Here is a 72,089-nt window from a genome sequence, read left to right as displayed (position 1 = left end):
ATCAAAGAATATTAAAACATAGATTGAACCTAACTTAGTTAAACATTCTGAAAGAGTTGGGTCTTTAATTGTACTTTGAATTGCTCAAGCTGGGTAATATTTTGTAAAGCCATCGGTAGAGAATTCCATTGTGCTGAAATCTGTCAAAGATCATGTGGGGTTATTTATTTATGCCTCCGCCCATTTTGGGCTGTGCTGGAGGTGTTTTGTTTTCGGGTTGTCCGTCTATCCAAATTTTACTTTCGCGATAACCAAAAGAAAACCATTGGATGGATCAACCTGAAACTTGGCTCATGGATGTGTAGGAGCCTGGTGATCCAGAAGTGTACGCAGGGGGTGGTTACAAGGGTTCAACCCCCCTTGATTTTTTTTGATACCCGAAACCCCCCTCCTAAGAATTCAACCTCCCCCCTAAAATTTTATTATTTTTTTTGCTTGTCCAATTTTTTTGAGGTACGAAAGGACCTGAAATTGGTGGTGAAGACCCCCTTTTTTTTTGGGGGGGTGTCAACATTTCATTCAGCTTGAACCCCCCCCCCCCTTAAAAAATCCTGTGTATGCTACTGTGGTGATCTGATTAGATTTGGGGGTATAAAGGTAAAAAAAGATAGAAATGAAAAATATTTCTTGAATCTCACATCCTAAATCTTCATTAGAAGAAATCATCATATTGCCTATTCAGAGTGTAATGATTACTCTACCTGCTCTGGAAATGTAGCCAGTTTTCTCTTTCTCATTACATGTATATTCTATGTGATTGCTAGCATTCATTATGTGTATGAAAATAAACTGAATAGGTTAATGTACACATCTATGGACTAAACAAGTAGATGTGTATATAACTGGATAAATTCTAAATTTTGATTGATATCTTCTATTCTACAGGAAAAGAGATGCTGGTTCCACTAACATCATCTGTATCCTTTATCTTATCAATCTTTTTTTTGTGTGTGAGTAATTTTTTAGTCTAGGTATAGGACTATTTAGTGAAGAGTTAAATCATACTTTTGAATAATGCATGCTCAATTTGATTTGAGAATCAAAGTTATGTACAATGTGCTCTTTGGGGGCAGGGCTATCAGTCAGGAATATATTCACTATATTTTGCAAGGTATACAAATCTTTTGAATAAAGAGTAGAAGTCAAAACTCTTTTTCAAATTGAAAATAGTTATTTCTAAAAGTGAGAGGGTTGTGATTATTTATAGAGATGTGCTCCTATTCTGCCAACAACAAAAAAAAAAGAGTCCATGCAGATGAAAGACGTTTTTTTTTCTTCCAATAGCTCAACTGTTATTTTCATCATCATACAACCTTCCACCCACCCCTATATGATAATTTGGATATTGTATTATTGTTTTCTCTGTCATTTCACATTCTTTTGGTTTTGTGAAAATTATTCCTTGACTCTAAACTTACACAGCTCTATGTACCAGGCAAATTGCAAGATGTCAATAATGTATTAATAGATATAGGGACTGGCTACTATGTAGAAAAGGTAAGTTTTCGAGAAGCAGATATAGATTTATCACATGTATATTATTACTGAAGAGGTTTTTGTCTCACCTGCATCTATAGCAGAGTGAGACTATAGGCGCCGCTTTTCCGACGGCGGCGGCGGCGTCAACACCAAATCTTAACCTAAGGTTAAGTTTTTTAAATGTCATCATAACTTAGAAAATATATTAACCTAGTTCATGAAACTTGGACATAAGGTTAATCAAGTATTACTGAACATCCTGCCTTAGTTTCACATCACATGACCAAGGTCAAAGGTCATTTTATAGGGTCAATGAACTTGGGCCAAATTGGGGGTATCTGTTGAATTACCATCATAACTTTGAAAGTTTATGGATCTGATTCATGAAACTTGGACATAAGAGTAATCTAGTATCGCTGAACGTCCTGTGCAAGTTTCAGGTCACATGATTAAGGTCAAAGGTCATTTAAGGTCAATGAACTTTGGCCAAGTTGGGGGTATTTGTTGAATTACCATCATAACTTTGAAAGTTTATTGGTCTAGTGCATAAAACTTGGACATAAGAGTAATCAAGTATCACTGAACATCCTGTGCGCATTTCAGGTCACATGACCAAGGTCAAAGGTCAATGAACTTTGGCCATAATGGGGTATCTGTTGAATTACCATCATAACTTTGAAAGTTTATGGATCTGATTCATGAAACTTGGACATAAGAGTAATCAAGTATCACTGAACATCCTGTGCAAGTTTCGCGTCACATGATCAAGGTCAAAGGTCATGTAAGGTCATTGAACTTTGGCCATTTTAGAGGTAATTATTAGATTGCTGTCATTACTTTCAAATTTTATATAGTGTATAAAATGTGGATATAGGGGTAATCAACTTTCACTGACAAGTTTTAGGTCACATGATCAAGGTCAAATGTCAATGAATGTAGTATTGTTTCATTATATATGAATGGTGTATTTTGTGAATAATTATTTGATAGTAGTTTTCAAAGTCAGCACTGCTGCTACATTGAATCGCGTGATGCAGGTGAGACCGCCAGAGGCATTCAACTTGTTTTTAATGTACATCATTTTACTGAGTAAACATTTGACACAGTGGCCCATATTCCAAACTCTGGTTTGATTTAAACTCTGGTTTAACTATGGATAGCCAATTTTGACACAAACCTCTACCTCTAGATGATCAACAGCTCATTTGACACTCAAATTCATTTAGCAGGCATGATATATTAGAATCAGAATTCTGATTTTTTTATAATTTTTTTTATTCAGATTTTTTTTTTTTTAAACATGAAATCCTTTGCCTAGAACATTCTCATGATGTTTTTTACTGTTTTTTTAAAGTCAAATGATATAACTATCATGCAGACTCACCTTTACATGTAAAAATCACTTTCGATTTCTTTACTGTGCAAGAGCTTGTAACCCCGTCCGGGGCGCCTCGGACTTCGGCAGTGACTTAGCGACCATGAGCTATTTTTCAGATTTTTTTTCAGAGGGGAATATCATGCCTGCTTTAACTAAAACCTGTCAGTATTCTTATTGAATGAAAGCGACTGGAGTTGATTACTTCATATGGAAAACTTTCTTATCCTGACAATATTGCACAATTTGAAAATATAAAGATAATAATATGCCATGTATGAAAATATCGCTCGGTGCCCAAGTCTCACATCCCTCAAAAAATGAAAGCACGAATAAAAGTTAAAGAATTAGGCTTGATGTTTTATTCTTTGTGTTTATTTAATTTACAGTCACTTGAGGAAGCTAAGAAGTACTTCAAAAGAAAAGTAGATTTTGTCACTAAACAAATGGAAAAAGTGCAACCAGTACTAATAGAGAAATCAAAGATGAGACAAGGTAAGTTAAAGGTTTGGCCAAAGGTTTAATAAATGTCAATAATGTGAATTTTGCTCAAGTATCATCTAACTTGCCGATTGATTTTTGTTACCATTATTATTTGTTTAAATTTACATTATGATATGATATATTAATGATCTTTCGTTATTATTCGATATTTCTTTAAACTGATTTAAGAGTTTTATTAATTCATATTTGATTAGCTTGATGTAAAAACTATCTATCTATTGTAATCATGGTTTATGATTTAGCAATTATGGGCCACTTTTCATCATTTTTTATGGCAACATCAGGCCCAAAGAACAATAAAAAAAATGTGAACTTACCCTTTTGAGCTTTGATTTTACAAATTCAGTGATTGGATATCAAAAACCTACAGACAAATATTATATTCTGATTTTTTTTACCATTTCATGCTTGAGAAGTGGTTTATAAAACCCCTTCTAATTTAGAGTCCTTCAATGTGAGAGGAAGAAATGCTCTTAAATATTGTTTGTTTAAAAGTTAACAGTGCATATAAAAAAATACATATGAATATTAAATAGAATTCCTATCATAGGAACTGTCAAAACATGAAAAGAATATATATTAATTGAGTTATTACACTAATATCTGTACAAAGAGAACAATGAAGTGAATGATTGTATACTATAGTGGAATGCATAACCATACACAGCACTACTGTTTAAATTCTGCAAATCTCAAAAATTGTCAGCCTATTTGGAAATATAGAAGTTCTATTCTTGTACCAATTCAAATTTATTTTCAGAGATATAGCTCAGCTAGTTTATATGCAGATACATTAATATTTCAGGGTCAAAAGTATACACGAGGCAATTCTAGATAAATTGTCATTTTTCAAAAATTGATTAACTCTTCCATATCTTCGCAAATATTTTTCACATTAAAAAAATGGTATTAAAGAAAAAACCTAGGGCCCGTTTCGTAAAGGGCTTGCAACTGTTGTAACTTTGCAATTATGGCAACTACCAGCGAAACATTTATTGTGATTGGCTGCTGAGCCCTGTTACAATGGTAGTGGCCATTATGGCAAAGTTACAACAGTTGCAAATGTCCCTAAAGTTGAGATTTTTTTTTTAATATCCTGGGTTATTTAAACTTCTGGTCCCAAACAATTTAGCCATCAATTAAAGCTGCTAGAAGTTATTTTCTGAAAAAGCCCCATTCCATTCATGGAAATTTACTGTAAAAAAGGATAAATGATTTTTTATTGGTGAGGAAAACATGTGAAAGTTTACCAGTATTTTTAAGATTGAACTTTAAAGTTTTGCCCAAATGTTGCGTTAAAAAACCATTTAGAGAGATATGACTCAGATATAACAAAAAATATGCTAGCACTAAAATTTCTGAAAATGTCATAATTTATGAAATGATCACTTTGTGTAGTGTATATAAACTGGACTCCTGTATACTCTCGTGCTCTTAAAGAGGAAGTTAAGAATTGGTTTTAATAAAGCAGAAATATTCAATAGAAAAATATCAAGGTTTGATGAAAATTCATCAAAGGATAACAAATTTATGAATTACAGAATTTCTCATTTTGTGACGTCACAGACGAGCAGCTCCTCCATATGTGTGATAGAAATTTTTGAAAAGCAATTTTCTCAAAACTTTGAAAGTCATTTTTGTTGCAGGAGATATATCATTAGACACATCATTTTCATACCCCTTTCTATTAGAATTTTTATGTATTCATCATGTTTCTTTAAAAATTCTCTGATATAGCAGGAGCTGCTCGCATTGGATCACAAATTAAAAACTTTTTAAATATCATAGCTTTTTTTCCTTATTTATTCTTATTCTTGGATGGACTTTCATAAAACTTTCAATATTTTTCTCACATACTTCTGCTTTTATTGAAACCAAAATTTAAGGGTGAACTTCCCCTTTAATGTATAAAGGTATTGTGTTATTTCCCTGGCTGTAGACATTATATTGTTTAAAATGTTTAGATTTTATGTCTCCTTTTCTTTCTGAATTGATAACTCTTACTCTAAAGTTTTGTTATGTGCTTTTTTCTTTGTTGCAGTTGTGACAGAAGTGATGAACATGAAGATTCAAGCTCAAATGGCACAAATGCAGTCACAGCAAGCAAAATCATAGGAGATCAAAAGAGATGAGCTCTTTCTTAATATAGTGTATAAACTATTCATTTTTTAAGATATTACATGTCACTTTCTCTGTTTTGCATCTTAGTTTAATGCCCCAAGCCCACTGAATACAGTCTTGACCCTATTGGCCCGAATTCACAAAGGTGGTTTTTAAAACCATCGGTTGAACCAACGGTTTATGCAGATTTCCTGTATAAATTACGCTTATTTACCGCGTATATTAAAAAATGTCCAATACTTGTGCACGCTTTTATCACAATATGCCAAATTGACGCCTGTTGCCTTGGTTATCCATGCTATTTTATTCACGAGTCAACTGTTATTAATTAATGAGTCTGTTCTTCAAACAGTGGACTCATGAATGAAATAGCGTATTTAACCATGACAACAAGCGTCAATTTGGCGCACTGTGACAAAAGCGCGCATCAGCATTGGACATTTTTATTATATGCGGTGAATAAGCGTAATTTATACAGGAAATCTGCCTAAACCACGGGTTCAACCGATGGTTTTCAAAACCACCTTTGTGAATTTGGGCCATTGTGTTTCAATGCTAGCCTACAAGCAATGGCTCAAACTTTACACTTTTACCAATTATGCCATGTCTAGTGTAAAGAATAGACTCCACATTTTGTCTGTGTCAGCCACATTACATAAGGAGTCTAGTCTCACTACTTCAGACTCTGCAAATTGCAAGAACCAATGGTCTGTACCTGCAGACTAGTTTAATGCTGCATAAAAATACTGTATATTGTAGTAGCAGATACAGTGCACTTGAGGTTGTACCGTAGTCTGCAGGCACAGACCTTTGGTTTTCGGATAGTGCACACTACGAGTCTGAAATAGAGGGACTAGATTTTACTCATGTTCTGTTGCTGCCTTTACAAGACAGACATTTTGGAGCCTAATCTTCACTCTCGACATGGTATAACTTGTTAAAGTGTCAAATTTGAGTCTGTGCTTGTAGACTAGGTTTACCATCAGTTTTTTAAACAAGCATATCACATGGGTTTGTATGAGTTTGCAGTCTCAAGTGATGAGGGCCCCCATAACATGAAGCTTAAAAATTGATTGCGAGACTGATTTCTGCAATTGATTGTAATGACTATAATGTATGATCATTCTTAGAAGAATTTTGGAAATCAACTCCACAAAAAGTTTTATGTTATGGGGCCCATAAAGTTCGTGATTGGGTGACCAAGACTGGCTTCAGTATGACAGGGGTCCTATGACCTTTCGATTGCATCAATGTATGCTTACTGACCTACATTGTACATTGCAATTGATGTTTTGTTTAATTAAATTGATCTGCTTTTGTGAAGCAACCATTGTAAGGAACCCTGTCAAAGGTCCTTGCCTCATCTTTTCTCAGAAATCCTGCTGTACATGTATGGGTGTTGCATTTGCATGCTTTTTTTAAGAGAAGCTTTCCCATATTTTCCAATTTTTTGCTTGTAGATGCTGAAATATAAGGAATTGGAAAAGCTGCTTGTGGGTTACTCACAAAGAAGATGCAGCTCTATTAAACCTTGGGCAAGGTGCCTGTTTAAGGTTAAGGAATGTAAATGCAACAAACACTGATTTCATGGTGAAGTCTGCAAAATCAAGGTCAATTGTCATCATATCTTTGTAGATCTAAATGTAGATGGTTTAGCAAGTGTGCGCCTAACAGGCTGCTTGAAATGCTATGAATCCAGTGACCGGGTAATAATAATTGTGAAGCGCTTTGAACAGTTGTAGATTGATAAAGTGCTATATAAATTCCAATTATTATTATTATAGATCTACACTGTGAAATCATGAAATCTAAGCAGAAAAGTGACCACAATGGGGATCACCAACATAGATAACCATATGTGGGGCAGCGTATTATTATCGCTTGGAAAAAGGCTGACATCTGGCCGGAATACCACACTTGTTTTTTTCTATTTCTCCGCAATTACACATTTTCTCCCAGAATCATTTGGCACATTTTTTAAATTATATATAAACACTTTGGTGGTCATTTTATTGGATTTTGTTGGAACTCATTCAGACCCTTATCATAACTGGCATTTATGTGTAAATAATGCTGTCATATTTGGACATTTTTGTTCTCATGTCAAATAATTCCACCATGTTTTCCAAACAACTATGTATTTACTAAATAACACATGCTGTGTTTGCTTTAGTATATTGGTGGCTAATATATTTACATGTATGTACTGCTCATGAATTATGTCTTATTAATGTGGGCATCTCTACGTGTATTTGGAAAGTATGTCACTTTTAAAAATCAGTTTTGTGCTGATCTTCGGTTTGCTATTGATCCTTTCATGCAAATCAATATCAGAATTTAAAATATGTTCACAGTCATATTTGGGTATATGTTTACCAAACACCAACTGAATTTTGAGGTACAATAACCAGAGTTTTTTTTTTCAAATACATATGCCAAAATGCTTACTCTACTAAAAAAATTTGTCTTTGGTTAAAAAATTAAATGCTGTCAAGTAGTCTGGTTTGCAAGGAGCCTTCACTCCTACACTACAAATCAGATGCATCTGAGAATGAATCAACAATGGTACGCCAGGCCATGCGATCTGACATGAGAGTTGGTAAATCATGTAGGAGACTTCAAAGATATGGATTTGCTAGTTTACATTCAATTATTGAATACTGTATCAAAACTGTTTCTGATATGCTTCACTATTGGTATAAACATTTTTTATTTTTTCTTAGAAATGGGCTTGTTTTAAACATGTTTTCTATTATCGCTATTCTTCCATTTCACTCATATGACTGTACATATGTGTATGTGCAAGTGAGTCCTTTGAATTATGTTCCATTAAAGGAAGGATATACTGAGAAGATTCTTATTTGATCACATCTGTAAGTGAGAAATTGGCATGTAATATATTATGTAAATGTGTATCTTTTGCATTATTCTCTTTGAGGATAGATTGCTGTGCTTTTTATGTTTATGTTATATGAATGTTTTGTAATTATAAGAAAAACTAGATTAATTTAATTTCATTGTTTTCCTTTCTTAGGTGTGATTTGATTTGTGATACGGGAGAGGGGGAGCATGAGTGTGATGTATAACAGTGCTTGTATGGTGTGTGTGAGAATACATGTGTGTAGGGGACTTTATATGTGTGAGAGTACCAGAGTGTGGATGAAAGTGCTTGTATGGTGTGTGACTGCCTATCTGTGGGTGAGGGTGTGTGATTGTGAGGGTGTGCCTGTGTGTGAGGGTGCTTATGTGTGTAAAGGATGCATGGGTATGTGTGAGGCATGATTGTGTGTGTGGGTGTGTTTGTAGGAGAGAGAGAGGGGGATCTGTATACTAACATCATATACAGATCAGTTTGTGTGGGGGGGTGGGATACTGAAAATGAAGACTGTCACTGAATAGAGATCATGGAGCTTTAGAAAAGAGAGATGATCAGAGATCTCAAGTTAAAAGGTGTTTTAGCCTTCTTGGAGCTAGAGAGAGCAAGGTGGGGTATGTGTGTGGGGCGGGAAATAAGGTGTTAGATTGGCCCGTAGGGTAAGAAGATGGAGCAGCCACATGGTATATTACAGGGGTTTGCTTGGCTGAAAATAATTACATCTAAAAATAGAGTAAAATTCACTGCTGAAAACTTATTCAATATCTGATGACAAATCACCAAGTTATTGGATTTTAAAGTTATACAATATTTTTGTGAAAACAGTTACATGCATGCCTGTCATGAAGATTCATTTGGTAGGCTGATGATGCCATATCCCCAGTTTTCCTTCATGTTATTACATTAATTCACAATTATTTTATATTTCCATACATGTCTTCATGGTGTCTCCCTTGTGACGAAATGATTTGTAGCAATTAATATCTTGCGCATGAGATCAGTTGACAATCTTTTTAATTTTTTTCATTTTTGGTGGACCAAATTTGGATAAATATAATTTCATGTAAATAAAATCAAAAGAATAATGGGGGTATGACATCATCAGCTTGTTCACTGCATATACATGAAGACATGCTTAGAACTGTTTCATCAAAATAGTGCAAAGCTTTAATATGATAACTTTGTTATTTCTTGTCTGATTTTGAAGAAATTGTCAGTGCTTGGTTTCGTCTGATTTTACATCTGTTATGTTCAGCCTGGAGTACCCCGTAGGACAATAACAAAGCAAACACAACCTTTGTTCTGATTAGCATATTGCTTGATCCAAATAACTTTTTAATCCCATTGATGTGCAAAATTGAAATTTACATTTGATAAATAGCATTAAAAATCAAGCATCAGTGTATCTGAAATGCAAACCATATTTATTTTTCACTTTGATTATATTTTTTTAATCATTTTTCATTATTATAATGAAGTAAAAGTTATGAGATACCATGACAATCTTAACTGTTGTATGTTGTACCCATAGAGATGTATACTAATTATGGCTGTACCCCTCACACACACCCACACATATATGTATACATACATGTACATATTATATATTGTGATGCCAAGTTTATGTACCGAACGCTCTTGAGATGAGAGAATGCTACATAATGAGATGAGGGTCAAACTCAAAAGATGACGCAGGAAACTGCTTCTGACAAAGTCTTCATAAAGACGAAAGCTATTTAAAGCTAAGAATGGTTTCCTACTCATTAATAGAGTTGACCCTCATCTCATCACATATATATATGTGATGAGATAAAATTAAGAGATATATATATATATATTTCTTAATTTCTTCATCTTTTCTCTCCCTGTCCTCTCATCTTTCCCATCAACATAATTATAATATCTTATAAACGAGTTCGCTAATGGAAAGAGGCAATTTAAGGGCATCATCCTTTATGTAAACATTGCCTTAGAAAGTGACAGCTCATTGGGCAGTCTCTGCTCTGGAAAATGCATGTTGTTCCCAACAGCCCAAACTGAGAGCGAGTTGACAATGGAGATCTCGCATCGGGGCCAGTCTGTGCATGGGTCTCTATAGCGATCAATGTAAACAACTAGTCAACCATGAAAAATCGATAGGAAAATGGACGTGAGTTCCGCTACGCAATAAGCTCTTTTTCTGAAGTGGAAAACTCATATTTTGACCGTGTTACAAGCAAAGAATATTGAGGATACTTCATTTGTAAGACTTTAAGGACCTGTTCAACTAATTTGGGACCTTTAAAAGAGGTCGAGATGGCAGAAAGTGTCAAAGTAGCGGTGCGATGTCGACCATTCATATCCTTTTTCATAATTTGGTAGCGAGAAATGGTGGCTGTCCTACGCCTGAGCTGCCCGTGTGACTTTTGTCTGTGTCGCATGTCGATGGCTATGGCTATGCCTCTGTGACTGTCTGTGCTGTGAGCTTTGACAGCTTGGCCTTGGGCAAAAAAAGTAAAAAATAAAAGTAGACCCTTGGCCTCGGTCTTACATTTTTAATTGCAGGTCTAGATATGTTATGTGTGCCTTGATCTACTATATAAAGGCCTTTTCTACCTTTTTTTTTTGTCTGTCCAGCTGGTGCATGAGACAGCTTGTTTGCTCAGACTCAGAGTCAGACATTCGACTCCTGCAACATTGGCCAATGCATGCAAATGCAAGTCGTCTCAAGACTGAAAAGTCACATTGGCTAGGCCTCACTTTAGCAGTTCTTTAACTTTGAGTTTTCAAAACCAAGTGTTTACTGTGTGTGGAGACTAGGATATGAAATAGGCCTAAATAAAAACAAAAGACAATGAATGTCATGATACAAAAAATTTTACTTCATGAGAAGTCATGACAATGACTGAGTCATTAAATTAAAATTTAACATTAAATGCCTAGACTAGAGGTCTACATCCAAGTAGACCGATAAATAGGTCTATATCTGTTAGGGGTATGCTCTGCTGAGACTTTGTCTGGCTCTGTGGCATCCCCTCCCTCAATTGACCGATGACGGCCATTGGGCTCGTAGGGACAGTGATTTTCCGTTTCATAAAATTGCCTTTTGCTTTTCAGAAATCTTAAATTCCGTTTCAGCATGTCAGAAAAGGGAAATTCCGTTTCCCCATAGACTTTGTGTACAAAAAAACTTTGACAATTCCGTTTACCCATTGAATAGCAATATCACAACACTCGCGCTGGTCAAAATTTGTATCTGCCACTGTTCCAACAACGAAATAGAATCCATTCTAATCGGATCTATGCGGGTGCACAAACTATTTTGACAAACACATTTAACATGAATACATCCTCACCTTTCACATTATTAGCATTATTTTACGGTTAAATTAAATTTCATTTATAATTTTGGGTTTTTTTGGACATCGTTATCAGCAGTCAACGACTTTCGTCTATCCGCCATTTTGGATTTTAAGACCTCGATATCATGCTGTTACATCTTCGAAGGTAGAGGGCAGCAACACACGACCGTGTTGTTCAAACGATGTGTGCATGTGAAGCCCAACCCGGCGCCCGGCCGGGTACGGGTACGGGGTACGATCGAGTGTGATGATATCGAGTGCAGTCACGATGTGTGAATTGTTATGATTGTAGCGAAGTGAGATCGTGTTTTCTGGGGTTTTGTGGCCATTTGATATTCATATTTTGTTGAGATTTTGGAGTAATTTCTGTTGCTGTTCTGTAGATTTTGAGGAAAAATACGTTTTCCGTGATTTTCCGTTTGAAATACCACTTTCCGTTTCAAAAGGCCCTTTCCGTGAATTACGTCCGTTTTCCACGATCGCGGAAAATCACTGTCCCTAGGCTCGTAATAGTAGAGCAGACTACTTAACTACATGCAGCGTCTATGGCGCACCCTCCTTGTTTACTCCTAAAATTTTGCTTTTTGACGGGGTAAAAGGGAAGAAGTAATAGAGATAAATTTACATTAAATACATTCAGCTTACCACCTTTCCGAAAAATATGCCGTAAAATAGTGAATTTTGATGACAAACAGATCAGGATCAGCCAGGTTCTTTTTCGATCGCCGTCAGCTACAGCCAAAGATACACAGCTTAATACGAACGTGCAAGCCAATCTGCTGGCGCGTCCTTACGCTCAGCTGTAGCTGACACCGGCGATCGAAGAAGAACCTGGCTGATCCCGATCTGTTTGTCATCAAAATTCACGATTTTCCAGCATATTTTTCAGAAAGGTGATAAGCTAATTGTATTTGATATAAATTTATCTTTAATATTTCTTCCTTTTTCCCTTGTCAAAAAAGCAAAATTTAGGAGTGATCGAGGAGGGTGCAAAAATGCACCCTTTCTCCATGGACCCTGTAGTTACGCGGCAGTTGTTTGCTCCACCATTACGAGCCCAATGGCCATTATCCATCTGTGTAGGAGGAGGACAAAAAAAATCAGAAAATGTTGATAAACTCATCCGAAACATCGGATTTATCAGTCTAACATCCAAGGTATTATTCAAGGTTTCACTGTAGACTAATTATTTGTGCTATTTGATGGATGATACTAAGATTTAGAAATGAAGAGCAAAGGATGATATATTTGTTTGCTTAGAGACTGTCCGGACATGAGACCCCCACCCCCTGAATTTAATTATTTAATTTCATCATTCACAGAATTCAATAATTTCTGGTCTATAGTCTTGACCTAGCCTGTCTATAAGACGCACTGTAAGCAGACTTAGCAGGGTGTACCGGATAGTGAATGACCTTGCTGCAATACCCCAAGACAAATTATTTTCCTTAAGCTGGACTGTCTCCAGGAAAAATCACAACAAGTGCTTTCAGACATACATGTACCGTCCAAGAGGCAATATTGACAAATATGCCTTTGCCCAACATCTGTCCCTGAATGGAATAAACTCCTCATCAAATAGTAAACATGCAGTTTTGCTTGACAGCTTCCAAAATCTGCAAAATCTCTCCTCCTCATAACCTGCATCCAAGTATAATTTCATCTTCTTCATAGCCTACTGGCGAGGGATGGGATGAGGGTATATGAATATGATTGATGGTGCCAGGCAAAAATTGCAGACAAAAAATGGCATTGGTAAAATGGGAAGGGTAAAACTGGAAACAAGAAGCTGTATTTGACAAACTTGATACTTGTAAAAGAATAAAATAATCTGCCAGCCAGCATGCACCACCATTAAACATATATTAATCCATATGTTATCATTGGTGCAGTTTCTCCAGAAAGGCACCACGATATGTCCTTATAAATATAATATCCATACTGATAACGTTTTGACCTGACTTGCATGGTACCTGTAGTAACATTAAAGCTTCAAAGAACAAACAATTTCAAGGCCTTCTGATGATATTTCCAATTAACATTTTTTTTTATAGTATGAAAAATGTCAAGGCCTAATGATGATATTTCCAATTCAACTTTTTACTGAAAAGAAATAAAGTATATATGTATGCTCCAGTATTTCTGTAAAGTTGACCTTAATTCCGGTGCACAACTCCAGAGAGAAGGCTCGCAATGCCAAGCTCATCATCGACATGAGTGGGAATACGACCACCATCACCAATCCTGAAGACCCCAAGGAGGAGCCCCGCAAGTTCAACTTTGATTACAGCTATTGGTCACATGATGGGTACAAAGCACCGGCTACCGATGATGGCTATCTGGAACCATCCAACAGCAAATACTGTGATCAGGTAAATTATTTGCTGTGAATCGAGAGGGAGTAATTATACTTGCGATGTTGAAGGAGTTCCAGTATTCTTCCCAACTTTGGCAAAAGGAAGCAAGTGACACATCAGTCAAATTTGAGTTATTGTTGTTTCTGAAATACCCTTTGTATGTTACATGTTCAGGCAAAATTTGGGGAAGAAATGGTCGTTCTATGGAAAGATATTGAAGAAAATATGCTGTTAAATTGCATTGACGCCTGTGTAAAAGACGAACACTCATTGCTCATTTACAAGAAATGATACTTTGTAACTTGCCTCCTTTTGCCAAAGTACAGCAGTATTGATAGTTGTATCAGGTCTGAGTCAAGCCAGTCAGTTTGTAAAAAATAAATATAGAATTAAGGAAAAATAAAATTTTGCACCAAATCCATCAATTATGAATTTGGCATAGAAAATACATCCTTGAAATCAGCTTGGGTGCTTTTCTCTCTATCCCTTCTGTATTATTTTTTCAGACATTTTACCTATATAGGGTAACCCACCTGCCCCCTCTTATAAAAAAAATCTGCATCCAGTCCTGCAATAAGGGGAATAACAGGATGGTGTTGATAAAGAAAAATGCAAGTGCAAAATATAGGTAAACAAAACCAATAATAAGTATTGAATTCATTATATTTCAAGTAATTTGTATCAGGTCCACCCCCAGTTATTATTGGCTTTACTCATCTTCTGCAATTTAATAATTTCCCCTCTCCCTCTCCTTTTTACACACCTTGCAACATCTCTGTCATGCGAAAGAAGATATTTTTAATCAAGTTTTGAAGTAAATGTGGATTTTTTAAACTTATTTTAATCTTTCATTTCTATTGACTTCGTTTTGTAATACAATTTTTTTCTCTCTTTTGTGTTTGCAGAAACGAGTGTTTGAAGATCTTGGTAAAGGTGTTTTGGCCAATGCTTGGCAAGGTTACAACTCTTGTCTCTTTGCCTATGGGCAGACGGGATCAGGCAAATCCTACTCCATGGTAGGATATGGAGAAAATAAAGGTAAACAAAACACATTTATCCATTGTAATGTCGTATTTTAAAGCAAAGCAATGTAAGACTTCAATTTCTTTTCTGTGTAAGAATACATTTTTTGACATCTCAGAGAATTCAGATTTTAGGGATTTGTCGTATCCATACAGTAATAATAATGATGATAATAACAGAGGATACTTTATACTAACTGCATATTAACTTGACTGTTCACTATACTCTTTGCAATCATGACTAAATAAAATATAATATAAATGTCACATCAGTTTAATAGTTGTAGGCCCTGTAATAAGAAAGGTATCGCAAACAGACAGTTAAGTGACTCAGTTATAAAAATATAGGCCAGAATATAAAATCAATTAAATATATAGAAAGGGAGCAATCTGCATATATATATGGACATAACCTAATCTCAGTCTGGATGTGTGAAGCAGTAGAGAATATATATTGTGTAAATATATAAGTAAATTTGATTTTTTTCAATCTGAAAAAGAAAACAAACCATGGAACCAGTAATGTTTAAACCTGTAGCGTCATTGAATTTAACAGAAATTACAGTATCCATTTACTTGGAACAGCTCTAAGGATATAGCAATCAAAAGATAAGGTTATTGGAAAGTAAAGAATGTCAAATCTGTCTCTTGTCTAGGTATTGTACCCATCTTCTGTGATAGAATCTTCCAAGAGATAGACCAGAAGAAGTCGGAAGGTGCGAAGGCTGAGTATGAGGTATCCTACAGCATGTTAGAGATCTACAACGAGCAGGTCCGTGATCTACTCAATCCTGCATCCAACAAGAAGGGCGGTCTGAAGATCAGAGAGCATCCCAAGAAGGGATTCTATGGTGAGTACAGGGTGGTCAAAAGAAAAACACATGGAGAAGAATAATTTTGGTTTGACAATGGAGTGAATAGTAGAAATGCTACAATTGCAGGCCTCTCAACCTCTGACTCTGGAGATGAAATTTCCCCCTTCTCGTATCCAATGCAGGGGTAAGAGCAGAAATGTCGCCATTTTAATTTTTTTGTGTTTCCAGTAGCAATATACTTTAGATACAACTGTCAGTTTCAAGAAAGATTTCTTGTTTTTATTCACCTTTTCATCTTTTTTTCTCATATCGCAATTTGTTTTAACTTAGAAATTAAATTGTTATTGAAACTTTTGGAGATATTGATGCAAATGTACCTTTATCAATATTTTTCAGTTGAGCAACTTCGCCAGACACCTGTGCAGAGCTATGCCGAGATCCAAGCCCGTATGGACGAAGGAGTTCGCAACCGAACCGTCGCTGCGACCCAGATGAATGCTACAAGCAGTCGAGCCCATACCATCATGAGCATCATCTTCACACAGAAGACCATCAATGATGCGGGCCAGGAGATGGCTAAGACTTCTATTGCCAATCTTGTGGATTTGGCTGGAAGGTAAGAGACTTTGTCTCACAATTCCTTGTTTTAAACACATATTTCCTGCCTAGAGGTTGAATATAGCCTTTCTTTTTCCTGACAGAGTCTGTGTTCTAAAGCATTTCATTGCAGATCTCAGACACAAACTGATATGTCAATTGTTTACAATATTATCAGGTTCGATATATTGATCAATCAATATTGTCTACTCATTGAAGTTTTGATGGCATGGTATTTTGATATTACTGTCATATCATGTAGTCCTTATTTGCTATACTGTTGCATTTTACATAACAAGTTCATAATTAGAAGTAATAATGAATAAACTTTGAATTTGTATGTGACCAGATTGTCTTCAAAGTGTGTCCCTCGGGGAAAGGGTTGTATTCATCTCCCTTTTGCTACTATAGTTAACATTTCCTACCAGACCATCCCTCAGCCATATGACCGGTTGCCACTGTAATTAATGGATAGTTCCTTACTTTCCCCTCTTTGCACTCTTAACCGTCAGTGAGAGAGCAGAGTCCACAGGAGCTACCGGTGATAGATTGAAGGAAGGAGCCGCTATTAACCAATCTTTATCATCGCTTGGTAACGTCATATCAGCTCTCGCAGACAAATCAAAGGGCAAAAATGTGAAAGGTGAGTTATCCCTCAGGAGGTTTTTTTTTTTAATAATATGTAGCGAATGAGGCAGAGCAGGTAACTGTACTATATCCTCAAAATGTTATTCCAAAATGCATTGAAACCTGAATTTTAAAGTCAGTTGGGCATCGGATTTCATGGGGAATGGATTTTTATCTGCTGACCGTAGACTTTGTAAAAAGCATTGGAAATACCTGTAACAGAGACATCTTTTGGGGAAAGCAAACTTGGTGTACCAGCGGCAAAGCCTCATTAGCTTCAGGCAACAGTGTCGGGCCCGGGAATTTACCATAAGGCCATCTTCTAAGGGTATAACATAACGTCTGCTAGTAATAAATCGTGATCGACCATGGTTCGACCATGTTTCAACCATGTGTAAGTTATATGCATATGGTGTCAAATTTCTCATGAAAGGTAGTGCCCCTCTGACTTTAATGCCTATTAAAAAGTTCAAGATTTTCTACAACACGGGAACCCCATCCCCCCTCATACACACCCCTATGAGATCTGGGGGCCGTTTCATAAAGCTGTTTGTAAGTTAAGAGCGACTTTAAGAGCGATTGGTGATCCTTTCTTGTGCGCTAAACCATCGCCAATGAATATACCATTTACCACAAGAAAGGATCACCAGTCGTTCTTAAAGTCGCTTTTAACTTACGAACAGCTTTATGAAACGCCCACCAGGACGCTGCACTCCCTCGCGAGTAGCCAGGAGGCTCCTAGAGAGTAAAAATCATTTACTAACGTATGCTTATTCTCCACAGAGCCAGGGATTGCGTCCCATTCGTGTGCGTGTACCGCAAGAAAAATGAAACTTATGCCCCCGAAATTTCTACTTTCCTTCTAAAAGATCTAGCCCTAAATCATATAAATGAAATACAACTTCATTTCCGACATTTCTACGATATTGATTTAAACAAGAATTCATTAAAAAAACGAGAAAAATATGAAAAGACAGGGGAAACTAGCACGATTTTTGCGCCGCCATCTTGTTTCTTATTGTTCTTCGCCAACGTTACAGACGCATATCCTAGATATGCGTCTGTAACGTTGGCTCGTTTGAGCATATCAGTGGCGAAATTGTCTCGAGCTCCAATGTAATTTTTTTTTCCTGCTTGACTTCCCATTACTTTTCTCAAACAAAATCCAAAATTGAACTAATCAAGACGGAAAATGGGCCACATTATAATGTCTTCTTGTGTTTGGTTCTTGCAGTTCATCTATTTCTTGTATCCTTGTTTCAATATGTAGTTCCATTCCGTGATTCCGCACTGACGAAGCTGCTGAAGAATGCCCTCGGCGGTAACAGCAAGACAATTATGGTTGCTGCCCTCAGTCCTGCAGATATCAACTATGATGAAACACTCTCCACATTGAGATATGGTGAGTAGGCTGCTTTTCAACTCCATGTCACAGGTCATTTTGCCTCCTGATGATAATTTATGAATTTACGCTCATTTCTGGATTTCTTGTAGATAATAATAGTAATAATATAAAATAACAGTATATTTACCCAGGGTAGCCAGTTAAGTTCCGAAAACTGTTCTCCCAGCTGTAGCTCGGCTACCTAGACACTCGAGGATTATGAGGATTTTTTTTCCTACCGGTTACCCATTCACCACACCTGGGTTGAGTGCAGCACAATGTGGGTAAATTTCTTGCTGAAGGAAAAAACATGCCATGGCTAGGAATCAAACCCATGTCCCTCGGATTGGAAGATGAGGGACATGACCACTAGACCACGACACCCCCGATATTCTGAATCAAAGCAAATAAAGGGATTTGTTTTGATAATCTGTGCCTTAGTAAATTTTCTGTTTGACTCAGCCCTAGTTTGAATGTCACTTTTCTTTGTACTGTACGGACACTGATTGCATAATAAAACCAAGTTGTAATCTTTTGCTCCATGACCTTTGACCATCAGCTGACCGTGCCAAGCAAATCAAGACCGTTGCTATAGTGAATGAAGATCCAACAGAAAAGCTGATCAGGGAATTGAAAGAGGAGAATGCTCGGCTGTTAGAAGCAATGAAGAAAGGAGGCATAGTGGCCGTCGCCCCTAGTGATCAAGAAACCGCTGGAATGACAGAAGAAGGTATCATACACAATTTCCGTAAATTAGTAAAAAAAAGTAGATAGTTGGTACGTGTGTATGATTTTTCCCCCTTTTTGTTGTATCATTAGAATGTATTTGAGTACTCTATTTTTCATCTCCGTGTAGCTTTATTCAACAAAGTTGAGATATTTTTCTTTGTGACACTTACATTAATAGTATACAATAGAGTAGAAATTATGTAAAACTGTTTATAGGATGAACTATTCAAAAGATCTGCTTAACAAGGACTTTAGATGGCTGCCTGTCATAGCAATAATAATCTAATAATTTGTTTTAAAACTTGTTCAATGAGGATTGACAGTGCAACAATTTTTCTCCTTATTTACATGTATTTGCATATTTAGGATAATACTTGTTGATTTTTTTTTCTTTTTCTTTGCTTCAAATGATAAATTCTGCCTTTTGGGATGTAAATGAAATAACACCACAACAAAAGAAAAAAAGGTCAAATTAACTTATATATTCATTCTTTCAGACACAATATTCATTTCTATTCTCATGAAATTATTTTCTCTTTATTACATCAAACTGTTTTTATATCAGTATCATGATTTTTAATGTTTCTTTTTATTCTAATTCCCATTTCTGCATGAATGTACCTTATTTCACAGAAATAGAAGCAGGTAATTCATATAATTTTTATTGTATGAATATGTCAAGGACAATGCTACACTAACAAATGAAAGAAATGTTGTTTGCAACACTTTCTCAATTCTTGGTCTTTAGCCTTTCACATTTGTGCTGCCTTCAATCCCCTTTCCCCCTTTCATTTCCATTCCACCTCAATCTCGGTGTTTTATTATAACTCTTATATCTTTTAATGCATTATTCGTACGTACTGTCATTTGTTTTATTGTTGATCTCCAGGGGTTATGTTATCATTGATGCTCATTAAAATAAGAATGAATACAGTATGTGGAAAGAGTTTTTTTTTTAACCCTTTTAACTTGGGGTATATTTTAGGTTTTTATATAAAAAAATCGACAGAGCCACTCTATGATATTAATTGGCTTATAAAATGATGTTTGCTATATAGGGAGACTTCTGTTTTTTACATTGTCCATATTGTGATGGCAATAGTCATTAATATCTTTTCTTTGTTAGTTCTCTAGTTTTACCCCCTTGCCTTGTTTTAACGGAGTATTTGTCTTTAAAGATGCTCTTTTGAGTTTCTTCATTCCCCTCATTCCTAATCCTTCAAAGATTTTGGAATCTTCATGACAAAATATGGATTTTGGAGTGTTTGTTTATTGCTGTGTCAATTCACACATTATTTTGAAGTATGATATTAAGATGACCATTTCCCGGGTTTGAATGTGTGTTTGTTTGTTTGTTTGTTGGTTCTTTTTAGGGGAGGAGCTGTTTATGGAAAAATGACTTTCATATTTAATTCATGCTGTTCATTAGGCTCATGCTATCCATCCTAGAATCAAAAGAGAGAGATATTTGATTTAAAAGATTAAGATTGATAATATCTATCTTCATAATCTTCAAATCTCAACTCCAGGGGGGAGGGTGGTATTTCAAGAATATTTAAGTGACTAAGGGGGGGTTGCAAGAAAATATTTGCGATCAATTGCAAATTTTATATGCAGATTTACGAGTGATGGATCAATTTTAACTAAAGCGAATCAATTTATACTTGTTGATGCAAGAAACTGACCACCAATCAATTGCAAATATGCAATGAAATGCACGGCTTTCAATCGATTTTGGAACCTAAAATAGACTTGCAATCGATCGCAAATTTCTTGCAACACCCCATTCGAATTGCAGTTGAATTTCAATTGCTTGTGGTACACATGTATAACGCATCACATCATTGGTCAGATCATGTGCACGGAACGCGCTCTACTGCTTATCCATCAATAAGATTACGTGTTAAATAACTTACGTGTAGGCGTTTAAGCATGACTCCAAGTCACACTGAACTATTTGTGAAACACCACCCAGAAATTTAAAGTTTATGACATCATTTGCGAGCAGCTGCCCCATATGTCATGTTACATTTCTTTTCTTTTTTTTATTCACATTTTTAATTATTCATGATTGTAACAGAATATTTTTCTTATATAAGCAGGTAGGAAATAACATATCTGATGATATTTTAAATGTACAGGGAATGCCTTCAATTTTTTAGAGAAAATGGCTTGTAAGGGAAGTTGACATATGGGAGAGCTGCTCGCATATTATGGCATAAATAAAAGTTTTTAAAATAAATAACTCTTATTTTTTGACATATTTTCACCGAACCTTCAGTGATGTGTTTAACTTTGTTTTTAAACTTTAATTAAAACAAATTTTACATCAATATGAACTTTCCCTTACATGATGATCAGGATGAAGATAATAATACTAATAACTGCTAAGAGTTTCTTAAAGCTGTTCAGAAGTTATGAGCAACTTTACAAACGACTGGTGATCCTTTGTTAAGAGCTTAATCAACATCAAGAAAATAAATAGTGTTTATCACCTATTACAAGAAAAGGATCACCAGTCACTGGTAAAGTCCCCCTTAACTCACAAGCAGCTTTATGAAACATTCACCTGGATTTCTATAGCGCTGAGGAAATTTGTGATTTTGTTCACTGGTCGTGATGATAATAAATGACAATAATTTTGTAAATTTCTCTCACAGAAAAGGAGCGTTTGAAGAAAGAAATGGAGGAGGAGATGGCCGCTCGACTCTCCGATAATGAGAAGGAGATGGAAGAGATGAAGAAGACATGGGAAGAGAAACTAAGACTAGCACAGGTGTGTAAAAAAGAAGTTTTTTCTTCTGTCAAGGTGTTGCCAATTTAGAATATGTAATAATTTGCCCTATTTAAACGGCTTTTATTTCAGCAATGGCACTACATCCTGCTTTGGAAATAAAAAATTCAATGCATATTTTTATTTTAAATCATATTTTATGTATGATCTTGTGTTGCCAAATTAGAGTTTGTAATAATTTGCCCAATTTAAAGGGCTTTTATTTTAGCAACGGCTCTACGTCATGCTTTGGAAATCGTATCAATTTCTTCAATGCATTGTTTTCCTTTTCTAATCATATTTCATGTATGATGTGGTGTTGCCAATTTAGAATATGTCATGATTTGCCCATTTTATTATATTTTTGTGGGGGGGGGGGAAGGCACTATAATGGTTTCGATACTTGCAGTACAATTTTATCTTTTTAATTATACACGTAATTCCTACCATTGCAAATAATGTTAATATGTTTATTCCTGTTTTTATTGAGAATGTAAATAAATTTAGTTTAATTGATAAAGAGAATCACAAAAAATGGCCCATAAAAGAGAAATTACTTTCAAGGGAAACCACCTTTTGTCTTTATGGACAGGTGGTCCTTCTAATATACAGGTGGTTATTCAAGAAGGTGGAGTATATTCCATGAAGTAATGAGTATGATCAGAATATGAAATCTATTTTGGATTTTTAGGCTGCAAATGTAGGTGATGATTCCGAGCGAGCCAAGAAAGAAGCACGTAAGAACACCCCTCATCTTTTCAATCTTAACGTGGACCCCGCCCTCTCTGGCATGATCGTGCACATCCTCGCTCCTGGCAGTTACAACATTGGCAGTGATAAGGCAGAAAATAAACCTCAAGTTGTACTCAATGGACTGAGGTAAGTGGATTTCACCCTGTTTGCATCTATGGATCCTAAATTTAAAGCAGCAGCGTAGTATTGCACCACCCCACATCCTCAACTACTCAAATCTGGCTAGAATTCTAACCCCTAATGCAACATTCTGAACTGTGTAGTCTTATATTGTAGACCCATTTGAATGATGCCATACTATTTCACTACTCAATACATTCATACTTCCATAATAATTATGTTACCATGTAGCAAAACGGTTACTTCCCCCCTCAACACATTTTAGTTTCCCTATACAAATAAATTCTTAGCCTAATTTTATTCTCTGTATTACCAATGACTATTTAAATAGGTATTTTTCAAGATTTGCTTTATACAAAACGCAGTCAATTAGAGACCATGTGGTGTTGGTTGGTTCACTCGCTTTAATTTGTCTTCAATTTCTCTTTATCACAGTATTCAAAAGGAGCACGCTGTCATCACAAATGAAGGAGGTAAAGTCTTCATCGAGAAGGTCAGTCCGATGGCGAAACTTCTTGTGAATGGTGACCCCATTACGTCCAAGATGGAACTTGATCATAATGATAGGTAAGGTGTTCATTTATTTTTGAGCTGGTATTGGATATTCAATCAATGTTAAAGCTATACTGAATATGTAGATCATATATTTCATCTTTGCTGAATCGAATCAAAGAGACTCACTTTTAAGTATAAACTTGTTACTCTTACGCTTTAATAGCTGTTGTTTTACAACTTCTTTTGCTGATCCTATTGGAAGTCATGATATTTTAAGTCAATTCAAGAATGCCTTATTAATTGCTACAAATGAAAAATATTTTCTTCTAGACTACCTGAGTGGCATATGTTATGAATTCCCATTTGGATATTTTCATGGAATTTATTTCAAAATTGGATATGGCAGTCAACCGATATAGCTGGGTCAGAGCCTATAACCGCCACGTAAATAATCACTGAAAGCACAATGGTTTGTAATTTTGTAACTGTGTGGTAGCATTTGAAGAAGAAAAAAAGTTGCTGGAAGTGAAATTCTCATTTCATATGTTTGTATCAAATTAATATATCATCTTCAAAATACATTCATTTTTTTGTCCTTTTTTCTTTATATATTCAGAGTGATGTTTGGATCCAATCATCTGTATGTATTCCAACATCCTGCATTGCAGAAGGCTAGCCCTAAAACATACACGGTGGTGACGTATGAACAGGCTCAGCAAGAGATCGCAGAGAAGAATGGCTTTGACATGTCCTCAAAGAAATCAGGAGGTATGCATGCCTGTCTTCTAAGTTTATTAATTTATTATATTTGTTATGATTTAATGAATTATAATTATATTTGACATGTCCTTACTGGGGGTATGTATGAATATCCTCTCAAATTATTGATTTAATATACAGTATATTCATCATGTTGTAATGAATTATGACTACATTTGACATGCCCCCCCCAAAAAAAAAAAACAAAAAAAAAACAATAATAATAATAAAATAAATAAATGAAAAATAAATTAATACATCAATAAATGAATATTAAAAATTGGGAGATAAAGGTAACTTTGCACAAGTAAAATCTATTTGGACCACTGAAATTTGTTGAACTTGGGAGAAATTCAATGGAAAGGAGTTATATAACCAGCTTATTTTATAATCTGCTTTCAAAAATATCTTTGATTGAGGCAAATATTTGACTTATTGAAGTTTAAATTCTGCAAGTTTGCTTGCATGCATGTCTATTTTCTCAATTTATAAATATGTTCATCATGATGTAAGGAATTACCATTTGTATTACTTCACTAATCGCTGATGAGTTTGAATCATGATATGATGATGATCATGATGATCATGATGATGATGGTGAAGATGGTGATGATGAGAATGATGATGGTGATGATCATGATGACGATGATGATGGTGGTGGTGGTCGTGATGATGATGATGATGATGATGATGATGAGGGTGATGATAACAAAAATTTCTAAGCTCTCTTGATTGAGCTTATGTGATATTTGTTTTCAAACATTTTACAAATAAATAATTTCGAAAATACATTGCTTACAATAAATTTCCTTTCTATTTCTTTCCAGAGGATTTACTTCTTCAAGAGGAACTTGTAGAGATGATTCCCATGGTTGAGGAGGCTAATGCAATCAGTGAAGAACTCGATAGGAAGGTCAAGTTTGAAATTGTTGTCATGTCACCTAAGGCTAGAGGATTATCTCATGGCCGCACCGAGGTAAATACCCAATGTGACAGTGAATTTTGGGCTTTGGATCCCAAACTCGTACCCCACCCCTACTACAAGAGCTCCACTGGTTACCTCTATTACAACACATTCAGTTTAAAATCTATTTATGTGTCTATGAGGGAAAAAATAGACTGGGGCTCGTGGCAATTTTGCCCCCAAAATGATCAAAAGAGCCCTGGTAAATGACTCCCAGCCCCGGAAAATCCCCATTCACCGCAATGTCAACGCTCGTCCAATGTTGCAGATTTCTGGAGATCGTGTTCCTGCCATCTAATTGACTATCTTAATGATACAATCAGCATATACACGCCATCTCATAACCTTCCTATTTCAGACTTTTTTAGGTTTAATTTTGTACAGTGCGTATGAGGCTTCTTGTCATGTCCAGTAAGTAAAACTAACTGACCTCCCTTTAAGTTATGCTTATTAATCAACATACCTATGAGGGATGTACTCACTCCTGTTAGATTCTGTACATCAGAGAAAAAATTTCATGGGGGCTTTTCTCGATTTCAACCCCAAAATGGAGCTGTGGAAATCCCCATTCATTGTAATGCTAAAGCTTGTCTGATGTTGCAGATTTAGGCAGTTGTGCAAAGTAGCACTCAAAAACGAAAAAAAAATGTTTTTGCTTGCTGTACATATGTAATAAATCACCCTATATCGTTTTCTGCTAGGTCTGTGTGAAGCTCCGTAACCTGCAGAATGAGCTGGAGTACGTCTGGTCCAGAGACAAGTTCGTCAGACGCAAGTACCTCATGCAGGAGATGTATCAGAACTTTGCTGAGGGATCTGACTGGCAACTTCCCGATGTAAGTTGACCCTTGACCCCCTCATTCATCAATCGTGGCATTGTGGGCTTCGGTCCGTCCAGTTTTCATTCCCTTGATAGCTAACACCGATTTGCCAACTAGTACTGATTTTCAGTATTTACATGTAGTAGTGAAAAATAAAGATACTGATGATCTTATGCAAAATATTGAATTTCTAAAGTTGCGGTTTTATGTGTTGTCCTATGGGATTTCTTTGAAAACAACTGATCTCCTCTCCAAAATACTGATTTTTAGCTTTCAAAATACTGAAATTTTCTTCTTCAGGTTGGCTACTTTGCTAACAAGATTTTGACGGATTAACTTCAAACTTTATCCATGTATACATGAAGAAGTAATCATGATGATCTTAGTTTGTAGGGTATCAAGGTCCAAGGTTGATTGGGGTTCATTTTCATGCTATATGAAATAATTGATGTTTTGTGGATAAGGTGTTCATTTTCTTTTTCTTTTTTGTGTGTGTTGCACAGGAGAAGGATCCATTCACAGAACCATTGAACACCAATGTCCAGATTGGGGTGGTCAATGTTTATCTTCAAAGTATAGCATACATGGTGAGTAAGATTATGATTAAGAAGATTAAAGTAATCTCCTTTTTTTTCAAATAAGCTTGTGGTACGTGTCTACATTACATTATTCATGTACAGGTAAACTTGCACAAACCAACCTACGAAAAGTCAAATATTTGCTCAAGTCAAAGTAATTTTCTAGACCAGATTTAGCAAAACATGTGCTTTAAACCTCTTCTAAACCAACTTTCTCCTAAGTTGAACAGGTTTTTTTGGTCCCAAAAAATTTTACTTAGGTCAAATTAACTACATGTATATAATTTACCCTCTATATGTACAGAAAAAAAGCATAGGATGCAAAAAAAAAGGAAAAGGAAAGGAAAATGAGTGAAAGATGATACTACTCTTAAAATGTGTCAAAATTATAAGATTAAATTTTCATTCATATAGGCTAATTTGCTACAGCTAACATTGATCTATCTGTTGTAAAATTGCAACAGAATATTTGCAATTGTTCGCAAATATTTTCTTGCAACACCCCTATTTGAATGGCCATATCTTGTGCTTCAGCACATGGATAGAATATATAGTGCATAGATATTCAAAATTCTCTTTTAATGGAATACAGTAATGTGTCTAGTCCAACGTGAATTATTTTTATTTCAGATCGAGACAAAAGAATCTCTTGAAATCAGTGATTACCGTGGCAAGCAGCAAGGTTTGCTGGATGTAGAGATCGTACCATGTGACGTAAAGGGTAAAGAACTCACCGAGGCTGATGACGTCTTTGTTGATGACCCCAAGGATCTGATTGGTCGATGTGTAAACTTTGTCATCAAGATTAAGACGGTGACCGGTGTTCCAAACAGATTTAAGGTATAAACGCCATTGGTAATTTTGATAATGGTCTACTTTCACTTTGTCTGCTTTCCTTTTCTTCTCATCCCACATGGTCTAATCCTTGTTCATCTACATCTAGTTTGTTAACTAACCATTTGGTTTTAGAAAAACTCTTTCTGACTCGGCCCTAGTAATAACCTAATGTTAAGTTAAATTTTACTTCTTGAATGAAGTTAATCACATGAACTGTTTCAAGGACCAGTTGGTACAACTTTAGCTATTCAATTCTGTTTCCTACCACCCAGGGGTGTGAGAGTTCAGATTTTTATCTGATTTCAGATTTTTTTGTTTTGATTTTCAGCTTAATTTCAGCTTATTTTTGGCCTTCCTCTGTACAAATAGTATGGGAGCTCTTTCTATTTCAGACTTTTTCAACACTCTTCAGCTTTTTTCAGATCTTTTTATTTGTGACCACTCACACCCATGCTACCACCATCTATTTCCCTACTTCATGTATTTAGAAGAGAAGTAAACTATTGATTGATTAATGAATACATTATTTTTCTATACCTACAGGACATATATTGCGCCTACAAGATGTATCTGGAGAGTGAGGAGAACAAGACGGCCTGCAAAGACAGCACCGGATCATCGGACTTTGCCTTCCGCAAGTTCTACAACTTCCAGGTAGCCACGTCCCAGCTCGTGGACTACCTTCAGAATGGGATGTTGACGATGGCGATATGGGGTCGACAGGAGCCGAAGACATCAACCAGGGCCAAGAACCTCAACACGGCCCAGATCATGATGTCGGAGACGCTTGCCAAGGGATCCAGCTCGGCTTCTGTCGCCAACATGGAGACGGTAAATCTATCAAATTTTTTAGAAATTCTCTCCTTTTTTTTCTGGCATCGTTATTTTAAAAAAAGGGAGATGTAATATAGTCAAACCTGTCTTAGTGGCCACTTATCTATAGTGAAAATATGTCTGTAGTGACAACCAGAATTGTCTCACTTTTGAAAGGAATATGTGTTATGTGTTATTAATTATTAAATATTGGATACTTTTTTAAAGTTTTTAAGTAAAACAATTCATACAACCCATCCACTATAACACCTTTCATTTTAAACTACCCATACCATAAACGTCTCTGTGTGTGTAATTGTTACAGTTGTGAGGTTTTAGAGCATGCCTTAACTAGTATAAGTACATGTATGAGAAGTTAGCGCTGATTAATTTTGTGGCCACTTTATTATATTTTTTATGGTGCTTCAGTCTGGAGAAGGAGGAAGCGTAAGTTTGATATTAAAACATCCTACCACAGCAGCACTTTCACTATGATTCTATAGCCCAGCGCACACTATGCAATCCGATGCGACACAATTTTTAAAATAAGTTTCACAAAAAATCAAATGTGAAAGTTCCAAGCAGTTAAATTATTTCATTTGAAGTTCAGCATAATGTTTGAAATTATAAAATCATAATTTTGCTGTGTGGCAAGCTCTGTGGTCGGAGTAAAGTCCAAATCGGCTTCAAGTGACAGCCGATGATGACGTCATTACGATTTGAAATTGAATTTGTTTTCATTCCTACAGGGAGACTCGAACTGGACTGAATTGCGATTTCAGTATTCCTACCACTATTCTGAAAGCTAAGATTTTATCGGTTGGAATGATCATGTCAAATTCGGATCACAACAAATTGCATAGTGTGCGTGGTGCCTTAATATGTTATTGTGTGGGTTGGATATTGTGAATGGTATAAGCCTAATTGGATATATAGGACAAACCTCTGCCGTTGCATTGCATGGGCAACTAATCTCCTTATTTGCTTGTATTTTCTATACATGTACATGGAGTTGTTTTATCTCAAAATGGCATGATCAGATTTTCTTGTCATGTTCAAATATAAATTTATTTTATAATTTTTCATGGAACTGCCTGCTACCAGCGTTGAGCGATTCACTCACGACTATTTTCTTCTCTATATGTGTTCACAAATGCTTGATTTTTTGTGTTCAAATTTCTTTTCATGACATTTGGACATGTTTTTATTAGATGTGTATATCACTTCTGCAACATTGAACTCTTTTATTATTGTTATTATTATTTCTATTAAATATTCATTAATTTTCTTTTTATTATTAATATCATTATCATCATTGGTCATTATCATCATCAACATTACAATCATGATCATCACCATTACCATCATCTTCGTCATCACCACCACCATTATCATCATTATGATCTTCATCATTATCACCATCATCATCGTCATAATCATCATCATCTTTATTTTTGGCAAGATAAAGAAAAAAGGAAAAATAAATCTTTAAAATAAGGAAGATATTTATAGAAACAAAGTCATGATTCCCCTGAGCATTGCAAATCCCCCAAAATAGGGCAGGCAAATTAAGTGAACTAAAATCTTCAAGGTCCCCCAATTCTACTTGCAGCAGTTTTGAAAGCTCACTTCATATAAGGAAAACAAAGTTAACTCTTTGGTATGTAAAGCTATCTGACGTAAATCATGAAGAATTAACGGTATGAAAGAATATTTCAAAGATTGCAACCTTATTTTCATTATTTTTAACCATTAGTGCCATGTTTTTTCTCACCAGTCTTTGCTTAGGGAAATTATTGATAAATGCCTTAAGAAGGGTCTGAATTTTAAAATTGTTTAAATGTGGTGCTGCACAGTTTGCTTAAAGCCCTTATAACAGCTTAAGATGGTTTCTTTATGCAATAAAATGTGTTTTTACTAACTTGCTATTTTGCACAATTTAAAAATCATCACTGACCACAAGGTTGCTGTGCATTTCAATTTGCAAATGTTTTAAAGTGGCAAAACAGGAGAGTCCATCCTGCATCCAGTTGCAGTTGTTTTGAACAAATTAAAAAATACAGAAGCATAACACAGGAAATTTTATAAATGTCATTTTAAAATTAGAAAGTAATTGCACTTATGTGCAAACCTAGCCAAGCATTAAAAGTCATTAGTTGCTAATATGCATTTCAGCATACCTCTGTGTCCATGTATCTTGTGATGTTGTGTCTTGACTGTTTTTGTGGTGGAAAAAGAATCATCAAATATGTTCGTCAGAAGATTCAGATTCAGATTTTGCTCTTGAAACCTTTCAACCAAGTTCACACAACTTTCACAAAATATGAAGGGAGGGTTATACCAAATTTCAAAAGAGATTGACCTTTCTCTATTGAATTTTGTTTTGTAAGTATCCCGTACATGTTCAGCTGAATTTGAACAATTTTGATAAGTCATTTCTGCCTCCTCTTTTAATTTCAGGCTCTTGATACCAACAAGGTAGCGCATCATTTCCAAATGGCCATCTACAAGAAGAAGCAAGAACGCATGGACATGAAAATGGTAAGGTTGTATTATCTATCTTCTATTTTCTAATATCAAAAGAAGATATTCATTGTACAATGAGTCCCATAAAAAAAAAACCAGACACATCTTTAAAAATAAATACATGTATCACAGTCAGTAAATATTTTTCAATCATATATTTTACATTTATAGTAAGAATGAAATGTCTTCTTTAATTCAAGACCAAATACCCCGTGAATTGTTATCATTTTGTAGAGGGAAAACAGTATATACTGAGATGTGTGAGAAGGAATTTGCACACAAATCATATCATTTAGAGATTAACGGAAGAAACATAAAGAATACAACAGATATGCCCAGGAGCCGTCCTTTTCTTTCGCAAGATAGTCGCATTATTAATGAACCCCTACCAATTTTTCAGCACCACTGAATTTTGACATTGAAACTTCAAACTCTTGTTGCTCATCTATTTGTTAACTATTCATTTCAGATTAGGTATCAAAATAAAGAAGAAAAGCTGATTTTTATGATAATGTAAATAAATTACCATGATATTGATTGCCTTAGCTGGAAAACAATAACCAGAAATCCCTGTTTCCTTTCTTGTGGGACCCACTCAAGTAAGGCACCCTGTCAAGAGTCAGAGTCACACCGTCCCAACAGGAATCCTGCAAGCAGTTTTTCATTAAAAATCATCACAGTCGCGTCAGACAAAACAAGGGGACTGCAGGAAAGCTGCAATCGGAGGACTCCTAGCATCCTTATAGAGGGATTCCTGCTGAAAAACATACCGCAGACATTTGTCAAGGTGCCTTGGTATTATGTGACCTAGATCGCGGTAGGGGCCAGGGTATATTAGATTTTGGGATGGGGCTAGGTAACCCATTGGTGAATTAATTGTGAATACTCCTCTACTCTTTTTTTCTTCTCCCCTTCCCCTTGTTTCTTCACATTTCTTTATTGTAATATCACTTTAAAAAAATAATGGGGGCAGTTGTCCCCTTTTGCCCCTTTCCCCTCTGAATATTGTGCTTCATGTATACAAAGAATTTCTCCCTTTCCTGTTAGATATAGACTTACATTCCAATGTTTGGGGTGCTTCTGTTCGTAGTATTGTAGTATATCACCGTAGATCTAGATCTGTTACATTAACATAAGCCTAGCTTTGTGAAATTGTGAAATTTGATGGATTCTGTTCGAACTCATTTTGAGATTGTTACCACAACTGGCATCTATTTATGTTTAACAGAATCAGATGAAGAAGATGTTGGAGGTCGCCGAGCGTCACGGCAAGGAGCGCATCCAGGTTGAGCTGATCAAACAGTTAATGATAGCATCTAATAATCAGATAGCCGACAAGGTCATTGCAAGGATACCTAAAGACCAGGGTGGTGGATCAAGCAATAATGCTGGCCATCCAGCGCCAAGTAAGTACAATCACTTTTCTTTCTTGCAATCTCTTCTTTCTCGATCTCATACTTCTTACAAACAATACGGTCAGCGTTCTTTCTCTTATGCAGCTTCATTTCTTTGGAACAATCTCCCCCTGCAAATTCGCAATGCTAACTGTGTTTGAATTTAAAGTTATGCTTAAAACTCATCTTTTTACATCTTAAATAGATCATATCATATGTTTATTGGCCAATTTGATGGTATTTCTTTATTCATGATCAGATGAGAACTAGTTGTAAATTGTAATATTAGTTTTGATACATTTTGTTTTGCAAAGTATTTCTATTTCCTTTATACTTCATATTTCCTTTCTCTTAACCGCTTAGAGGCAATTTGCGAATTTGCGGTATATAAGATTATTATTATTATTGATACTTTTGGAAAAATTATTTGTGTTTTACAAATATTATTTGTGATGTAGTTGAAGTATTCTTCGGTGTGGCCTTCCAGATTGATATTTGTGAACAGATATACGAACCTCATACTTGCGTATACAATAATCCTTTCATTTAGAATACACACTTTAAATTATTTTTACAAATTTTGTTTTCTAAAAATACTGGGTTATTTTGACATCTAGCAAGACTGGGGAGTATGGAAGGGGGGGGGGTCGCCTCACATCTTAGCCATTAAAGTTTAAACAGGCAAAATGATGAGAATCGGCATGCACATTATCCACGGCATAAATTACATACCTGTACAGTAATTGAAAAGTAATAATTCTTTGAAAAAAATCTAATATTAAACATGCTGCAGACTTTTTGTAAGATTCTGATCAGATGTGGTTCGGAAAGATTTTGTATAATATCCTATGGATTTTATGGTTTCTTATAGTATTTATTACCTATTTCTTTGTTTTTTTACTTTTTCAGTAATGTTCTTTTTTCAATGGAATTTGTTGAGAACTTTATCTTGTTCATAAACAACATGAAATCAATTGACTTTGATTAGTAAAAGTAATGATACATGTATTAATTTTGACTTTCTCTCATCTTTCCACACCCATCTTCCCACACTTTCATTCTCTTATATTTTCTCTCTTTCCCCATCCCTATCTCTCATTGTCTATCTTTCTTTCTCTGTCTTTCTTTCTTTCTTTCTTTTACCCTCGTCTCTTTCTTTGCAAAATTCTTTACTTTCACCTGTTAAACCCCTGTCACATACAGAAGGAGAGACCAACTCATCTGTTTGCAGTATCATGTAATCACCATGGAATGATATACACCTCAATATAAGATCAGTGTCAACCAGCTAAAAAGCAACTTTCAAACCAAAGATATAAGGATTACTTTTAAAGCATTTTTTTATTGAAATGTCATGTACACAGGAGGATTGGCTTTCATATTGGCACTTGTGAAAGCAATGATTGACTGACATTTGTGTTTTAGAGATGTAGTTTTTTAATACCTTCTGTGAGTCGAGAGTTCTATGGCTATTTTGTTATTTCGAGAAAGTGTCTTGCAAGCATGAAAAAAAAGCCAGTATGATGAAATCCTTAGGCACTTGGGGCCCGTTTTATAAAGAGTTGCAACTGTTGTAACTTTGCCATTATGGCACCTACCATGATGGCAACCTTGAGTTTGATCGGCTGCTGAGCCCTGTTGCCATGGTATTTGCCATAATGGCAAAGTTACAACAGTTTGCAACTCTCTATGAAATGGGCCCCTGGTCTTTTGATACGTCTAAATTTTTAAATTGTAAAGTAAAATGTATTCCATCCCTGGGGCCCGTTTCATAAAGTTGTTCGTAAGTTAAGAGCGACTTTAAGAACGACTGGTGATCCTTTCTTGTGGTAAATGATGTTCACCATTATACGTTGGTGATTATTTAGCGCATAAGAAAGGATCACCAGTCGTTCTTAAAGTCGCTCTTAACTTACGAACAGCTTTATGAAACACCCACCTGAACAAATTCAGTTTCAATTCAAAGTTTGGCATGAATTCAAATTGGTTATGGAGGTTAGTATTTATCCTACCAAGACCTGACCATGTTGACTGAGGCTGTATTTTGAATGAGAAGTGCTTATACATGTTTTTCAACGAATGACCAATATCACTTCAAAATCAGCCAAATGTTTGAGACTGAATATGTTTACAGGTTATGAATTCCATGGGCATTTCTGTATAATATTTGTATTGATAGAACCATTGGCATTAATGAAAAGCAAAAGGAAGCTGCCCTCACTGACTAAAAAATTGTGATTATAATCAATTATCCTCTTAAATTTTCTGTAATATTGAACTTTTGTGCTTTTTTTTTAAGCTCATATAGCTACAACTAATTTGACACTCATTTAGTTTGCATGCCTTCTTTATGCTTATACTTTGTACACATGAAAAAAAATGATTCATTATGAATACTTGTCAATCATGCAGTTGACCGATGACTTGAAGAAAAAAATATATGTATACAAATATGTATGAATATATATATATATATATATATATATGTATGAATTTGGTGTGTATTTAAAAATTTCCTTGATTGATATGTTTATTCCTCGAATTAAGTTAAGCTTGATGAACTTTGTCTTTCGCATTTCCTTGGGTCGGTGCAAGAACGCCCTTAGCAAAACATTTTCACGCACCACATCGACGCAGAAATGCCCTTACACAATTCACTTGTGCATGCTGCTAAGGGCATGCATTCATTGAGCGAAAGTGTGGTGTTAAGGGTGTTCTTGCACAGACATTACGAATTGTTTCATTTTATGTGAGATAAGCCTTGTATGCAATCACCTTGAAAATCATGTATATATTGATATATTTGTATATATAGATATATAATAATCGGCATTATATACTTGTGAATTAGTTGCATTTTTTAAAACTTATATTTGTGTACTTTCAAACATTCCCATATTTGTGAAAGGAATGTTTCCATGTGTGTGTGATTGTATATATGATTTGAAAAAAAATTAAATCAACATATATTGTACATGGTGTGCACTAGTGAAGTCATTTTTTTTAAGGACCCATCCACACAAAAGTAGCTGTCAATCACAGAGCTTAGAATCACCAGTCAAGATCATTGGTGCATACGCTGTATGTTCCAGCCCCTAAACCATTCATGTTCCAAACACTAAACCAATCAGAACTTCGGATTTATTTTTGCGATTTTTTCAAATTTTGTGGTGAGAGGCCCAGGTTTTGATTTTTAATACCAAGCTTAGCTATCCCCAATTGAAAAAAAATAGTACTCTGGCCATTGACAACATATTTGTCTGGATGTAACATGTAGATTGCTTATGCATAGGTTATACTTACACAATGGATTATTTCATGTTCGGTGTTGGTGTTGGCATTGGAAGCAAAGTTTAGATTGCCTTCCTAGCTCCAACACCATTTAATGTACAGTGTTAATTTTGATGTTGGAAGCACTATTATGATTAGCTTCCCCAGCTACAACACCTAATCAAGTTCAATGTTGGTGTTGATGTTAGAAGCACAATTGTGATACCTTCATAGCTCCAACACATATCAATGTTCTTGTTGGCCTTGAAAGCACAATTATGATTGCCGTCAATAGTCCAAACACCTAATATATGATTAGAAAAATGAGCTAAAACACATTGATAGCTCTACACCTAGTGAAATTTGTTCCTGGACCAACTTTATTATAAGTTTGTTGCTGTGTTGATGTAAAAGTTAAACTGGCCTGATACCAACACCAAAGGGTCGACACTTAATTTGAAATCACACAATGCCAGGCAAGAAAAACCTTGAACATTTTCTATGCCTATGATTATGTGTCTAATTGTTATGTAGATTGATAATTGTTTAATTTATTGATTGATGTTACATCCAGTCTTTTATGCATGTGGTTTTTTTTTTATTCTATAGTGATATTTTTATGTGTGCATACACAGTATTACAATATAATATAAAGCAAGAATGCAATCATCTACACCTCAGAGAATTTGCCACATATTTTTTTTAATCTGTAGCAAAAAATCATGGTTACAAATTGGCAACAAGTTTATACAAATTTGTACATGTAAACAATGAAAAAGTAACAAGCAAAATTCTACAAAGTGTACAGGAAAAGCAGAAATAATAAAAACACCGCATTATTCTTCTATCTGAAACTGTTGTGACTGAAGATATTTTCTCTGTTGTAATTTATTTTAGCAATAATTTATCACTAATTTGGTATTGCACTCTCATAACACAGTACACTAATATGTTAGCTTGTAATGAAACATTTCTGCACACAAGCATAATAGAAGATACATTTTTACCCAGGAAATGCTCTAGAAAATGGTTCTTTGTTTCAAGCTAATAGAAAATGAAATCATTTTCAATTCAGTATGATATATATAAAACATTTTATAACATTGAAACTAACAGAATACAACTCTTACTTTACACACATAAGAACATGACATTAATAATTGGTTGGGTACAAACATGTCTTTAGATAATACCCTTCCCTATTAGATTTAACAATGTCCAACAAGCTGAAATAATTTTAATTTGTACCAATACTGTGATTTATTGGTCTTTCACAATTACTGGGTATTCTTTCTGACAGAAACATACGGCAGTCTTGTGTATAAACCTCCAGTAACTTCCAACACCCGTTTCAAAGTCGTGTTTAACACATCGCCAACAAAGCGGTATTATTTCTGTTGAAAATAAAGTGAATTTGAATGTGATATAAAACTGATCATCAAATCATTGTTGATTCTAGGCGACATATTCGTATTCTGCATGATTATATATCCTCTGGTTTTCTCTCTCATCTTCAGTGCCGAATATGTTTCGAGGAAACATGATCATTTATCAGCCAACCTTACCCCATCCCCTCCTCTTCCCTACGCAGTCCAGACATTAATACTCGTCCAACATATTGTACATGATTTTCTTCACAAAAGCTGTCCACAGCGAGGAAGTAGAAATCATAAAGAGAGAAAAGAAAGAGATATTGACACCAAAAGTCTGATAAAATACATAATCACGACATTTAATTAATGACTGGACATTCTTGAAATGGCATGAAACTTGTCCAGGATCACTGACCCCGTCATGCTATACAATGAACTCTTACAAGGAAATGTGATGACGACATGTAATAAGCCCATATCCATATTTTATGTCGATACAATATCGATATGGGTTTATCGAAAACTGATAAAATGATCGAGCGCATGAGTCAAGTTATAGCGCAGCACGTCAGATCATGGAATATTGGATGTAGAGATGGGGGTTTGAAATTGCCGATCACATATGAAATGGCAAAACGGGGGACTTGAAAGCGAGCGAATGGATGAGTTGAATAAGTATGCGTTTCTGAATCATATCCCCTGCAATAAACTTACCACTGTTTGAAAAATATCGAGTTATAGGATCAAGTTTCTATTCGTCAACTTATATTCTCTAACTCTGACAAGATGATCGAACAGCAGTGAGAATGAGAGAGAGAAAAAGTCACTTTGAACTTGCGGTGATTGTGATGAATATCGATCCCCTCATTCTCCCATGGGCGAGGCGAATCAGAAAAAACCCGAAGAGGATGAAGATGATGATGATGATGATGGTGGTGGTGGTGAGAGTGAGTGAGAGATGGCGAAATTGATGCAATCGGCCTTTTCGCCCCAAAACGGACAATGACGATGTTGATGACGTCAATGATTTCAGCTCAGTTAATAATCGATAATGTTGGTCTCGATCTTCTTAACCACATCTGTTTCCATGGAGATGTGTGGATGCAAAATGAAAGACAAAAATATTAGAAACTCATTTTTCGTGCGGATGCAAAATTTCTGATGTGCGTTGTTGATCAATGATTTATGCAAACCGATCTTTCATGCAAAATGTTTTCATTTCGTGCAAAGAATAATGCTGGAATAATGCTGAAGATTCTTATTTTTTATGCAGAGTTTAGCATGCTCGATCTTTTACTGAATAATTTGATAGGAAAAGGGGTGAAAACTTGCAGATTTTTTTATATAATTGAATGCACTTTTCAGTCATATTAAGGTAATAAGTGAAATTTACGACGTTTGCATTGATGACACCATTGGAAGTTTTCGAATTACTTGTCTATAGCTAAGTATTAATTGATTTGGATCTAGTTAATAATAGGCCCTATATTAACAGGATAAAAAAAAAATTTGACTCACCATTTGCAGCTAACTAGACAGGTGCAATGTTTAAACAAGTGCCCATATTTTTGAAAATGGAATAAGTCCAGAACTATGTTGGCAACTACACAATTATGTAATTTCTAGATTTATGAAGTTTTTATTATGATGGGCGAGAAGAATTGTATCATATATATATATATATATATATATATATATATATATATATATATATATATATATATATATATATATATATATATATATTAATGAGGCAAAGTGGTAATGCATTGTACTAAGTTCCAACAGTTTATTTTGAATTCCAAATTTTCGACGTTAAACATACGTCTTCTTCAGGGATACAATATATATATATATATATATATACTTTGTCAATGATTAAGTTGAATATAACATTATCAAAATAAAGATTATCCATATTTAGAGAGTTAATGTCACTGATGTGTATAGACCCCAAAGTTACATGACCAAGACAAAAAAAGGGGGCCGAAAAGAAATGATAAGGAATGGAAAAGGGTGAAGTGTGATGTGTTTTCTTATTAAAACTTTGTTGAAATATATCAGATTTTTGTGATTTTCAGCTTTTCTCGTTAAAGGAAAGATCTACCCTCTGGTGCTAAGTTACTTTTGAATAAAGCAGGATTGGGAAATTTTAAAGTTTCATGTTGTGACGTCACATGCAAGGCCCATAATTGCGATAGATTGCAGCTTTAATGGTTCTTGCTGTTTGAATAATACATTTTTAATAGAAATTCCTGCGGTATACTCGCAGGTACGTTACAAAATTAGAAGTCGAAATATGGCCTTAATAAAAAACGGACATACTGAAGATTTTCAACATGCACTCATCGGAGTAAAATCGCATGAATGACCAGAACGCTAGAGCGAATCAATATCAGCTTCAGTATGTCCGTTTTTAAGGCTATTTTACGATTTTTGCGGTACCAACATTCAAAGTCCAAAACTTGTTTTACTCTTTGGAGGATGTTTACGAAACCTTTCTTGATTATGTTTCTTTAATATTTTGCTTTGATTGAAGCAACTTAGGCCAGGGTGGACTTCCCCTCTAAAGGATAGTTCTAATGGAATATACACTCTAAAAAAAAATTACCCAATATTGGGTAAAATGGGAACATGCATGTTTTGGGGGTAAAAAGATGCGAAATATTTTGTAAATTTTACGCAAAGTTGCGATAAAAATTTACCCTTTATACTTGCATTTTGCCCAATATTGCGGGGAAAAAATCACCCAGCAAACAGGTATGTTCCCTTTCTACCCAATATTGGGTAAAATTTTACTATCTGTTTTTAGAGTGGATTCATTCTCGATTTTAATGGATGTTCGTGCAGGTTTCTGACTTTCCAGTGTGTGTATCGTGCTTTAAGTTTAAATTATTCTTACGTTCAAGTAAAATACATTTAGATGCAAGCAAGTGCAGACTTCAAAACTTCTGGCCAATTACAGCGTTGTATCTGTTCACACTGTTTTAGTGATTTGCGACTGCAGCACAAATGTCACTTCAGTGACACTCTCTCATAAAATTTTAACCAGCCCCAAAGTTGGTTAAAATAGTAACCGACCAACCGTTGGTTTAAAAATGCCAATTCATTTTGCATGCATTTTTGTTTTAATCAAACAGTTGGTAGGTACATGTTGTAGCCTACCTGGTTGGTTAAGAAAAATCTTGGAGTGGTAGGATGCAATAACAATTTCGTTGACTATCAATGCATCCAGAATTATGGTGTCAAAAATATTAGAAGATAATTTTTTTTCATTTATTTGTAATTCATTCATGCCATTGAATAAAGAAGAAAAAAAAACAGGTGCAGATTTGGATAGGATCCCCCCTTAAGCACTATTTCCTTAGGCCAGGGAATGTTTCATGAAAGTTGTGAGTTCTGACAATCTCAGTGAAATCCTTGGTTTTGATTGGCTGAGAGGCACTTACCTCTGACTGTTACTATGGTAACTGTCGGAGAAAGACAACTTTCATGAAACGGTCCCCAGAATAGCCAATAAGTTGCAGTCGAGTGGGGAGCTCAATTTTATTTTGCAATATTATTCTGTCGTTAAATTTGATAAAGTAAAGGAACATTTTATCATTGGTAAAGAAAACGAATTTACTATTTTTTTCGGACACCATATAGTTAAAGTCACTGATTGAGAACTAATGGTGTAAGGCACTGATCTGGAAAGTATTCAGATCAGTGGTGAAAGGCCTCCGCACATCTTACGATTGCTCTGCGACTCGATTTTGGAATAAAACGTAGGAGAATTTGATGCTAATATTGAGACATGAAATATCTTTACTGCGCAATGTTCTAAATCATCATATGAATACCGATGTTCAAGTCTGTGACTATGTTACCATTCTTATTAGAATAAAAACGAATTGAATATCTAGTCGTAATGACGTCATAGCAATCGTACGATTGGCTACGATTTGAAACCAATTTGGCCTTCACTACAAAATAAATGCTTTCAATCATCCAAAATTGTTATATTAATATTCTTTCAATTAATTTGAACTTAAAATAAAACGATACTTTTCATTCAAATTTTCAGAAAATTAGATTTGTTCCAAAATCGGATCGTGGACCAGTCGTCATGTGTGCAGTCACACCAACGATATCGACTCCAGTCCGATCAAAGTTGTAATGTTTTTCCGAATGACATATCGTCGGTCGATTTGGAATCGGTTCAGTTTGTGTAATTGTGACATTGTTCAAGATATAGATTTAACTTGTTTTTATTTTTTTCACAGATAATCAATTTCACAGTATTCACAATATTTTTTTTTCAGGAATAACCTCTCCATAAGCGATCACTGAGAGGTTCAAATATTCTCTCCCATCTTTGTGTGGATATAAAAGGGTGAAGATTTCGACTAATTTCTAGCTACCTGTTGTTAGTACAAAATATGCATTTACTCTTTAAAATTAAGCCACAATTAAGTATTTATTTTGTATAGCCGCTTTACTCTAACAAATATTATACAATAGCAAGATATAGTCTGTACAACGAAACATGAAAATACAAAACGAATGAAAAATTGCCCATTGTGTATACCCCCTTCCCCCACCCCCCCCCCCCCCTCTCCAAAAAAAAAACAGTGAGAAATAAAATCCCTAACATAATAAATCAATACAACTTCTCTAAATGAAAATGTACCAAGAAACGTTTATATACCTCTTATGATCTGTATTTATGTTACTGTATTTGAAATACACTGTGTCCTGTATTATTGCACTCTAAACTCCTTTAAAACCACTCCGAAAGCTGAATGCTTAAATACAATTTCATGTCAGGAAAATGTATCAAAGGCGTATCCGTCTTCTTAGATGTTAAACTCTTGATTTTTGTTTTTAGTGTGTACATGTATATTTTAAAATTTGATCTGGGATATATCAATGTACTTTTAAATCTAATTCAACAAATAATGATTTAATTAAACATTGCTACAATAATTCATTGAAAGTTTGAAAAACCGTTGCTTCTGAAAGTTTTTAAAAGCATCTTTAAATTTGATAATAAACATCACATAACAAGGAAAAACGTTTTGCGTATACATGCAAAGAAAAATCCATTGTGGTTTTTCCCCTTTTCGTTTTCTTCTTCTTCGTCGCCGAATGGGTCATTCATGATTCAATATGCAAATAAGTATTTTGGTACATAATTATAGGCATAACTGAAATTCACTTGTATCTAGATTTTTGTCATGATGTAGATTTTTTGTTGTATTAAAAATACATATAGGAGGGGCCTATATTGATTTCGACTCTGCGGATACCAGCATTGATGCAATATTGGATGCTGTCTGTGCAAGTTATAAAGATGTCATTAAAAACATTATGTGATATAGAATACTGATCTAAGATTCTTAAAGTGGAGCAAAATGCAATACAAATGCCAAGTGAAATACCATGTGAAATCGACGTACTAGTGTCGCCTCTACACTGTACAAACACTCGTGTTAAGTCAACCCCAACCGGGTATCTATATTTTTATATATATATAGGAAAACCCCAGAAAAGCATTGAAAAGGCAGCGCCAGATTGGCTTTGAGCTAACACCAGATAGGCAATTAACGATATAATGCGCGTTTAAACTATAATTCTACTTCACTGGTGTTGTTTCAAATGGTGCTACCGGGTCTGTGTCAAGTCAACACCAGTGTTTATGCTGTGTACACAGTAAAATGCCGTTTGAATTTTTTTACAACGCTGTTTACTTTATTAACCTTACAGTAGTCGTCTAACAGTTTAAACAATCATGTTTGATTTGTTGAGAATTAAATATGGTAATCATATTTTGTTGTTTATGATTATTTAAACAACTACTGTAAGGATCATAGAGTAAACAGTGTTGCATATAAAAAATAAATAACCAGCGTTTTACTGTGTAAGTCATTGATTACACAAGTAACATTCGTATTTATGAAGCATAATGCATTACCAATGTCTAGTGATAATAAATATGTGCAATAATGTTTAGAGGCCAAAAAAATGACGTATGAAGACATTTTGCGAAGGTGGTGAAACATGCAAATACCATTGCCCCATACATAGTAAAAACATTATATTTATACAACCTGGTGTACTATATGAACGAATCAGCAACTATTTAAAATTTAAACAATATTGTTTAAAATTTAAACAACAATGCCGAATTTCTGATTTTGTTGCCTAAAAGTTGTTGCTTGAATGTTTTAAAACATTATGTTTGAACTCTCTTAAAGAACAATTATAAGTTCATATAATAAACAAGAATGTAGACATGTTGTTTTAATATATTTTTACTGTGTAACACATTTTTTAAGGATTGTAAACTCTGGTCGTAGCATTAACTAAATTGAGAGGAAAGGTGAATATAATATACGTGCAGACGAAAGACTCGTCAGACATGCATCTTTTCGACTTCATATGAACTTAATTCAAGACCAGTAAAACAAATCAGTTACAATTACCAGAAATTCAATGGGCTCAGCTGCGTGCAACTGTTATTTTAGTCTTATTTCACTATTTTCCAGTCATATGTAACGAGAATATAGTCAGAAATATGACTCGACAAGTAAGTTGCATCCTACTGACCACTGATGTAGTCAATTTGACTCGTTTGTTTTAAGAGTGTATCGGGACGTTGTCACGTCACGTAACTGTTTACAATGTTTACCTTTGGTGACTAAAAAGCTTGGCTGTTGCTTTCCCATCAAGCAAGAAATTATGTTTGCTATCATGCAAAGTGTTCATTCTCGATGCAATCATAACGGAAAATGCAATATATTACCATCACAGAGCATTCTGCAAATTTGCATCTATATTTGAATAGATATAAAGATGTCAGCTGGACATGGTGACTTCAATGCGGGCTTGATGGAGAAGAAATAAGACCTGGCGCATTCCATAAATTACCATGCCAAAAAGTGTTCATAATGCATTCTCTTGCAGTTGGTGAAAATGGGTGTTGAAATACTCGATGATTTTTTTGTCACCGAAAAGAGGGAAAATGATTTTGATAATGACGCGGAAGATACTGAAGATGAAACAGTGATGGAATCATTACGTAATAACCCATAGCAGATTCTGATGATGATGATATCAGATTGTGATGATGATGATGACGTCATATTCAGGTGCATGCACTTGCCTTGACGATGATGATGGTTATTCAAAAGCATTTACCATCAACTTAGCGACAATTTCTGTTCCAGGAGAAGTGACATTAAACACACGTGTATACATAACACAAAAGAAAAAAAAGAATATTACATGCTCATCATATTGAGAACGTGCAAATAATCATTGATGTAAGATTGATTTATTCATATCTCCATTTGCTAAATAAAAAAAGATAAATGCATGTGCAAGGAAACTTGCTTCTTTGCTTATAATGATAGCATTGTACGACATAAATGTGCATTGAATTTTGTAATACTTTATTTCATGCTAAATGAACTTTATTTGCTTTTAGTTAATACTGTAAAATGCCATTTTATGTCTGAATTATCTTGCAATGGTTGAAAGCCTTAAAGCTCGGGATTCTTTTCGTTGAAATGCAGTGATTTCAAGATGCAAATGTATAATCATTCGTACAGTGAAAACATGCTAGGTGGGTGCAGGTACAATTATTTTGAGCATCAAATTTAACGAAATAATTTAATCTTAATTGAACAGTGATTACAAATTATTCTGTAAATCTCTAACAGTAACCATTTCCCAATTAAATACCAATTTAAGCGAAATACCCACATAATTGAAATACACTCAACACTATTTTATGGAATGTAGTAGGTCAAATTTATAATTTCTAATTTTCAAACATTAAAAAAAAACCCAGATCCAATCTCTTCTTATATAATTAACGCTGTGCATGGTACTATATCAAATATAATATGACTAATTTTAGGTCCCAAATAAATCAGTTACCATAATCGCAATGTCGGCGTATACACAGTGTTCACGATTGCTACCTCATTTTGTCAAATGCCAGGAATAGTAGACCTAATTAATTAAGTTGGATATGTAATTCACATGAGATGCATTCGAATGAAATGTAAAACGGCGCCCACCAGTCATCAATCAGGGATCCTGTGCGGATCCATGGGGGTAAGGGGGTATGCGCCCCCGTGCCTAATGTTAGCATTTAGCCTCACCCTATCATTATTTTTTAAACAGAAATGGATCCCTTCTTTGGAGGTGAGTACCCCTACTCCCCCTTTTTTGTTGGGGCGGGGTTCAGAAAAATAATACCCACTTCTTATGCCCCGGTCGTCAAATATCAACTCCTGGGGCCCGTATCATTAAAGTGTCATAACCCCAGCTCGACGTCATCTCTATGGAAAGGCCAAGCTGGACAACAATCGTCTTTGAACAGACGTACGCGTTATATATGCATATTCCATGGGTCTGCACTGTCCAGCTTGGCTGTCCATAGTAGTGGCGTCAGACCGGAGTTCTGACGCTTTCAATTAAAACAGGCCAAATTACATTCGCTAAGTTATCAGGGATAAAGGGGAAAGAGATATTTTGTTCTTACCGTCAATATTGACCTGTCCTTTCTTGTCTTCCATTCCCTTGAGAATAACATCGGCCTCAGCTTCCTCTAGCCTCTCACCTGGAACAAAATAATATTAAGTCATTTGTCATCATCATCATCATCATCATCGTCATTACCATCATTACCATCATCGTCATCATCATCACCATCATCGTTATCATCATCGCCATCATCGTCATCATCATCACCATCATCATCATCATCACCATCACCACCATCATCGTCATCATCATCACCACCATCATCATCATTATCATCGTCATCATCATCATCACCACCACCATCAACATCGCCATCGTTGTCATCATCATCACCATTATCATCATCGTCATCATTATCATCATCACCATCATCACCTCCACCACCATCATCATCATCATCACATTCTCCTCCTCCTCATCACCATCATCATTATCACCATCATCATCACCACAACCACAACCATCATCATCATCTTAACATCATAATCACCACCACTACCACAATTACCTCCACCCCGGCCACCACTTATGTCACTATATCATCATCTCTTTCACCATTGTCATCCTCATCATCCACCGTTGTTATCATCCACATCGTTACCTAGAGTGCAAATAACGTGACGGATCTCTGCACAGTTGACTGTCCCGCTGTTGTCCTTGTCAAATACTTTCAATCCTTCGATGAAGTCGTCATGGGTACCAAACTTGCCTGCTGTCACATCCTTCATCATGGGGTAGAAGGTCTCCCAGTCAACACGGTCGTCTAAAATTATATAAAATGATAACATACTCTATATTTTTAATTTTCCCATTGGCAAATATTTACACTACTTAAAAAAGTAATTGCACTTCTATCAGAGGGACACACTGCCTCTCCTGCCCTGTCCCCCTATACACTCATTACCTGTAAAAAAAAAACAGATATGAATTAAATGACCCACTCCCAGCATGCCCCCCTCCCCGATACGTCAGGTGTAACCCATCCACAAAAAGGAGGGATGCAAATGAATTGTACTTACACCCATGAGGTATGAAAATAATTCACCCCCTGCACCACTCAGGTACGCTAGTGATACCCCCCCCCTATCCTCCCATTCCCCCTCAGATAAACTTGCATTTCCCACCCCCTCCAAAAATGAGGTATGAAAATGACCCACCTGCCTGTCACCCCCCCCCCTCCCCCCAAAAAATGAGGTATGAAAATTAATTACACTTACACTTACACTCATCAGGTATGAAAATTACCCACCCGCTTCCCCCCCCCTTCGGCGAGGTACGCTAGTGTTACCCCCCCCCCAAAAAAAAAAAAAAAAAAAAAAATAGGAGGTATGAAAATGAATTGCATTTTCACTAGATTTATTTGGTATAAAAATGACCTACTCGCCCTTCTTTGCTCCCCTCAAATAGTGTCCCCCCCCCCCCCGAAAAAAATAATAATCAGGTATAAAACCGAGTTGTACTCACACTCGTCCCTGTCTGGACCGACGACTTTCTTGATAGCCTTCTCTGTTGGGTTCCACAGCAACGACCTCATGACATGTCCAATATGAGGGACAGCAACCTTGTTATCTCCTTTCCTATCCCACATCATAAATGTGTCCTTGTACTCTGCAGATTATGATGAGATATGAAAAATATAACGCTTTGCAAAAGAAACTAAATAAAAAGCTCAATAGTTGGTTTACGAAAGACCCTGCACGTTCGTGATAGCTCATTTCGAGTAAATCAAGAAAAGTATATGATTTTTGTTTACGTCCAATGAGGGTATGTGGAATTCCGGGATATGAATTAGGAACAAGATGGGATCAGCAACAATATCCCATGCCTAACTCAATTTGGCCAGAAGATAGGCTTGGCTCGTTCTTATTGCGAATTACTTCAACCATCCATTTTTTTCTTCCAATTAGTTTGTTAATTCGATTACATTTTACTTATGTATCTGGTTATAATAATATGGATTAAAGAGATAGAGAGAGGGGGGGGGGGGTAACAAACTCTTATCGTAATGGGGGTTGTGACGACACAACTTTGGGCTTGGGGGACTTGTAGGGGACAAAGAATTAAAGGGGAATCCAACCCAACTAAAACTTGTTTTTGTAAGGAAAAGAAAAATCAGACAAGTTGATAGGTGAACGTTTGAATAATATTGGAAAAACAACAAGAAAGTTATGAATTTTTAAAAGTTGTAAATATTGGTAATCACTATACCCATGGAGACTTCAAATTGGCCGCATATGGAATGTCATAGTGATGTAAGGCAAGGACTACTCTTCCATGTACTCCAATACATATTATGGCTAAAATGTCATTTTTCCCAAAAGTTTTATTTCAAATAATACTTTTCTTGCATGAGGACATAAAACAATATACTACCTGGGTTATATTTAGATTACTGCCCCAGGGGAATGGGTACTTAGGAGAAAACCACAAATCCCTGATAATAAGTACATGGCCTATGGGAAAGTTGTCCTTGCCCTTTGTCATAATTTACTTACCCAGTTGCCAATTTGAAATCTACATAGTATTAGTGATCTCAATCTTAAAGCAGCTATAACTTTCTTATTGCTTGTCCGATTTCTTTCAAACTTTCACCATTCTGATGTTTAATTTATTTTTATCCTTCCCAACACAACATTTTATGGCCAAGGCTGGATTCCCCTTTAAGGTGATCAGTAATCTGACATTTTTACAACTCCGTTATAAATTCATTTAATGACAACTTCCGTTTTCGCTATCATCAACTTCAACTTCAAGAAGGGGCGTAATGAGCCAGATTTTTTAGGGGGCTAGATATGGCGTATCGCGTAAAATTTATAAAAAGTTGCGAGAGAGCGACATGTTTATTACAAAAATCCAATCTTGTGATACATTTTTTGACAAATTCTGAAGAAAAAAAATTTGGCGTGGGGGGTGAGCCCCCCCCCCAAGCATCTGTACGTCAGTGACTTCAAGTGTATTTTATCTTCCAATTAATGCAAAAGGAAAATCGACGAAATTTGAATTAAAACCCAGTGTGAATTACTGAATTCAGGGCAACAATGATAAATCCGGATTACATTTTAAACATATATCATCTTCGACAACATTCTATTTGGGTCATATTTCATGTAAATTATGTACGGGGGCGTACGTGTTTGAGAAATTAAGAATTGTAGAAAAAAAAACCAACAACATTCCTATATTAGTTTTATTCATTTCGATTAACAAACTAGACATTTCAGAACTAAGCGTCAAAGTTGTCTAATCTAATCTTACACGCGCCGAGTAAATAATTATGTTTGCCTTTAAATTGTATGTGCAGATGGCAAAATGTTATCTCAATCTCAAACATGATGTCGTTATCGACAAGATTCTAATCGGCTTACAAGAAAACCAACTTGTCAAGCATAAGGTCATAAGTAAACGACAATCTGCTAGAGACACAACACGCACCGCCAAATTTGGTAAAAGGAGTCTTGGCAAGCTCAACGCGCATGCGCCATGGACCATGGCGGTTTAGATGTTTGACATTCCAGCTGTGTTGGATGTGGGGATGTGGCGTCGTTAGCGGGGTCAGCCGCATCCCGAAAAAGGCCTGCATGGTATTTTTTTCTCGAGAAGGCCATACAGCTCGAACTTCGTGCTGCATTTATATACCAACGTGTTTTAACCACACTAGTTAGGCAGCAGACTCTTTTTGCATTATGTTTATCACATTACATTTTTGAATGGAGATAATTTTAAAGCTGCACATGCAAGCGTTTTTGCAGCTGCATGATTAATTGTGATAGGATTAATAATTGCAAGAGGGGACCTTTAGATTGGGCCCGCCGTTTACGATAGTTTCAAATTAAATTAAAAATGAGATTGATCTCAAATCGTGTATTTCTGTAAAAAGATAGAAATTTCGATCAATCTCAATTGAGTTTCATTAAAATCTTTTTATAACGCAACTCTTAAAAACTCGGGCCTGAAGTGCATGGGCCATTAGGAGAAATTGAAGTACAGCAACCATTTTCGAAGCCACATGCGCTTTTGTGTGCTCTAATTCCACTTTGCAAATATAATTGTATATTTAAATAAATCTATTGAAGTGGAAATGGAGTATGAACTGCTAGCATCTATGTTCACCACCTAAATGGTAAATTCTTAGCTGTTTACCCCACCCCTCTGCCCCTGGTCTCCCCCCCCCCCCCCACTAATGCTTCATAGTAAATCTCATCGATATTTCAAAACTTGACGACCAAAGCAACTTTTTAAAATGATATTTATTTCCTGAATAATAAAGTTGTCTTATTTGAATTAAAGAAAATGTGAAGATGAGAAAGGTTTGAATTAGGTTATTGTGCAACACATACAAGACACAATAAACAAAGTGTTTTTTTTTCTTAAGAAGAATCTTGCTCATCCCTATAAAGCTCAGCTATAGTACAAATATACCCTGTCTCGATACACTTCAACGTTATTATCTAACACGAGAATTGAAGTTTGTCCTTTACACAAACAAAACCCATCTCAATAAAAGTACCATTCTTCAATAACACTAACATGACTAAGATGAGAGTTTTATGTCCCTGTCTATTGTGAGATTGATGATGACTCAGTTATTGTAAACGGGCATGGAGTGGACATAAAACAGAAAATAATATAAAAAGAATTTAGGAAAATGGATTTAAGTCATGGCATGATGGAGAAAGAACCAACGATACGAATATAGTTTTAAGTAAGAACGAAAATGGCATGCTCCCATGCACATTGACTGAATGAAAAAATATTATTCCGAGTAGTATAATTAGGAGGGGACTCAAGGGGGGGGGGGGCTGTCTCTGATGTGTAAATACCAAACCATTTTTTTTTTACTGTAGGTGATGATAGATTATTCAAAACGAAAGGAACGAAACTAAGATTTTAAAAAAAAGTTTAAGAAGATTGAACCTTCGTTAATAAAAAAGCGAATTGATTAACTATGAAAATTTACACAAGTAAATATGATATTACAGTGATGACACCAAATAAATGTTATCTAGTTATTGATATGGAATGAATATGGTCGGTAAGAAGAAGATGAAATGAACACCGAAGGTCGAATTACGTCAATATGGCCATGACGTCATCCTTGAAAGTGATATATAGGCCTACATAATGTTACAAATCTCAACGACGTCATACTTACAAATGATAGACCAGATAATACTACATTTAAAAAATTGTGCTTTTCAGTATAGATAGATATTCATAATTTATTCATAATAAACTTCGTTGTGTTTCAATATGAGAAACTGATATTTTGAAGATCTTTACATTGGTTACAAATTCATTATAATATTATAAATTAATTAATGCTAATATTAATATTACGCCGGAAAATTCATAGAATCAAGAAGTATGGTATACTCACCCTGCATGTTACTTTCTGAGAACTTGGGATTCTGAAGAAAAAAAATCGAGTTAACAAATTTAATCAGACATTAACATTTTATATACACCATTTCTCATGACTTTGTAGACGGCTATACCGTAAAAGTCCACGTAAGGCCGCTCTATACAGATACTCTTCATCAATAGGCTTATAGTAAATGTGGTTTATCTATAGAGCCTTTTTTCCATTTTGTAGCCTAAAAATATATAAAAATGTCTGAACTCCGGCAAACCTAACAATGTGTATGTATTCCTTTTTGGTGTGCCCTCTCTCCTCTCCCTATACTCCGCGACCCAAACAAAACCTGGCCTTGTATTTCAAGCTTGAATCTTGAAATTCCCGTCAAATTATTTTTTGTTGAAGCCCCCCCCCCCCCAATAATAACAAATGCATCTTTTTAGTTATTAACCCCCATTGACACCAGTCAATAATGTTAAAAAATTAATGCTAATGTTAGTAATTATTTTCAATTACGATTTATGCAATAACGCATTAACATCCAAAAGTTAGCAAGCCACTGAAGAAAAATTGAAATAATTAAATTCATTTCCTAATATTCATCTTTCAGGTGGATCTATGAATTCTATAGATTTGTGATATGAGGTGGTCACAACTGTTACCCTAAAAAGTAATGTGATTATAGATATTATTGGGGATAAACATGTTAACTTAAATAAAATTTGTAATACAGTTACATTGTAATGAGCATAACGTGTATGGAAGGATTCGAAATTCATGAATATAAAAAACAACAACAAATACTCAGCGCTATTAAAATGTTCATATCGTTTGTTGGAGAACAAAAATATTTTATTGAAGAATGGGGGCATCCAGTAATACAGCGTCGGCTAATTTTATTGAAAATCCTTGAGAAATTGTCTTCTGCAAATAATTACCAAAAATTATTCAGTATAAAATAAAAGTGAGTACAGCCACTTACGAAAAATGAACGTTTTATTGCAACTCTTTCACAAAAGAATTTCTTGAACTTAACAACAATAATCAAAGAATGAGGACTATGAAGCGTTATAATTTGTTCTCAAGGAAGGTGCACATGCATACCAAATAATGTATGCTGATTAATCAACATATCCCGTGGTGGGTGTATAGTTTTGTTGCATTATTTCACAAAGTAACATGGCTGTAATCGCATAGAAGAAAGAACAATTTCTATTGTGTGGATCAGCATTGTTCCCTTCTGAAGGATGAAAAGAGAACATAAAAATAAATCTGTAAATTATTAGTCAACTGAAATATGAAATCAAAATAGATACAAGCTTACCATTTTGGAAAGTTTTTATCTGCCTTTATTCCGAGAAGAAGTGAGAAAAGATGCTGTTCCTCTATGGATGCTGCCAAACCCGTAAAGAAACGAATTGAGCAAACATAAGGAGGTATAGATGTACGAAACGAGATCCAGCTCTAGGAGCTGAACTATACACCACCCTCATTGCGCATGCGTAATGAGATACGAGCTATGCCAGGAATTCCCATTCCATTGCACGGGGGCTGATATAAGAATAGATGTTAGGCCCGACCTGACCGGTGAGGAAGATGAGGATGATGGTGAGATGGAGATATATAGAGGAGAAAGAAAAATGTATATCATCGCATATTTTATATTGAAGTATAACTGAGGGGGGGGGGGTACCTCGGGAGACCCGTACGCCTAAGCATATGGGTGACTCAACGACGAACTTTATAGCATGATGGTATGAATGGAATCGCGTTTTCAATCTAAATTACACCTATTCATTCATTCATTCAATCAATCCTGTCAGTCAGTCATTCATTCATTCGTTCGTTCGTTCATTCATTCATTCATTCATTCATTCATTCATTCATTCATTCGATCATTCGATCATTCATTCATTCATTCATCCGTCCATCCATCCATTCATTCATTCATTCATTCATCCATTCATTCATCCATCCATTCATTCATTCAATCATTAATTCATTCATTCGTTCGTTTTTTCGTGCATGCATTATGTATCCCCCAAATTATGAAGGGGTCCATGCAGGCAAGGATATGGGGCAAATTTTCACAAAAATACAGTTTCGTGTTAGATTTATTACGTATAAAGACAGATAATCTCATATTTCAGTTTTTCCCTTTCTTCTCTTTTCCCTCCATGTTGGTCGTAAAAATAGAGGTCCATGTCCCCAATATCTTTCAGTGTCGCCCTGCATAAAATTATAATTGAGAAAATGCTAAAAATAATTACACTATAAGGATTTATAGTATTGTCGGACAGAACATGGAAATCAAAGATCCTTCGGGATTTGATAGTGACTGGGGTAATCGAACAATGTCATATTTTGTTTGTTCATAACTTGATACATACATATACAGGTAGTGAACCCCACTGGAAAACGCTCCTTCATGCTGAGTGTGGAAAAAACAACGCTGCAATTTGCTTGGCGAACCCAGACAAAACAAACTTTATGAATGTAATATTAATTTTTATCATATATATATATCATGATCCTATATATTATCAGAGTAAATAAAGCATTTATACACAGGTTACATTTTGCTTAACTTTGTTTCATTGAGGATTTATTGACCGAGCCGATTTAGTATTTACACCCCGTGGCAGCCAAACACCACGCAGGGGCCAATGCGAGAGAGGGTGCTCTGATCGATACTCTGATCGATATCAATCCCTGGGAAGTTTACCTACGAAAACTTTAATTGTTGTAAAAATAGCAGAAAAAATAGTTTGGATGAAGGTTTGAGGAAAATCCATTAAAGATTAAGAAAATTTATTAGAATGTCAAGTTTTTGATTTGTGACATCATAAACAAGCAGCTGCCCCAAATGTTATGTAATATAAAATGCATAATTTTTTTTATTGGTTCGTGAGTTATGTTTTTTTATCGAGCTGGTGTGAAATCATTTTAGTGAAAGGACAATAAAAAACATTTAAATTTTTTCTGTGAAAATTACATTTCATTGATTTTTACCATACGATGCTGGAAAGCTGCTTGCATATAACATCACAAATCAAATAATTAAAATTTTAGGCCTATACATTTGGCATGGAGTTTCCCCGGCCAAACCTTCGCCAATAAGTTTCTGCTATTTCTACAATGAACTTTTTGTCAGTGTGAACTTCCACTTTAATGTACGTCCACATGTGCTACACTGCGTTTACATGAACGGAACGAAAATTCGCATACGGGTCATTGGGTTTTGAGATTTTGCCTCCATAAGCACCAAATACATGTACATGTTTAAGTGTCAACTTTGAGTCTGTGCGCTAGCAGACTACACGTGGCAAACCTACAAACCGTCACATGATGGCGCTCTATTAAAAACAATCGTTTGTATATATTGTTAAATTTGACTTACTTCATCGTAGCGGTTTCCGTAGTGTAGCGGTTATCACGTGAGTCTAACACACTCAAGGTCCCCGGTTCGAGCCCGGGCGGAAACACGTTTTGCTTTTTTTTTTCTAGTTGCTAATAACAAAATAATTCTCCTGAAATTAAATTCTGTATTTATTTTCTCTGCCGTCCTGTTAATAATTACAAAAACATGCTCATAGTGCCCTGTTTTAATGTCTCGTCTATACTGGTCGACCATCAATCATCCACATGGCCTAATTGTCTTTTTGTCAAATCACCATTTCATTTAATAACCAGTTGGTCCAATATCCATCTAGTCCATATACCATTTGGTCTATGGACAATGTTAATTGTGCAAAATGACTTAAAATTAAATGGATATTATTATTAGACCAACTAGTCATGAGACGAAATGGTGATATAGACGAATGTGATTAGACGAAGTGATGATTGGACCCCATTGGACCATGCAATTAAATTTAATTACACGAAATGTTGATGGACGGAACTTGGGCATTAGACTAAATAAAAGTAGCCTATTGAGTGGACGAGCTGGCAGTATGAGACGAATTAACCTTGAGATCGGCGAGATCGATCACGGGCTGTCGGCCCCCGTGTAGGCCTAACCCACGAAATAAAAGCTTATATCAAGTAGGGTCTTCGACATGTATAGGCCTATTACGATAACAGTAAAACTATAGGTCTATTTACACTATGAAAAAAAAACAGGAGTTATTATTAGAAATAAATAAAAAGATATAAAAATAATTACATTTCATTTATTGGTTTTTGCAACATTTTTCATAACAAAATTCTGGACAAGAAAATACATAGGCCTATCTGAATTTTGACATCAAGATAATGAACAATACTTTTGTACATAAATCATCAAATATATCATACATAAATAGGATGGTTGCAAGGGTCGTTACAAAAGCAAAGCTTGAAAACGTAACAGCCCTGGAAAATAGCCAAAATAATTAATAGTGTCATAAAACGTGCAAGTGCATGAGGGACTGGGAAGGGGGGGGCGGGGGGGGGGGGGGCAAGGGAGATGCTTGGTCCTTGCTTGAAATTAACACGTTTTGTTGTTTGATTTTTAATTTTTATACATGTTCTAGATAAAAGTCAAGGTCTAATTAAAATAATGATAACAATGATAATTATTTTCTTTTTTAATTTGTTAGGTATTGGTTTAATTGCAATTCTTTTATAGTTCGTTTAAAGGAATAAATTATCTTGTCAGCTTGAGTGAATCTGGCAATGCATTCCAAATATCAGGTCCATGATGTCTAAGTGTTTTATGTGCAAATAGTGTCCTGGGATTGTTTAAGTGAATATTATTGCATGTTCTTGTTGGATATGAGTGTAAATTGTTATTATATGAAAATAAATCCGTGAATAATGCATGGAGGAAGCATGTCATAATTATATCTATGCATAAACAGTGCTATTTGTAAAGTATTAATATCATTTATCTTAAATATTTTCAGACGATAAAAAAGAGGGTCAGTAGAAAGATATGCAGATTTTGAACAAATTCTAACCGCTTTCTTTTGCCAATGAAAGTATATGATCAAGCCTTGTCTTGCAGCTATTCCCCCAAATGAGGTTACAGTAGTGAATATATGGCAAAATCAATGCATTATAATTATATCATAACAAGAAATTTCTCTGGTAAGATTTTTTTTAATTTACATAATATTGTAGTAGTACTGAACATTTTTCATGAATTCAATCATATCATACACAATATAAAAAAGACATACAAAGAATGTTAAAAAATTATTACATATACAATAAATAATTGACAGTGAAGAGAAAATAACGTGATCTATATTTAGGCTAACCGTATATGTTTCATCTTCCCTTTGATTTTTAAGAGGAAGAATATTCTTTAATTCCTCTTAAAATGGAAAAAGTTTCGTATTCCCTTCAGGTCATTGGGAAGAGAATTTTAATGTTTGCAGTATTATACTACCTATCCTTTCTGGTTAGCTGAAGTTGAAATGACTGCCATTTCTTGTATTATTGAATTCAGTAAAATGTGGATGAAAATCCCCCACCCCCTCATTTGCAAAAGCTGGAAAAGTTGAATCCGTCCCAGTGTGTGGATTCGCCCAGGGCGTTTGATTGTGACTACATGTAATATTAAAGGACAAGTCCACCCCAACAAAAAGTTGATTTGAATAAAAAGAGAAAAATCCAACAAGCACAACACTGAAAATTTCATTGAAATCGGATGTATAATAAGAAAGTTATGACATTTTAAAGTTTTGCTTAATTTCCCAAAACCGTTATATGCACATCCTGGTGGGTATGTAAATGAGGAGACTGATGACGTCATCCACTCACTATTTTTTTTTTATTTCATTATATGAAATAGGGAATATTCTATTTTTCTCCTCATTTTCAAGTGAAACAATAATTAATTTCTCCCTGAACATGTAGAATGAGCATTGCTTAATACTATATGATTCAGTCAAGTTGGCCCTTATTGTCAAATCTATAGAAAAATGAAATATTGTATAATTCAAACAATAAAAAACAAAAGAAATAGTGAATGAGGGACATCATTGACTGTCTCATTCGAGTTGTGCATATCATTGTTTTGTGAAAAATAAGCAAAACTTTAAAATGTCATAACTTTCTTATTTTATATCCGATTTTGGTGAAATTTTCAGCGTTTTACTAGTTTGATATTTCTCTATTTATTCAAATCAACATTTTTCTTGGGTGGACTTGAACTTTAATAAATGATAAAATTAGTTTGTTGTAAAAACAGCAGAACAAATTATGATAAATATTGCCCGAAGGAAAAATCCATCGAAGAGTGAAAAAAAGGGTTTAATTTATTTGATTTGTGACGTTATATGCGAACAGCTTTCCGGCATATCGTATGGTATAAATCAATGAAATGTAATTTTCTCAGAAAAATTTAAATGGTTTTTATTGTACCTTCACTAAAATGATTTCACACCCGCTCAAAAAAAGTCATCACGAACAATTGAAAATGAAATTTATGCATATTACATTACATAACAATGTCATATGTGGCAGATGCTCGTGTATGACGTCACGAATCCAAAATTTTAATAAATTTCTTAATCTTAAATGGATTTTCCTCAAATCTTCACCGATATTTTTCATTATTTTTTCTGCTAGGCTTATTTTCACAACAAACCTTTCTTTAGGAAGCGCCCTCTGGTGTCTATAGCTTTGTTGATATAATTTTGCCCGGCAGATTTGATCCCTTCCAAACATGAAAATTACTTTAAAAAAGAGCAAAATTGTCTCAGAATTAGGTACAGAATGACAGAACTGCAGAGATGACAAGGATGATGTGCTAGTTAGACGATGTGAAACAGGAACTTGCAGTTGCTGTTAACATGGAACAGAGGAGGTAAGATTTTAGTTATCTTAAAAATAAAACCCAGGGCCAAGCTAAGACACGTTTAATAGTATTTTAATACGCTAGTGTGAGCCTAACCCAGGAAGCTCCCGCCCGCGCAGCTCAGCGGGCGGGAGCCTAGGAGCTTACCGTGTATTTGACCATAGTCACCGGACTAGGGTGATTTATGGTCTAAATATTTCTCCAAATGAATTGTGAAAACAGAAAGTATACAATTACCACGATTATATGGATGAAAAATTGAAGGTCTAACGAGTGGCAGTTTCCTGACATCTGGGCACAAACTGGAACCTCAAAAAAACGAAAAGTTCTCTCCTCTACCCCAGTCTCGATCGGCCATTTTGTTACGATTTTTAACAAAAATGGCCGATCGAGACGGGGGTAGAAGGAGAGAACTTTTCGTTTTTTTGAGGTTCCAGTTTGTGCCCAGATGTCAGGAAACTGCCACTCGTTAGACCTTCATCCATATAATCGTGGTAATTGTATACTTTCTGTTTTCACAATTCATTTGGAGAAATATTTAGACCATAAATCACCCTAGTCCGGTGACTATGGTCAAATACACGGTAAGCTCCTGGGTTAGTGTGAGCCGTGTGATGACGGCTTGTTGACTGGCGCGTACGATTTCTTATCCATTTAATTGTACGGGGGATGACACGTTTCCGTGATACGCCCTGGAACGAATGGTACACGCTGTGACCATTTCGTGATTTTTTAAAATATGTTTTCAGAGTATTTCATTGAAAACAAATATATTTGTGTTATCTTGATGATTTATTTTTGTTTTGTTTCAACTTTCTTCTTTCTCTCTGTGCTTTCTTTCTTTCTTCCTTTCCTTCTTTCTTCATCCTTCTATTCTAGTTCTATCCTTCCTACAATACATCATGCCTTTTTTTTCATTCCACTATATCTTTATTTTCAATCTTTTCCAGCTTCCTTTCTGTCATCTTTTTCTTTCTTTCAAAGAATGAAGGAAACTTTTTCTTTCCTTCATTCTTTCATTTTCCCTCTTTCTTACTGCACTTGTAATTTTTCTTTCCTTCTTCCATTCCTTTTTCTTTACCTAATTTTTTTTGTCTCGCCTGCATAGCAGAGTGAGAAGTTTGTACATGTAGCAGGGACTCAGTTTTAATTTTATGAGAGGAGCAATAAAAAGCTCTCATAAAAGTTTTAAGGGGAGTGGTATGGGAGCACTGCAAAAAGCTCTTCTTTGACATACAGTCTGACCTCTCTTATCCTGACACGTTGGGACCAGCACCAATCCAGATAAGGGATTCATCCGGATCTGGGAGACCCAATATCAAAGGACAAGTCCAGCCCAACAAAAAGTTGATTTGAATAAAAAGAGAAAAATCCAACAAGTATATTAAACACTGAAAATTTCATTGAAATCGTATGTAAAATAAGAAAGTTATGACATTTTAAAGTTTTGCTTAATTTCACAAAACGGTTATTTGCACATCCTGTTGGGTATGCAAATGAGGAGACTGATGACGTCATCCACTCACTATTTCTTTTGTATTTTATTATATAAAATAGGGAATATCCTATTTTTCTCCTCATTGTCAAGTGAGACAATGATTTATTCCTCACTGCATTATTTAATACTATATGATTCAGTCAAGTTGGTCCTTATTGTCATATCTATAAAAAAATGAAATATTGTATAAATTCAAACAATAAAAAACAAAAGACATAGTGAGGGACATCATCAACTGTCTCATTTGAGTTGTGCATATCACTGTTTTGTGAAAAATAAGCAAAACCGATTTTAATGAAATTTTCAGCATTTTGCTAGTTTGATTTTCTCTATTTATTCAAATCAACATTTTTGTGGGGTGGACTTGACCTTTAAAGGACAAGTCCACCCGACAAAAAGTTGATGTGAATAAAAAGAGAAAAACCCAACAAGCATAACACTGAAAATTTCATCAAAATCGGATGTAAAATAAGAAAGTTATGACATTTTAAAGTTTTGCTTAATTTCACAAAACAGTTATATATGCACATCCTGGTGGGTATGCAAATGAGGAGACTGATGACGTCATGCACTCACTATTTTTTTTGTATTTCATTATATGAAATAGGATATATTCTATTTCCTCATTGTCAAGTGAAACAATGAATAATTCATCCCTGAACATGTGGAATGAGCATTGTTTAATACTATGATTCAGTCAAGTAGGTCCTTATTGTCAAATCTAAAAAAAAAAATGAAATATTGTATAATTCAAACAATAAAAAACAAAAGAAATAGTGAGTGAGGGACATCATCGACTGCCTCATTTGAGTTGTGCATATCAGTGTTTTGTGAAAAATAAGCAAAACTCTAAAATGTCAAAGCTTTCTTATTTTACATCCGATTTAGATGAAATTTTCGTCATTTTGCTAGTTTTATTTTTCTCTATTTCTTCAAATCAACATTTTTCTTGGGTGGACTTGACCTTTAATTACACGCAGCTAGCTGCGTGTATACACGCAGCTAGCTGCCTCCCCTATGGTAGCTACACATAATCTATTGTAGTGGGTGTACACAGACAGTATTCACTGCAGTGTCAGTGGCATCAGTGCAAATTATAGGCGTTTTTTACGGAAATGAAATCGATTGGTTACCAAAGCTATTGGATAATTTACCTGCTGAAATGATTGAGGTATACATCGAGCATACCTCGAAAGAGAGAATGACTCGATGAAACTAAGTTTTTAATTTTGATCATCGCAGTGAGCATCGCAGTTTCGCAAAGTCAGCCATTGTTATGACTGTAGGCTTAAACACGATAGATGGCGCTGTCCTTATCGAGGCCTAGTGCCCCGAGGGGGGGTCACTCTCCACATGGACTGCTATCCACCCGTGTATGACAACCTCAGAAATGCAGGAGAATGTGATATAATGGTTGTGCTGCACCCTGATTTACTAGAAAATTATCCTGTCTTCCTTTTTAGTGATTTAGGTAAGATATTTTCATAAAAAATAATGTGGTTGTAGGACTGTAGGTAGACTATATTGGAAAATGTAAGTAATCAAAGTGAGTTTGCATAGGAATTTTGAGTTTAGATTGAAATCTCATTTCCCCACGGTCTAGAATCTAGATTGAAAAAAAAAATCTTGGCAAGTGTGCGTCCGGATAATAGAGAGATCCGGGTATTGAGAGGTCGGACTGTATTACAAAGGGAGCTTTTTTGTCCGATTACAAAATGGATGGAAGAATGTACACTATTAAAGTTACAACCCACAACTAAAGGAGACCAAAAATCAGATGCCCTGAATTTATGCAATAAATATATATTGTAATTGTGTATTATAAAAACTTGACTGAGACCGAGGTTTTCAAGGTTGGCTCTAACAGTTCGATCATTGACTGGCACTCGTTCTACATTCAGGCTAAATGATGTCAGAATAGAGATTATACATGGAAGTAGAATATTGTACAAATAATAGAAAAGTGTATGATGTTGCTTGATATCTAGTTTTTCTGCATTGCTGCATTTATCATTTTATGTCACAGAAAATCTGATTCGCTGAGGAGAGTGGGGTATTTGTTAGATTGTCATAACTTTGAATTTTTATTGGTATAGTTCATAAAACTTGGACATAAAAGAAATCAAGTATCACCAAAAATCCTGTGCAAATTTCAGGTCACATGACCAAGGTCAAAGGTCAATGAACTTTGGCCATGTTGGGGGTATCTGTTGAATTACCATCATAAATTTGAAAGTTTGTGGATTTGATTCATGAAACTTGGACATAAGAGTAATCAAGTATCACTGAACATCCTGTGTGAGTTTCAGGTCACATGACCAAGGTCAAAGGTCAATGAACTTCGGCCATGTTGAGGGTATCTGTTGAATTACCATCATAACTTTGAAAGTTTATGGATTCGATTCATGAAACTTGGACATAAGAGTAATCAAGAATCACTGAACATCCTGTGTGAGTTTCAGGTCACATGACCAAGGTCAAAGGTCAATGGACTTTGGCCATGTTGGGGGTATTTGTTGAATAACCATCATAACTCTGAAAGTGTATGGATCTAGGTCATAAAACTTGGACATAAGAGTAATCAAGAATCACTGAACATCCTGTGTGAGTTTCAGGTCACATGACCAAGGTCAAAGGTCAATGGACTTTGGCCATGTTGGGGGTATTTGTTGAATTACCATCATAACTTTGATAGTTTGTGGATTTGATTCATGAAACTTGGACATAGGAGTAATCAAGTATCACTGAACATCCTGTGTGAGTTTCAGGTCACATGACCAAGGTCAAAGGTCAATGAACTTTGGCCATGTTGGGGGTATCTGTTGAATTACCATCATAACTTTGAAAGTTTGTGGATTTGATTCATGAAACTTGGACATAAGAGTAATCAAGTATCACTGAACATCCTGTGTGAGTTTCAGGTCACATGACCAAGGTCAAAGGTCAATGAACTTTGGCCATGTTGGGGGTATTTGTTGAATAACCATCATAACTCTGAAAGTGTATGGATCTAGGTCATAAAACTTGGACATAAGAGTAATCAAGTATCACTGAACATCTCATGCGAGTTTAAGGTCACATGACTAAAGACAAAGGTCACTTAAGGTCTTTGAACTTTGGCCATTTTGGAGGTAATTATTAGATTGCTGTCATTTCTTTCAAAGTTTAATTATAGATATAGTTTATAAATTGTGGATAAAGGGGTAATCATGTATCACTGACAAGACTTAGGTCACACGATCATGGTCAAATGTCATTTACATGTATTGTCAATGAATGTAGTATTGTATCATTATATGAATGGTGTTTTTTTGTGAATAATTATTTTATAGTAGTTTTCAAAGTCAGTACTGCTGCTATATTGAATTGCCTGATGCTGGTGGGACTGCCAGAGGCGCTCCACATGTTTCTCCCTCTAGGCCCCCTTCATTCACATTTTCGTTCTTCATACTGGATTCCCCTTTCGAAGCCGCTGTTTTTCAGGGCTTTGTCATATGGGGGCGCTACTTCTTTGAAGAAGCATCATAAATTACAGGTATTTCCCTATGTTACTCTTCCAGATGCAAAGACTTCAGTCCAGATCAACGATTAAACTGTGGAGGAGTAGGTACAAGTTGAAGCATCCACGGGGATGACAGTCACTATGATAGATACTGCAATGGTCAAGAGGCTCGTGAAGTTGAGAGAAGAACACCTGATCAAATACTCTGCTGCTCAGGGCATGAACCAGGCTCAGATGATTGCCAAACCTGTCTTAGTTTGTGGAGAAAAAGCTCAGGTTTGTGTTTCTTTTTAATGATAAATTGATAATACTGCCAGCTAGTGTAGGCACCTTTCCCAGACAAGTTTAAAATTCAATTTCTTCCCTTCGTTACCTTGTCCCACCACTCATTCAATCATAGGAATAGGCCTGAGTTGAAAAGATTCCGTGACCGGGAGCCACCTCTTTGTAATGAAGCCCAGTTTTGTGTTTAAAGGTTTCAGGTTTTACTAGATTTACAACTTCCTTGTAACTTCTTGATTTCTTGAGCCTGTCGACATACCCTTTTCTGGTCAGATAGAAAATGTTACATGTAGATATATTTCTTATCCACTGGTAGTATTATAAAACATAAGTACATTGTTTCATCCTTTTTATTATTTACACCAGCACAACACCATAATAAGAATGAAACTGGTATTAGGGCAAGTCTCATGTGTTATTAGCTGTCAATGATACAAGTTGGACCAATTTTGTCGAATCAGAATATTTGATGGAGAAATGAAAGGCAAAATAGTTTTGTGCTCCAACAGCAACACTGACCTAATGCATCCAACAGAATAATCTTCCTTTTGACATGGCCTGTTGGCTTCATTTTCTCATTGGATAGAGAGCTTCTTAGAGTCAAATCTGAAATCAGACTGGAAATCACTTGATAGATTATCAAGTAACAAAAAAAGTATTTCCTCAAAATTGAGGTATGAGGGCTTGTCTCCAAACGGCGACAAAATTATCTACCTTATGCCAAAAAAAGTGTTCTACTGAAATTTCCTATCTTGACAACCATAAGTACACCAGCTCCTTCTCTCACCCCAAGCAGCTGTACAATGTGAGATGTCTCCCCTGAAGACCAGGGATAAGCCCCAAGGAAACTGTTCTGCATCAACCGACAAGATCTACATCAGGAAGGACATCAGAAGTCCTCTGACCGCCACACCGACCTTCGTCACAGGCAGTGCCCTGGCAGGAGGTCAGTGTGCAACTGCTTATTTGTCATTTTGCAGACACATCACAGACATGAAGTCTGCTTTTTCTAGAGTAAATGGAGAAGTTACTATCAAATTTCTCACTTGAAACTTTTGTTAATCATATTCAACAGTGTTTCCCTTTTTCTTTTTCTTTAAAAAAGAGTTTTTATAATTGTTTCCCCTGTTGGGAGGATTTTCAGAATGACCATGTTTGTGTATTTAAAAAGATTTCTTGGTAATATTCATTTTCAGTGACTAGGCTGCTTCAAGAACTCCATTTATCACTACATTATCTTGTCTCATTCCTTTAGGTAATATGAAGAGTCCACTGAGCACGAGGCAAGGTCTGTTTGATCAAGGCATCCTTTTGAATGTTCATATGACATCATCATCGGCGTCAACCTCGGATTTAACCAAAGATCTCAGCACTAAAGTCATTGTTGTCATGCCAATGACAATACCAAAAAGAAGAAAGAGGACACTACTCATTTACAATAGGTAAGGAGTTATGGTGTTTTTGAGGATAAAAATGAAAACTAGTTTGTAAGAAAAGTGTCTGAAATGAAAATATTAGGTCTGTCGACAAGTCACAGGAATTTGTGTCCCTCCTGAAAGCTTATGCAAATACTGATGATATGAAACATGGTTTTGTTTTTATTTTAGCTTTCTAACAATATTGAAAATCATATTTAGACATCACAATAATGAGATTGAATCATTAAACTGGGATTAGCATGTTGTATACCTTACTAACCTCTTTCTAGGTTTGTTGTTGATGTCTTTGACATATATCTTTAAACTGGCTGCCAAAATTTTAGACATAGTAGACTTTAACACTTTTGTATCATTACAAGCAATTTTTATTCAAGAAAAATTACAAATGTTTTTTTTCCCCAAACCATGCTCTCTGTGTTTTTTCTATTTTTGACAGTTCTCTGTAAATCCCTTTCTTGTTTCTGTAGATACATTCTCCGTCTCAGACCCTACGAATCATATCAAATGGTGACCAGGATGTACAAGGAGGGGACAATATTTGAAGGCTTTTGATGCTCTTACCAAGGCACTCAATACATCGGGGGACTAGGAAGCAGGGGGGTTAAGGTAAGACCTTCATTAAAGCCACTATGCCACACCCACTTTAAACAGCGCCATCTCAAGTTCGACTCTACATCATGGCAACCCTGTATCCTATACAGGATGCAATATTTTGATGTGAAGTCTAAGAGACCCCAGTTTTCCACTTCCTATAATACCATTGTGTATTCTCTCGTGTTCTAAACATTACATTCCGTGTTCTATGTACAGAAAGCAACAGATAGAGCTTGACAAAGGTGTCATTAACTCCTACACGCAGTTTACTTTACTTGGTTTTATTTTTACTTTACTTTTTGTAAAATTGTAACCTGAAAAATTGCAATTTCCACATTCTTCCTGAATTACATGAATTTTTCAAAATATGGGACTCCAAATCCAATGTATATTCACTGTTTTGTTGAGCAATTTCATTCTATATTTGTAATCTTGACAAAGGTTAAGTTTTGAAATGTCATCATTACTTTAAAAATTACATGGATCCATTTCATGAAACTTGGACATAAGAGTAAATAAGTATCACTGACCATCTGATATGAGTTGCAGGTCACATGATCAAGGTTAAAGTTCATTTAGGATCAATGAACTTTGAACATAATGTATCATAAACTTAACTAACGTTAGGACAGGGCTCGACACTAGCGCCGGTCCGACGGTCCCAGACCGGTAAAAATCACTGTCGGGCCGGTAGATTTTCAGAAATAGCAAGATTTACTGGTCCGACAAGACCAGTAAGAAAATATCATTGTCGGGCCGGTAATTTTTCCAAAAACAGCAAGATTTATGGGTCCGACATAAACAGTAATAAAAACCATTGTTGGGCCAGTAACTTTTCCAGAAATGGTCAAATTCACTAGTCCAACATAAACATAAAAAATATTCCATGACTCAAATTGCAAACCATTTTCCTCCCGTTAAATTTGGTCATTCACACACAGAATACACACAGAATGAATCGCATGCAATTTTTACTAGGGTAACATACAGTGTACATATGGCTAGCCAGCCACACAGCCCACATGGTGAATTTTCTACTGGCTGCACGAACGAAGCTTGGCGAAGCTTGGCAAACCTCTGGCAGAAATCTCTCACAGAACGGTCAAAATTCACATTTCACACTAATGAAAAGCTCTTATAATGTCCATATTTCCACAAAATTGGGGTAACTGTCATTTGTAAGCAGTAAAAGGAGAAATTTTCACTTCTGTTTTAGTTCAAAGAGATCGGGTTTCGAGTGATATCGTCTGAATACATGATAGCCCCACATATGCATTTGTGTGTGTGTTGATACACTTGGTTTCTTTCGTAGCTATATCTTAATTGAGCCAAAAAGAAACTGATAATTTATTTATGATAGTTTTAGCTTTCTTCCTCTGTTTTCTTTCTATCTTTCTTTCCTTCTTTCTTTTCAATCTTTCTTTGTTTCTTCCCTCTCTTCTTTAATTTTTTTTGTTACTGTCTTTCTTTTTTAATTATTCTTTGTCTTTCGTTCTTTCATTCTTTCTGTCCTTTTAACATTTTTCTCTATTTCTTTTTCTCTTTCTTTTTTGATTTCTTTCTTTCTTTTATTCTTGAGTCCATCCATCCTATATTTATCTCTTCTTTCTTTCTTCCTTTCCTTCTTTTTACCCTTTCTTTCCTTCATTCTTTGTTTCTTTCTTCATTCCATCCATCCTTTCTTTACCATTTCTTGTTTTTTATTTCTTCCTTCTTTCAGCCCTTTCTCTCTTTCTTTCATTCATTCCTTCCTTTCTGTTCTTTCTTTTTTCCCTTCATTCCATCTATCCTTTTACCTTTTTTTTTTTTTTTTACTGCTTGCTTCCTTTCCTTTCTTCTTTCGTTCTTTTTTTCCCTCATTCCTTCCTTTCCCTCATTCCTTCCTTTCTTTGTCTTTCGGTCTTTTTTTTTTTTCTTACTTTCATCTATTTTACATTTTCTTTCTTTTTTCTATTGCTTGCTTGCTTCCTTCCTTCTTTCCTTCTATCTATCATTTTACCTTTCTTTATTTCTTCCTTCTTTCATTACTTTCTTTCTTTTTTCCTTCTTTCCATCTCTCCTTTTACCCTTTCTTTCTTTTTTTATTGCTTCTTTCCTTCTTTCTGTCTTTTGTTCTTTCTTTCTATATTGCTTACTTCATTTCTTTCCTTCTTTCTTTCTTTCCTTCATTCCTTTATTTCTTCTTTTTCTTTTGTTCTTTCTTTCTTATTTTTGTTCTTTCTTTCCTTCCTTCCTTTCCCTCTTCAGTTCTTTCTTTTTTTCCTTCCTTCACATTTATCCTTTCTTTACCCTTTTTCTTCCTTTCTTTCTTTCTTTCTTTCTATCTTTTTTCCTTCTTTCCATCTTTCCTTATACCCTTTCTTTCTTATTTTATTGCTTCTTTCCTTTTTTCATTACTTTCTGTCTTTTGTTCTTTCTTTCTTTCTTTCTTTTTTCCTTCCTTCACATCTATCCTTTCTTTACCTTTTATTTGTTCTTCCTTTCTTTTATTATTTCTTCCTTTGTTTCTTTTTGTCTTGCTTTCTTTTTGTCTTTCATTCCTTCATTTTTTTTGGGGGGGGGGTAACAAGAAAGGACAACAAAATAAACTCACGCCTTTTTTTAATGTTTTCTTTATTTGGGGGACCAGTAGATTTTAGGTTCGGACCAGTAAAAAATGGAAAAACTGGGTATCTACTGGTCCGACATGAATAGGTTGGACCAGTAGAAAAAAAGGGTTAGTGTGGAGCCCTGGTTAGGATTTTGAATTTTTCAAGATGATTTTGTAAGTATAAGCTTCTATTCCGTTAAACCTTCATATAATCGTCATCAGGTATCGGACAAATTTAATTTTAGGTTACTAAATTACTAGGTAAAGGTCAAAGGTTGTATGAGGTCAACCAACTAGTATCAAATGAATGTCTGTTTGTTTTTTTGAAAAACTATTCATTGTATATGTAGTTGAAAACAAAGTTAGCAATTCTGCTACATTGAATTGCATAATGCAGGTGAGACTGCCAGAGGCATTCCACTTGTTTTACCTTTAATTTTGGGGATGTAAACTTCCTGGTTCTGAATGCACGGTTTCTTTACTTATGTTGTATGCCAATGATATCACTTGTACTTACTGTTACAATATCTCAAAAGAGGTATTTTACTATTTAACATCTCATTTGATAAATGACATTGTTCTGTGACGTGGCCCAATGCTGGGCTGATGATGGCAAACGCAGAAACTTTGGGAAATATCCCAGGATGAGGAGAGTTATTTGGGTGATATTACCACCTCCACTCAGTCACTGATAAGGTAAACATTTGCGGCTTTCGTGGCTAGAGCTTCAAGTTCATTCCTTTGTTTACCGGTTGTAGGAGCATTTCTTGCACTTAGAAAGTCCTTTAATCAAAGCAGAATTTTGTGAAAGTGGTCATCATGCTGACCAACTTTCGCTCGTGCAAGAAGCAGTATTGATATAATGAATGTAGGCCTTGGTGATATTGCACCGTGCCGTAATACTGGAATTATACGTCCTAAAAGCAATCTATCAGTATCACAGGTTGATAAGGACTATATTCGATAGGGAGAATTCTGTATTTAGGATAATGCAAGAGAATTGTTGCTGGGCTGGCAGCATGAGATTCTTTGGACAGTGTGCCTGCTCTATAAATCCACAACATTATTGTTAGTAGTATTATTAGAGAAAAACTGATCCAATGTATCAACTCTTTCATATATCAAATATGTTATAAGGAAATTTCTCAGTGCTGATAATGTGTCCATTTTCTTTAAATCATTAATCCTTCTATTAGGTGCCGATCTGCAACGCTGCCACCTCATCTACTAAATCCTCAACATAGCGCACTCTCTGGCAACACACCACCCATGGGGGCATACCTCACACCTCAACCCCAGGCCATTGGTTTGTATTAAGCCAGGATGGCGGTCATCATCAGAGGGATGCAACTTCTTTCTATCTGCAGTCTTGGCCCAGCATGAAAGAGACATAAACAAGCCAGGATGACATGATCAGAGGGATGCAACTGCTTTCTACCTGAAGACTTTGCCCAGCATGAAGGAGACATTGGTCTGTACAAACAATCCAGGATGACGTTATCAGAGGGATGCAACTTCACTCCACCTGCAGACTTGGCCCGTCATGGAGAGAAATACTTGAGGGGGTATCTCACTGAGCGGTGAATGCTTTTAAATGTTGGGAATCTGAGATTCACCAAATTTTCTGACGAGTGATGCAAACTTGTGCGAATGTTTGTAAATGACATCAAAATCTATTTGCGATTGCGAACTGCTTCAAAATGAAAAAAAATATGTTTGTAAACATTTGATACTTATTTATTTATCAGTGGGTTGAATTTATACAGGAGCCAACTGATTGCTAGTATATTGGCAAATAAAAAAAAAACTTCAGCCTTACCGTCTTATTACCATGTGCAATAAGAAAAAAAGTTTGCAACAACGAAAAATGTTAAAGAACTTTCTTGCAATCTTTTATGAACCCTGGTGGGTGTTTCATAAAGCTATTCATAAGTTAAGAGCGACTTTAAGAATGACTGGTGAACCTTTCTTACGTGCTAAATAATCACCATTGAACATTTAATGGTGAATATCATTTACCACAAGAAGGGATCACCAGTCATTCTAAAAGTCTATCTTAACTTACGAACAGCTTTATGAAACGGCCCTTTCGTGAAATCCCAAATTCACTACATTTGCAAGCATTCGCTGCTCAGAGAGGTTCCCCCTTTACTAATATGTGATCTGTGACCCCCCAATTACCAGCAGTGAGTCGCCCAATATGAATTATGAGAATTTAATTGACCTTGAAAAGGCACATTCAAAACTTGTCAAAATTGATAAAAGAATAACCCACACAAAAAACTTGAGTGTTGCAGAAATTCAGTGAGAGTTTATAAGTACTTTCAGAAAATAAGAAGAAAACAAGATTTGAGGTTCGGGATTCACTCAAGCATGAGATGTGCATGCTGCACTCTAGGTAGAACTTTGAAGCAGTCCAGAATAGAGTGGTGAAAAACTTTTATATCTCAACTTATATTTACAACTTCAAACTTTCCCTAGTGACAATATTGTCGGTTTTGGGGTGGCTGGTCACATATGTCTAGGCTCCATTAATTTGATAAAGACTTCACGGTTGATTTTGCCATTATGGTAACTAGCATGAAAACCTTGATTGTGATTGGCTGCTGAGCCCTGTTACCATGGTAGTTGCCATAATAATAAAGATATCATCGTTGCTATTCTTTACCCTCACTTGCCATATGTATTATCCCATTTATACAATTTATGACATGTGAAAAATATGCGTTTTGATGACTTTATGGTAATGATTTGAGAAAGTGGACAGTTTCTACCTCTCTTTTATACTGCTTTGAATTATTCAGAACAAAATGCTGCGATGCAAAAAGAGTTAATTTACCAAAAACCTGTGGTTCATTTGTAAATAGGACCATATACTTGGCAAGGGAGGGTATTCATGAAGCTCCTTTTTTAAATGTTTTTGAAAAAGACTTTTGTGTAACTCGAATAAGCAGGTCCAAGCTATCTCTTTGCTGACAGTTCAAAGTATCTGCATTGTTTGTTGTATATATTAGTGTAGTTAACATACCGGGTAGTTTTTAATTTTTTTTTGAAGAAGTTAGTATTTTTGTAAACTTTCTGTTGAGCTATTCTGCAAAAGTTGATCCAAAGGTTTTCCAGAGTTTTTGCCTATTGAGTTTTATCTCTGGTTTTTTACCCTGGACCTACTTGTCGTAGAATTGTTTAACACAAAGATTCACCCCCCCCAACATTTTCTGACAGTTCTGCAGCGCGAAATTGATTTTACCATGCCAAATTTTTAATTTTCGAAACTTATGCATCTTTTTTTAGACCAAATTTACAATGCCTAGGAAATGATGCAATAATTTGTAAGCTCATGTCAGGCAAAAAAATGCTCAAAAACTGATTTTATATTCAAAGTAAATGCTAATGTAGTTTTCTTACGATATTCATTAAGATGCGATTACTTTCATTTTCATTAGCTGAAATTGATTTTAGCATCATAACGCTTCAAAGTGTATCTGCAGGAGACTAAGAAAGTAATGAAATGATATGCTGGTTGCGTTTTCATTGCAACTATTTTCGCAAAATGTTGAGGGGGATTCAATGTTTTATGTAGTTTATTAATTATTTTTTCTGCAACGCAAAATTTGTCTGGCCATCTCGTTTTCATTCTGGCCTATAACTAAAATAGATCGACTTGAAAATTACATTGTTTGGGGTCATGGGGTCAAAGGTAACAGATGTCATTTTATATTCCTGAAAAAAAAAAAAGAACTGTTTAACCCTAACTAGGCCGGGCTTTTTTGGCTGTTCTGTGGCCGGGGGGGGGGGGGGGTTGATTCAACCCCCCCCTGAGATCTCGGCCGCCGATCGCGCGAGCGTCGCAAAAATTTGCACTCTGGTAGTGTGCGATGTAATCTACAAGGCTGTATGGTAAAATTTTCCAAAATAATGAGATTTTATTTTATATGAATTAATTATGCTAATTTATGCATAAATCATACTTTTTGCTCTAATTCACTAAATAAAGCTCCTAGAATGCTAAGTTTTGGTAAAAATATTCTTTGTAGCATTCTTAACAATCGCAATTGAAAAAAACTTTGGTTTGGAAATCAATTTCTTATGTATTTTATTGTTTTATGAATTTCTTATGTATTTCTTTGTTTTTCAACCTTTTGTTTTTCTTTGTTTTTTTCACCAGATTTATTGCACAACCTTTTTGAAGCATAATTACCTTAAAATCAATTGCTTTCAGCTGTTTAAAGTAAAAATAATCATATCTTTATGAATAAGATGAGAAAACTCAATTTGCATTGACTTTGTACACAAAATCACGTTTTGGAACAATTTTTGGTCTGACATGCACTTACAAAATGTTGCGTAATTTCGGAACCGCGTACCCGGGCGTCGTAAATTTGGTCTCAAAAGATGCGCGAGACTTAAAAGTATAAACACTGCGAGTGGCGCGGTAAAAAAATTTCGCGCGGCGGAATGATCGCAGAAAATGTTGAGGGGGGGGTTGATTCAACCCCCCCCCCCCGGCCATTTTAGGGTTAAGGGATCATCTTCAAACTTACATGTTAGTACAATGGAGGGACATTAATTTGATGAGATGTTGGGTCACAAGTTCAAAGGTTACAAAGGTCATTTATTATATATTTTTTTCTCACAATACAAATTATCTGATAGTTCAACTTCAAACTCTTTTGTTTATGCATAAGTATGTGAGAAAGATCTAATTAGATTTGTAGGTCATGGGGTCAAAGGTCAAATAATTGAATATCTTGTTCTAAAAATATTTAAAGAACCCGTTTCCTGTATGCATATTGGAAGT

The 72,089-nt window shown here is 35.4% G+C and overlaps 4 protein-coding genes and 1 non-coding gene across 14 annotated transcripts in view; 4 read left to right on the top strand and 1 right to left on the bottom strand.

Moving 5' to 3' along the window:
- LOC129257429 (prefoldin subunit 5-like) overlaps positions 1-8,486 on the top strand; it is an 11,205-nt gene extending 2,719 nt beyond the window's left edge. The window contains exons 3-6 of the mRNA XM_054895746.2: positions 886-917; positions 1,423-1,497; positions 3,244-3,349; positions 5,400-8,486. Of these exons, the coding sequence (XP_054751721.2) occupies positions 886-917; positions 1,423-1,497; positions 3,244-3,349; positions 5,400-5,473 (287 nt within the window). The 3' untranslated portion in view covers positions 5,474-8,486. The remainder of the gene's footprint in view (positions 1-885; positions 918-1,422; positions 1,498-3,243; positions 3,350-5,399) is intronic.
- A 1,962-nt stretch (positions 8,487-10,448) lies between these two features.
- LOC129257430 (kinesin-like protein KIF28P) lies at positions 10,449-34,513 on the top strand. Of its 8 annotated transcripts, none has more exons than XR_010293043.1 (22): positions 10,470-10,691; positions 13,867-14,067; positions 14,958-15,090; positions 15,731-15,925; positions 16,286-16,505; positions 16,999-17,129; positions 18,384-18,515; positions 19,057-19,227; positions 21,887-22,002; positions 22,691-22,878; positions 23,308-23,439; positions 23,984-24,135; positions 24,954-25,102; positions 25,792-25,926; positions 26,415-26,498; positions 27,120-27,329; positions 27,870-28,157; positions 28,569-28,586; positions 30,600-30,680; positions 31,894-32,071; positions 33,263-33,632; positions 33,736-34,486. XR_010293043.1 is itself a non-coding variant. In XM_064096838.1 (21 exons), exons 1-21 carry the CDS (start codon positions 10,650-10,652, stop codon positions 33,298-33,300), a joined length of 2,994 nt encoding a protein of 997 aa, XP_063952908.1. In that variant the 5' UTR covers positions 10,471-10,649; the 3' UTR covers positions 33,301-34,486. The 8 variants fall into 8 exon arrangements, 3 of the variants coding, with proteins under 3 accessions (XP_063952909.1, XP_063952908.1, XP_063952911.1); XR_010293044.1 differs by having other exon boundaries at positions 10,471-10,691; positions 33,263-33,835; positions 33,949-34,486; XR_010293045.1 differs by lacking the exon at positions 28,569-28,586 and having other exon boundaries at positions 10,449-10,691; positions 33,263-33,835; positions 33,949-34,486.
- A 1,498-nt stretch (positions 34,514-36,011) lies between these two features.
- On the bottom strand, positions 36,012-52,089 carry LOC129257431 (myosin light chain 1/3, skeletal muscle isoform-like). 2 transcript variants are annotated; one of them, XM_054895751.2, is made up of 6 exons: positions 51,921-52,089; positions 50,618-50,648; positions 46,705-46,848; positions 45,842-46,003; positions 45,239-45,316; positions 36,012-37,781 (listed from the first exon to the last, which is right to left on the bottom strand). In XM_054895751.2, the coding sequence occupies exons 1-6, from the start codon at positions 51,921-51,923 to the stop codon at positions 37,741-37,743; spliced, it is 459 nt and encodes a 152-aa protein (XP_054751726.1). In that variant the 5' UTR covers positions 51,924-52,089; the 3' UTR covers positions 36,012-37,740. The 2 variants fall into 2 exon arrangements, with proteins under 2 accessions (XP_054751726.1, XP_054751727.1); XM_054895752.2 differs by lacking the exon at positions 36,012-37,781 and adding an exon at positions 41,813-43,904 and having other exon boundaries at positions 51,921-52,013.
- Positions 52,090-54,008: 1,919 nt separating this feature from the next.
- TRNAV-AAC (transfer RNA valine (anticodon AAC)) lies at positions 54,009-54,081 on the top strand. Its single transcript has one exon. It is a non-coding gene; the product is annotated as a tRNA-Val (tRNA).
- Positions 54,082-57,201: 3,120 nt separating this feature from the next.
- Positions 57,202-71,678, top strand: LOC135153575 (orphan steroid hormone receptor 2-like). 2 transcript variants are annotated; one of them, XM_064096836.1, is made up of 6 exons: positions 57,202-57,395; positions 62,445-62,662; positions 63,465-63,614; positions 63,924-64,110; positions 64,575-64,713; positions 68,488-71,678. In XM_064096836.1, the coding sequence occupies exons 3-5, from the start codon at positions 63,479-63,481 to the stop codon at positions 64,657-64,659; spliced, it is 408 nt and encodes a 135-aa protein (XP_063952906.1). In that variant the 5' UTR covers positions 57,202-57,395; positions 62,445-62,662; positions 63,465-63,478; the 3' UTR covers positions 64,660-64,713; positions 68,488-71,678. The 2 variants fall into 2 exon arrangements, with proteins under 2 accessions (XP_063952906.1, XP_063952907.1); XM_064096837.1 differs by lacking the exon at positions 57,202-57,395 and having other exon boundaries at positions 62,579-62,662; positions 63,462-63,614; positions 68,488-71,014.
- The last annotated feature ends 411 nt before the right edge of the window (positions 71,679-72,089 follow it).

Source organism: Lytechinus pictus, chromosome 3 (genome assembly GCF_037042905.1).
Source record: "Lytechinus pictus isolate F3 Inbred chromosome 3, Lp3.0, whole genome shotgun sequence".
NCBI classification, from domain to species: Eukaryota; Metazoa; Echinodermata; class Echinoidea; order Temnopleuroida; family Toxopneustidae; genus Lytechinus; species Lytechinus pictus.
Note: the sequence above shows the minus strand (reverse complement) of the source record. Positions and strands in the feature narration are given on the sequence as shown.

Excerpts from the sequence above, each read along its gene's own strand:
- LOC135153575 (XM_064096836.1), top strand. The coding sequence starts at position 63,479 with ATGTCTCCCCTGAAGACCAGGGATAAGCCCCAAGGAAACTGTTCTGCA. Across the intron at positions 63,615-63,923 it reads AGGCAGTGCCCTGGCAGGAG|GTAATATGAAGAGTCCACTG; the intron begins GTCAGTGTGCAA and ends TCATTCCTTTAG. Across the intron at positions 64,111-64,574 it reads ACACTACTCATTTACAATAG|ATACATTCTCCGTCTCAGAC; the intron begins GTAAGGAGTTAT and ends TTGTTTCTGTAG.
- LOC129257431 (XM_054895751.2), bottom strand. Across the intron at positions 46,849-50,617 it reads CTCAGAAAGTAACATGCAGG|AGTACAAGGACACATTTATG; the intron begins GTGAGTATACCA and ends CATAATCTGCAG. Across the intron at positions 46,004-46,704 it reads CGGTCCAGACAGGGACGAGT|ACGACCGTGTTGACTGGGAG; the intron begins GTGAGTACAACT and ends ATATAATTTTAG.
- LOC129257430 (XM_064096838.1), top strand. The coding sequence starts at position 10,650 with ATGGCAGAAAGTGTCAAAGTAGCGGTGCGATGTCGACCATTC. Across the intron at positions 19,228-21,886 it reads CGCTGGAATGACAGAAGAAG|AAAAGGAGCGTTTGAAGAAA; the intron begins GTATCATACACA and ends TTTCTCTCACAG. Across the intron at positions 22,879-23,307 it reads GTTGTACTCAATGGACTGAG|TATTCAAAAGGAGCACGCTG; the intron begins GTAAGTGGATTT and ends TCTTTATCACAG.